The following is a 72,089-nucleotide window of genomic DNA, read 5'->3' on the forward strand; positions in this document are numbered from 1 at the left end:
ATATGATTTTTTTCTCTAAATATGCATTTCAAATTAGATATTTGTCCTCAATATGTATTTTTGCCTCGAATATGGATCTCAAATTAAAGTTTTACTCCGAATATAAATCTCAAATTGGATATTAAGAATATTTACCTTCCAGAATGTATATGTCTGATCTTAGCCAAAGGTTTCGTCTTTGATGTTCTAGGGTCCCATGCTGATCTTAGCCGTTCATTATATTCATCTTGATGGCTAAGATTAGTCCACATTTTGGGTGAAAATAGATCGACATAAGATGAGTCCCATCATGTCTTATGATGGGATCCCTCCCCGTTTCTTACCGTAACCCCATGACCGTGGGAACTGCTTGAATCGCATGTAAAAACGGACCCTAAGCATACTTTGCAAGAGCAGGTCAGATCAATGTTATCAGTCGGCAGAACTATTTTTTTTTTAAATATAAAAAAAAATATCAAAAATTATTTTTTAATACTATTTTTAAATTATTTTCATGGTTTTAACACGTATTATGTTATGATTAATACGTAATATTTTTTTATTATTTTTGAGCCAATACAGAACGAATTCAGCTGAGTATGGTATCGGCCCGATACAGCTGAATCGATGGCCCAGTGATTCGGGGCCTATACCGATACTGACAACATCGAGTCAGATCATGTTGCATATAACCGATTACCTGTTATATTGAATCCCCACCATAGCTACTCAAATAGTAGGCTCTCTTTCTTCACAAAAAAAGAGAACCCCAAAATGAGACCCAAGGGTTTTGGCGTAGTTGGATGGGGCCTAGACGGTTTGACAGGCAGTGTAGGTTCAAATCTTATGGGCGTCACCTCTTGAGTAAGACGAAGACGAAGCTTGGTGATTCCCTGGGGTCGAGGGTACCATAGTATGGCAGGGTGAGCCTAGCGTGGCTAGGTCTCTTGCGCCTGCTGGGGGAGGGATGGTTCGGTTCGACTTTGTTTTCGTGGGAGGAGGCTCCGCACACAACAAACACATCGGCCATAAATTAAAAGGACGTGCACCGTCCATCAAGTTCAGATTTTGTCCTTTGATCGAAGCACCAATCTGGCAGGGCCCACGTTAGAGGTGTTTTTTGGGCTCATTAATCACTAGGGGCGTTAACGGGTCGGGTGTGGTTCGGATTCAGGTAGAACTAGACTTGGACTAGATTTTCGGATATGGTATCAAGTCCGGACCTGAGTCTAATCGGGTCCACTATAAGAAAAACCATACCTGGACCCAATAAGAACTACATAAACCAAACCCCAACCATACCCAGTAAAACCATATTTTTTATCACTTTTACATTGAAAATTTGCAGGTCTTAATTGGAATTCGGGTCGGGTTTGAGTCTGGTATAAAATTTCACAAAATATACTTGGGTCCATGTATTAATTGGACTTTCAGGTCCAGACCCGGGTCTTCTTATTTATCACAATACTCAGACCCCATAGGTTATGGTTCGGGCTGGGTCCAGGTCTGGTATAAAATTTCACAAACTATACCCAGGTCCATGTATTAATCGGACTTTCGGGTCCGGACCTGAGTCTTCTTATTTATCACAATACCCAGACCCTATAGGGTATGGTTCGGGCCGGGTCGGGGTCTGGTATAAAATTTTACAAACTATACCCGGGTCCATGTATTAATCGGACTTTCGGGTCCAGACCCGAGTCTTCTTATTTATCACAATACCCAGACCCTATAGGGTATGGTTAGGGTTGGGTCCGGGTAAACCAGGCCCGTTGACACTCCTATTAATCACCCCCTCAATGCTCAAATTACTAGGGAGATAAAAGAATGCAAGGGAATCCTTGCCATGGATCTTATTCTCCTCGGGAAAACCTTACAAAAATATTGTTAGTGTTGGGCCATACACGTTGAGGATCTCTTCTTCTATTTATATAATGTATCTTAGTTAGATAATACAGTTGATTAAAATAATATAATAAGATTAAATCTAAATAAAAAATTTGGTAGTGGGCACCGTCCATGTTAGGTAGCACCGCTTCTGACCTTCATTTTCTCTTACACAGCCTGGAAGACTACTTGTGTGCTTGGATTGAGATATGTTTAAGTTGTTTGTATAATATTTATCTTGACTCGACGCCACCCCCTCCCCTCCCCCCACCACCTTTTTTTGGGTCTTGGATTGGGTATGTTAAGTGGGGATTGGGCATAGATAACTGCCGAATCCAATTGGTCGAACATGAATGGACACGTGTTGAGCGCTCGTTAAAAGAAAAAAAAAACTACTAAAGGCCCTTTCTACGGCCTTCGCCGCCCCACCGTCGGATCTGTGCAATCCAACAGTGGAATGCCCATTACTTAGGGATGCAAATGGGTCAGACCTAGTATTAAGGTTTTGTTCTTTTTTTTGGCTGTTCAAGTATCCTCCAGTATATTAAAGAGATATGTTTAGGGTATGTTTGGTTGCATCTCATGTGATTTGGAATCATGTGAGATGAAATCAAATCATCCGAAGTCATGATTTCAAATAACATATTTCACCATGTGATTTGGAATCACTGTAAGCGAGCTCGTGTGCATGCTAGTATATGGTTCTTTCACCCCCCCCCCCCCCCCCCACCACCACCAATTAACAGACTGCATATTGGTCTGCCTCCAGTTGATAAAACCCTTGAGGTCCCCCCTCTCCACCGGGCAGTGCACCAAGCTTCTACCTTGCAGCAAGGAATGTCACACCCATGGGTTTCGAACTTGTGACATCATGCTCGCCCTACCAAATGAGTAGAGCCCTTGTGGGCACTAGTATGAAAAAGTAGATCACACAACCTATGACCAAATCATATTCATGATTACCAATTAATCATATATATATATATATATATATATATATATATATATATATATATATATATATATATATATATATATATATATATATATATATATATATATATATATATATATATGCGAGTCATAACTAACCTTTTGACAAAAGCTTCCACACTAAGCTTGGTTAATAACATGAAAGAAAACCAAGAGAGAAAATACTCTATCAATCACTTGTCCACCACAAGGAGAGTAAATCTATTAAATAAAAACAAATGATATGTGGTTGATCTTGTACAGTTCGATGAAGGAAATATACAAAAAATATTTCCTTTACACACCCCTGCAAGGTCTTCATGGTGGGAAGCACGTTGAGTGTATTGAGCTCGGTACAAAGAGAACACAATCTCCCTTGTTGATAGAGGTTTGGTGAAAACATCGACTACTTGATCTTTAGAAGCAATAGGTTGACTCATATATACATCTTATGAGAGATATCGTTTTAAGAAAGCATTATTGAAAATCAGAAAGTTAGTGGGGACATTAGGTGTTCGGTTATATTGAACCCCAACAAAATGAGTTTTGTCAAACACTGCATGGCCGAATATATAGGTCATATTCATCTGAGGTTCAAAGCAAATGTAACCTTTATATTGGGACACATAACCAAGAAAGATGCATGGTTTTTGGTATTGATATAAGGTGTTAATATGGGATAACACAGCTGGACCCAAAGACCCTCAGTTTGGTTGTACTCTGGCAGCTGATTAATTAAAAAGGATTTCAAAGGGTGATCAACATTTCAGAACAAGGGTTGGCAGCTTGTATTTGCACTCCACTATGCCATTTTGCTCGAATGTGTGAGGGCATGAAAACTAATGAAAATTTTCATGGATTTTTTAAGAATTTCTCTAATTAAGAGCTCGTAAACTCTCCACCATTTTTTGATTGGAGACTTCTAACAGTAAACTTAGTTTGTTTTTTTACTATAATCTTCAAATTCACAAAACAAACATAAACCTTAGACTTAACCAAACAAATCTTGAATAATCGTCCACCTTCAACAAATAATAATTGAAACCCTATTGAGAAAATGCAAGTGTCGACCCCAAAACATTGGCATGCACCAACTCAAAAGAAACCTTGGTGTGCATGATCGATTGAGCAAACAGGAGCTTATGTGACTTTCCAACCAAGAAACTTTCACAAGTTTTGGTGGCTTTGTTTTGACTAAGCATAATATGGTTTTTGAATTTCAAAAAACTAGCAATCTTCTTATTAGCATGTTTCAATCACTAATGCTAGAGATCAAAAGCAGCTTTTTCACTTATGAACACCTCTGGATTGAAAGAAACATCGACTTTAATTGGATAGAGATCCACGGTTTTTGGCCCCTTTAGAAGAGTTTGCATTGTTTGTCAATCCTTGATAATAGATTCAAAGGGAGTAAACACAAACACCCAGTCATTCTCTTTAGTGAATTGACCAACGTAAATGAGGTTTTTTATAATATTTTGCATGTGTAGGACATCATTTAAAATAAACTTGGAACCATTAGACGAGATGACCATATTACCAACATGAGAGATAGACAGGGCCATATTGTTTCCCACTAATAATAAAGTTGAGTCCTTGATACTCTAATTTGTTGGTCATCCATAAAAACATGATTCATAGCACTCTTATCTACAGATAGTTGAAAAGAGAGGGCAGCAAAGGCTTTTGGAATTTCATTACACTGCCTGGTAATGTGGTTGTGCTTCCCACAATATTAGCAAGTGACATGATTCTTTGGGTTTTGATTGCCATTGATTGACTGATTTTGGTGATTCTGAAATTTACTGAAACCACAACCTTGGCTTCAACCTCGCCCCCTTGAAAACCATGACCACGTCTATGGCCTCTTGAGATGTTGAAGGCCATGTGAGTGGATTTTGTGGGTTTAGAGTGCTTGGGATGCAGTAAGGCAAGCTTCTTTTTTTTGAATTATCATAAGATCATAGATTTCAAAGAATGAAGACAACTTTTTGTTTTTGCCAATGGACGTCATGAAGCTTTTGTATTCGACAGGTAAGCTATTAAGAATAATTTCCACTAGATCCTTATCATCTATAGGCTCATCAATGACTGTGAGAGTGTTCAATAAAAATTTGACCTAGTTCAGATAAGAGAGCATGTACAAGCTTTCATTCTTAATGAAGGTAAGTTCTTTGGGCAGAAGGAGATCAGCTTCCTTGGCCACATTGTGGGACGTGATGTGTTGCGTATGGATGAGCAGAAGATAAGGGCCATCTAGGAATGGGTTCCGTCAAGCAAAGTGTCAGAATTGCAGTCATTCCTTGGTTTGACAAATTATTATCGGTGTTTTATCGAAGGTTATTCCTTCATTGTTGCGCCTCTCACAAATTTGTTAAAGAAGAATCGAGCATGGCTCTGGATAGAAGCGTATCAAGATGCCTTTAATGGCTTAAAAAAAGCCTTTGTGAGGGAGTCAGTGTTACGACTGCCTGATCACTCAAAACCCTTTGAGGTCCACACAGATACCTCAGACTTTGTCGTTGGCGAAGTTATTATGTAGGAGGGTCATCCAATTGCATATGAGAGTCAGAAGCTGAAGGATACAAAGAGATGTTACACGGTGCATGAACGTGAGATGACTTTCATCGTGTATTACCTCAGGACCTGTCAGCACTACCTTCTAGGTGCTGAGTTTGTCGCCAAGACGGATAATGTGGCCACGAGCTACTTTCAGACATAGAAGAAGTTGACACCTAAACAAGCTCAGTGGCAGATATTTTTGGTTGAGTTCGACTTTGCCTTAGAGTACAAGGTTGAAAAGACCAATGTTGTTGTGGATGCTTTGAGCCGTAGGGCTGAACTGGCAGCTGCGTGCATGAAGCCTTCTGAAGTGCATTTGGAGGGCACATTGTTGAGCCGCATACGCGAAGGGATGCAGCAGGATCCGACAGCATAACACCTTGCTAATTTCTCTGACGTAGGCAAGGAAGACTCGACGATTTTGGCTACAGAATGGCCTCCTCATGACAAAAGGAGGATACATCCTTGTGCCGCAGTGGGAAAGCCTTCGTCGAGAACTGCTTAAGGAGTGCCATGATACACTATGGGCTGGCCACCTTGGTCAAGAGCAGACCTTAACACTTCTTGAGCGCAGCTACTATTGGCCACAGATGAAGGACGACGTTGAGGGGTATGTGCAGACATGCCTCATCTGCCAGCAAGATAAGGGGATAAATTAATCAGAAGATTGTTGGTCTCCTTGAGCCTCTGCCAATTTCAGAACGTTCTTGGGATAACTTCTCCATGGACTTCATTATTAGTTTGTCAAAGGTAGAGGGTCTCAGTTCTATTTTGGTTGTGGTGAATCGTTTCTCAAAGTATGCTACCTTCATCCCAGCTTCTAAGGAGTGCCTTGCAGAGAAGACTGCAGAGTTGTTCGTAAAGCATATAGTGAAGCACTGGGGCATACCAAAGAGCATTGTGAGTGATCGTGATGCTCGTTTCACAGGCAAGTTTTGGCGTGAAGTATTTAGGCTACTTGGCCCTAATCTTTTATTTTTAACAAGCTTTTATCCGCAGACAGAGCGCATCAATGAGATACTTGAGCAGTACCTTAGGGACTTTGTTAGTGCCAATCAAAAAAATTAGGTAAAGCTCCTTGATGTGGCACAATTTTGTTACAATCTGCAAAAGAGTGAGTCCTCAGGCCACAGCCTGTTTGAGATAGCCACAGGGCAGCAACCACTCACCTCTCACACCCTTGCCGCACAAGAAAATGGAAGGTCATCCTTTGCATATCAGTTTGTTCTTGACTGGCATGAGCAGAATGAGTTGGCAAATGCATTCTTAAACAAAGCAGCAAAGAGAATAAAAAAATGGGTGGACAAGCATCGTCGGCACGCTGGGTTCCAAGTTGGGGACCAAGTGTTGGTGAAGTTATATCCTGAGCGCACAGGCATCTTCCGCGGGTGGCAGACTGCTTAAAAAGTATGAAGAACCCTTCACCATCACAAAGAAGGTGGGAAAGCTGACATATAAGTTGGAGTTGTTCCCAGACTTCAAGGTGCACCCAATGCTCTATGTGTGCAACCTCAAGCAGTTTCATCCAGACGATGGAGATCCAAAACGTGGTGTGCCACAACGCGCTTTCATCATGCAGAGAGCCCCGACAGCACAATGGGCCAAGAAGCGCCTCAATAAGATTCTTCGTCGCAAGGTCAACTACTTGGGTGAAGCGAAAAAATACCTAGTGCAGTTGGAGGAAACAACAGAACCAACGTGGGAGCCTATATTCTGAATGAACAACCGTTACCTAGCTGAAGTCAGGGCTTACCATGAAACAGATGGCGTCGAGGATGCGCATGATTTAAAGAGGGGAGCATGTTCCCTTGTAACTTACATTGTAAAGTTGTGCTTAGAGTCTGTTTTGCTTTTGTTGAGTCTGATGTAAGCTGCCCGGTTCAGGTGAATCAATACTCCGAAGAGGCAGCCTGTATGCTTGAACTGTAATAGCTCTCGGGCAAAATTGTGAATGAATTAAATACGTTGAGTTTTCTTTTATTCACCCTCGTTGTGATTGCTTCTTGTGATTGCAATTTTTCTCCCTCTATTCTCTCTTGCTCTCTTGCACTCTGATTACAAGCTTTCGTGACTGGCAAGCGAGCTGACAAGTAGACTTGCGATGGTAAGGAAAGACCATCGCACAACGCTGGCCCATTGAAGGAAATAGGCTCATGACAGTAATAGCCATAATGCTATGCATTTGGTAATGAATTCAGTTTATCATTCTAAAACAAACATATTGATGTTTGATATCATTGGATACAAAGAAAAAAGTTATTATAGTTAGAAAATATTCATATTGAGAAGAATCCTTCAATTATGATGACTAAGGCCTTATCAAAGGAGAAGCACGATAGGTGCAAGAGCTTGGTAGGGATGGTTGCTATTTGAACAGTTTTTGTGTTGAGCATAATCCACTAGCATGTGTGGCCAGAGGGGGAGATTGTTGGTTTGGCTGGCCTACAAGAGGCCATACCCAATAAGGAAAGAGGTGGGGAGGATCTCCCCTCTCACAATACATCTCTACTTTCCCTTTTGTGAAGTGACTAAGGGAAAGGAAATAGAGGAAACATGAGTCTATCATTGGTTGGGTGTGCATTAACAAAAGAAAATTAAGAGTAAAACAATAAAGAGAAAAAGAAGAAAATAAAAGAAGGAAGAAGGGAGATTGCGTCTTTGGGCTCTCTTGATACTTTTTTTTTGTGATTTTTAATCTCAGTTTTGATTTTTGATCGAGATAGATATGTTTCTCATATTGCTCTCTAAGAAAGAAGTCAATGTAATCGATTGATTGTATAATGTATCGGATTTTTTTCAAAGTTTTTCTTTCATCTTGAGGGCTTTTCACATAAATCTTAGTCTCATTTGCTTTTATTTTCTTGTCTTTATATTGTTTGGTGTTTTTGTGGTTGTCGGATTCATATTCAGATTTGCTCACATGAACGGGTAGCATATTTTACGATAAAAAAGATAAAATAAAATAAAAACAATTACAAAGAAAATGAGAAGAGTAGGTCACATCTTTCCATCGTGACATGATCTCTTGCTTGGATGATCCAATTTTCCAGATTGGATAAGATCATTAGCTGGATCGTCCTTAGCTCGAAGAGAGTCATCTGAAACGGTTTCCTTAACATGGTCTGCCTACAAATTGGACAGGCAAGCCATGGGACTGTTCGACGGGTCAGGGTTCAGTCAAACATAACCTACCAAAAGATCCAGACAGACCTAAGCCCAATGTATGCTGGATACTTGCCCCAAATCCCAGACCATGGCCCTGCATGAGGCCCCTACTCAATTAGGTCAGGCCACCAATGCTTGGGCCCGTAACCTTTCACTGTAGTTAAGGAGTGGGCAACCAGCTGAAACTGGATCAAGTTGATGAACACAAGATCTGCAGCACAGCCTGTGTTGTGGAACCCCCAGCTATGTTGGTGGGACTCCAAAGTGCTGACTATGAAGTAGAAAGTCAATGGCCGCGCCTAAGTATTAGGTACAAACGTCACCTTGTGTTGGGAAGTTGCAAGTTCAAATCCCAATGGTATTGTTGTATAACTGGCAGGGGTCTGCCTAACCCCAGCTTGCCTTTCAAAAAAAAAAAGTTACAAAATAAGGGTAGGGCCCACCCTCCTGTTAAACCCCAGCTTGTGTTGGCATTTTACATTAACCTTGTAACCCACCATTTTACCTGATTGCCCCCTTAGGAGCTGACTCAGCCTGAGTGCTAAATTGGTCAAGCCAAAAGGCACCAAAAAAAAAAAGTAGAAAACAAAACAAAACAAAGAACAAAGTTAGGAGAAGCTCCACAATTAGGCATCCAGATTCTTTGTTAAGGGGTTGGTTTTGTCTCAAGTTGGAGAGAGGTCACGAGTTCAATGTTGGTGAATTGTGTCTCTTGCCCCATAGACAAAATTGGGGCGGTTTTTTTCACTAAGGTCGGCCTAGGGTTCGACAGGCGGGCGGGCCCATTAAGTGACCTGGTTCTTGGCAAGGGTTCCTCGTCATTAAAAAACAAATAAAACTTGTCGATTATTAGAAATTATAAAAAAATAATAATGAGGCATTATTAGATGAATATGGGTTGGGAGCAAAAAGGTGTCCCCATCAATTGGGCAAAGTGCAGGTGACAAACCAAAAAAAATCACGTTTCATGCATGGGATTTGTGTGGTATAACAAGTATATTAAAATCATGATTAAAAGAGACCATCCATATATAAAAACACACACTTAAAGTCAGTGACTTAAACCACCTTTTTGGTACTAAAAACGTTACAATGCAGAACGCTGACCATAAATGTGCTCTATACAACTGGAAAGCATCTATTGATGGAACCGGTAGAACATCATTTGAAAGGTATTGGGCCTCTTTTATCTCATTAGCAAGCTTTCCTTTTCATTTTGGGAAGAAATATGGACCTTTTTAGCAAAAAAAAAAAATTATATATATAATAAGGAAGAACCGACCCACAGAATAAAAAACTTGGCACTGGCTTTGTCTGCCATACTTACAGTCACTGTCCTGACAGTGTAAAACTCCGTAGGTGATGTTTAAAAAAAATTAGTTTCATCTTTGTTTTAAAAAAAAAACTGTTGAATTTTACTTTTTTCTCATCAAAACCTGTTTAACAAAAGTTATCATAGGACTTTCCAAACAGGAAAGGTTGTTATTTAAAATAAACATAAATAACAGGAGCCATTTTTAAATACATTAAAAAATGAGATAGATTTTTTATTTTTTTCATTCATTTTCCCTTTACCCATGTTAACTGAAGTTATTTTCCCTCTACTGATATTAACTAAAGTTATTTTCCCTCTACCCATATTAACAAAAAACTGCCATATCAATGTGCCTTGTTCAGGGAAAAATATTGACTACTTATGAGTTCTGAACTTATAGGGGCAGGTCATGTTCACCAAATCTGACCTCATGTATGTGCTTGAAATGGTCAGTTTAGTAGGGATATCACATAAAAACATGACTTTTTGAAGAGTAAATTTTGTTTACAGTGTCATTGTTTTTTAAACCTACACATCAGAAAATCATAATCCAAGCTCAACCAAGCATGCAGAACACATGAAGAGAGTCAAATCTCAACTTTTTTGAAGGGTAATTTTTTTGTACACTGTGTGCCATTGCTTTTTTAACCCTGCACATCAGAAAATCATAATTCAAGCTCAACAAAGCATGTAAAACACATGAAAAGAGTCATATCTCAAAAACTAAAAAAAAAATGGAAAGATAGTGTGTTTCATTGGAGGGTATTGAAAGCCACGAGTTTAAGCAATATCATTCCCTTGTTAAGTGATTTAGAAAAAACAAATGCCAGACAAAAAAAATATTAGCAATATGCAACACATTTAGCTCATTTTCCCTCAAACAGGAGGTAATAAACTTCACATGCAAACTAACAAAATAATAGTAATAATAATAATAAAGTTGGCTTGGAAATAGATCTAGTCATCAGAGTAATCATCTTCCAAGGTAATCACTCCCTCTATAATTAGATACTTGTCTCCTTAATAGTAGTTTCTGATGTGATCCTTGGGTTTAAAAATACTGGCTATTTACAACAGTGATTTATAATTGAAAATCACCTTGTTGTGTAGCTCACCTGACTATAGTCACCCAAAGCTTCTTGCTACATAGGGAAGCAAAGCCAGCTTCCTAAAAAAATATGCTTAGGAAAGCTTTGAGAAACTTGCTTGCAAAATATGAGAAGCATGCATCCTTTAGTAATAAGCATTTTTTTCTTAGCTTCCCAAATAGATTCCCTCTTTTTTCCTTAATGTTTCTTTTTCGCTTCTTGTCAAATTTCACTTACCTTCTTTCATATTTATACTGAGAAACCGCCCCCAAGATCAAAGACCTAGTCTTACTGGCTCTGCCTGCTGTACTTATGGTTGCTGTCCTGACCGCGTAAATCCGGTGGACTTACCCCCTCTTACTTCATAAGTTTTTCATATTAAAAATAATATTTTTTTTATAACAAATTTGTGTATTGATTATATCGTTTTGTACTTGTTTCACTTCACATTTGCTTTGGCTAGCACTATGCTTCCTTATGTGTTTCCTTTCATTTTTCATGTGTTTGCAAAATTGCTTCATAACAGTATCCTGCTTCATAATACTTTTTAATATTAATTGCTTCCCCACTTCTCATTCATGCATCCCATCTGGTATTCATTTTGTCTCCTGGTAAACTAACAACTTTTATATAAATTGGTAAAACAAAATTTTTTTTTTTTTTAAATTCAAACTGGGGTTACGCGGACGCCCTACCTGACAGAGGGATTCAATCCTAGGCCTTCAGCTTGATACAAGACCCCGCTTACCACATGAGATACCACCTCAGTGGTAAAATTGTTAACAACAATGCTCTTCGAAAGGAACACATACTTGTTTCTAAATGACATGATCACCTTAAAGGTGATTACTCTGATTACTCAGCGGGGTCCGGTTGGGTAATTGGCACAAATAGTGACTCAAACCCGGCCTGCGCATTGCTCGGGTTAGGTTCGGGTAGACCTGTATATCATTTGTATCAGCAGTTTGCATGCCCATAACCGGAAATTTGGGTTCAGGCTGGGTCGGGTACCTGATACAAACCGGACCCGTTGACAGCCCTACATGCAATGGGTTTGGCAGTCCGGCTCAATGGCAGGCTTATCTGGGTTTGACTGGGCTGCAGCCTGCTTGCTCAACCAGTTTACTGCTTGGACTGGGCCAGCTCATTGGAGAGGGGATCAGGTAAAATGGTGGGTTACCATCTTAGTGTAAAATGTCTATACAAGGTAAAATGGTGACTCTTGACTTTCTACTTCACAGTCAGTAGTCAGTAGTCAGTACTTTGGAGCCCCACCACAGTAACTGTGGGTCCCACAACCCAGCTCGGTTGCTGCTCTTGTGTTCAACCCGACCCGACCCCAGTATTTGATATGTATTTTTAATAACAAAAAAAATCTGAAATTATGTGGGTCTGGGTTTGGGATTCCATTTTCGTGACCGGGCAGAAACCTGAACCTGAATTTCATCATTAATTATATTATATGGGTGGGTCCGGGTCCGGGTCCGGGTCCGGGTCCAGGTCAATCCTAACCTCACACGTTGACAACCCCAAATTTGCATGTATTGCCTTGTTTCCACCTAATAGTCAATGGGCAGGATGTCCTCTGGTTTTATGCGAGGTCTACCCAAAGGATGCTTTGGTACAGTACTTGTAACGACCAGAAAATTGATGGCTTTCTCTTTTATTATAAAGAGTTAATGGAGCCATGATTAGGGATGAAAGTGGACCCAGGGAAAATAGGGCCCCACCCCGCCTCGTCCCGTTTGGATCGAGAACATGAAACGGAAAATTGACCGGGAATACCCCCTCCCTACCTTGCCTTGTCTACGATGTTTATTAAGGAAATTATTATTATTATTATTATTATTATTATTATTATTATTATTATTATTATTATTATTATTATTATTATTATTATTATAACTCTAACATAAAATCCTTTCTCTCTTCTCTCCTTCCTCTAACAAGCCGTGTAAGCTTTCATTTCTCTCATCTTCTTCTTCTAACAGCAAAAGGCGACAGCAACGAATGGACCAAAGAAATGGGTCCTGCCCCGCCTAGTCCTATTTGGATCGAGGATGAAAGACAAAATGAAGAATGGGCCAAAGATAAAGGTTAAAATCAAAACCCATGCAAAAATGAAAGTAGGGGTGGAGGGAAAAATTTTGCCACGGGCAAGAGTAGAGCCCACGTCCCCTGCACCCACCCGGATCCAATGCCATCCCTAGTCATGATGAGATGAACATGAGTTGAGAGAGAAAAAAAAAAGGTGTAGGCCTCAATTGACAAATTGCATGGACTATATATATATATATATATATATATATATATATATATATATATATATATATATATATATATATATATATATATATGAATGGAGGAGAAGGATTCATGTGAAAGACCCATAATAATTTTCTTTGTTGGTTCATATCGCCGACCCCAATTGTTTTGGGATGAAGGCGTAGTTGTTGTTGTTGTATATATATATATATAGAGAGAGAGAGAGACTGTAATATGTTTACCAGCAAAATTGGTTTGCTAATATAAATTTTTATAAGTTTTTTTGGCAAATCTAACATCGTTTCTTGGATCAGCTTAATCGGATCAAAAAATAAGATTTTTTATGCTTAAATATTTACAAAAATTATGAGTAGTTGATTTTCAAAAGATCCTTGGATGTTTCAAGAGTCTGTTTCATAAAATCAAGCATCTAAATCACGTCAATAAGGTGAAATTTTAGAAAAAATAACAAAAACTTAATAATTGTCGATGATAAAAAAAATCAATGGTTTTTCTCTTTAATTATAAAAAGTAATGAGGCATGATTAGATGAATACGGTTGGGAGCAAAAAAAAAAGGGGTTACCATCAATTTGGCAAAGGGTACGAGGTGATAGACCAAAAAAGATCACGTTTCATGCATGGGATTTGTGTGGTATAACAAGTATTAAAATCATGATTGAAAGAGACCAATCATACATAAAAACACACTTAAAAGTCGGTGACTTAAACCACCTTCTTTATACTAAAAATATAATGTAGAGAGCTGACCAGAACCAGGTTTCAGTTGAAAGGTATGGGGTAGGGGTGGCAATCGTGTCGGGTCGGCTGGTTGGCAGGTCAGCATACCTCAACACGAACCCAACTCGTTTATTAAATGGGTCGGCTGTGGCAAACACGAACCCGACCCATTTATTAAACGGGTAACCCAACACGACACGGTTAACCTGTTTAATAAACGGGTCGGGTCGGGTAAACGGGTTGGCGGGTTAGCGGGTGGGTTGGCAGGGCGGGTTCGGGTAAACGGGTTGGCGGGTCGGGTTCGGGTAAACGGGTTGACCCGCTCGCCTAACCCGTTTATTAAACGGGTCAACCGGGTTGGTGGGTTGGCATACCCCTAACATGAACCCGACCCATTTAATAAACGGGTTAGGCAGGTCGACCCATTTACGACACGAACCCGTTTAAGCCAAACCCGAACCCGGCTAAGAAGCGGGTACTTGCTTTACTTTTTATTTTGGGAAGGAAGATGAACCTTTTTAACAACTTTTTTTTTTATATTTACACGGAGAAACCGCACACAGAATAAAAGACCCAGTGGGTGATGTTTATGAAAAGTAGTTTCATCTTTGTTTTAAAAACAAAGTGTGATGTTTACTTTTTTTTCTTATCAAAACCTGTTTAAAAAAAGTTAAAATAGAACTATTCAAACATGAAAGGTTGTGAGTCAGAACTAGAAATATGTACATTTTAATACTTTTTCTTTTGCAAATCCAACCATGTGGATGTACTTTACATGGTGAATTTGCTAGGAATCAACCAATGGATCATGTATTTTGGATGAAAAAATATAATTTTTAAATGCTTGAATATTTATAAAGATTATGAGTCATTGATTTTAAAGCTTAAAAAAAAATTGCTTGTGCATCAAAATCGGATGATTTAAGAGCGGGTTCTTATAAAACCAAGCATGTAGATGACATCTGTATGGTTAGATTTGAGAGAAAACAACAAAAAATACATGAAAATCATGGATTATAAGTTAGTTCTCATATTTCCAATTCTCATATGCTAGTAACTAGAAAGGTTGTTATTTAAAATAAACACAAACAACAAGAGCCATTTTTAAATAAATTCAAACGGAGGGATGGGAACTGGGATAGAAAAAAATAATCCCTCATTTTCCCTTTACCGATGGTATCTAAAGTTATTTTCTATCTACCCATATTAACAAAAGAGCGCCATCAAAGTGCCTTACTTATTCACGGAAAATATTGACTAATGAGTTCTGAACTTTTTTTTTGAAAGGCAAGCTGGGGTTAGGCAGACCCCTACCAGTTATACACTGATACCATTGGGAATCGAACTTGCAACGTCCCAACACAAGGTGACGTGCACTAGCTGCTCCTACCAAACAAATGGACCCTCGTTGGTGAGTTTTGAACTTATAGGGGCAGGTCACGTTGACCAAATCCGTCCTGTAAGTGCTTGAAATGGTCAGTTTAATTAGTATGGATATCAAACCTTGAATTATGTTCTTTTAACATAAAAACATGAGTCTTTGAAGGGTAAATTTTGTGAAAAAATGATCATAATGTAAGCATAATTTGACATGATTTTCTAAAAACCTTATAATTTTTTATATTCTTCAGATGTCCAAAATCACAAATATCTGACACTATTAGGATGCTTTTACCCTTTTCATCTGCGAATTGAGACTTTATTGTGATAAATTTGTATCGTCTGTCGGCTAGGTCCAACTCCCACTTAAATCCAAAATCTGAGGTTTTTTTATGAGGAACTCACAAACTTGTATAAATTTATTAAGAATTTTCAGTAAAACTAAAAATTCTAAAATCGCAAATATCATATGTTTTCGCATAGCTTTCATGAAATTGCATAAATTTATGTGTGAAACTCCACTTACCACTAAATTTGCAAATATCTTATACTTCTAGAAATCGCATAAATTTATCTGCAAAAGTTACTACTAAATTCGTAAATATCCTACTTTTTCGCATATACTTTCATAAATCGCATAAATTTATCTGTGAAACTCCTCTTACCACTTACCACTAAATTCATAAATATTTTACTTATTTGCATATATTGCACGATCTCACATAAAGAAATTTATGAATTGCCTTATATCATAAATATTGTACTTAAATGTTTGTGCAATTATGACAAATATGTTATATTTCTTATTTTTGTGAAATATTTTCTCGAATCTTATATAAATATGTTATGATCCCCAACCTGATTATTTTTACATAATCTGTGATTTTTTTCTTGTCTTTTGTCTGCAACCAGTGATCCCCAACCTAGTTTATTTTCAGCAACTATTCACAGGAGTCACATCATTAGTGATGAACCATCGACTACATGTTTTTCTAGTAAGCATAGTGTTCCCTTTGTTTAACGGTTGAATCAAATATTGTTCCCTTTTGTTTAATGGTTGAATCAATCAATGTTCCCTTTTGTTTTATTTTTTTAAATGAAATATTTTTTCAATATTTTCGGTAAGCACTGTGTTTCCTTTTTTTTTTAAATACAAATAGTTTGTTGCAAGGCTCATTCAATAATCTCTCTTGTTTTTGTAAGAAAATTTGAATATGTTTATTAATACAATATGGTCAATAAGGACAAGACAATGAAGGGGTCTACACTTACATCATCTTCTATTGTTGTAGCACAACAACAAAAGTCAATGAAGAACTATGAACTCGATTATCTTGGTAATTTGGAAGCATGGCTTAGTGTGCAGAAGTGGGTCGAAAGGGAGCCACATCCAAAGCCAAAAATGTGGGTGTCTAATGTTTTTCACAAAAAATGTACCCTCGGTAATCATATATAGTTGCGCTCAAATTAATGAGTGGAAAGAAAAAACTAAATTGTCGTACAATAAACTGCTATAAATGTTAAAATGACATGTATCTAAAGCAGAATGTACAGAAAAAGTTAAGTAGTTTGTCGGCACAATTTTGTCTTTTATCCCGAAAGCATCTAAGAAGAGGTAGGGTGACCCATTGGCTGGCACTAAAGTTATTGCTAACCTCAATGCTCGAATAAATGAAGTTGAAGATGCGGCCACCTGTAGTGGCAGCGGTGAGAAGTGGAGGAGTTACCTGACCAAGGGGTTGAGGTTGATATAAACCCTCCTCAGGAAATAGATGTGAGGGTTATGTGGCTGAATCAGAAGCAAACATAGTTCAGGAGTTCGATGTTGCTCTTCATGTAGAGGAGAAAGTGCAAGCTCTGACGAAGAGGTCGTAGCGAAAAAGAAAGTCGGTGCTCGTGGATAGATATATATTGCTATTATCTATAAATGTAATTGAAATTCAAATTGCTACGTACTATACATATATATATATTCAATCATTAATTATTTCAATATTGCAACTATTCATTAAAATTAACTATGATTAGTTTGTCATATATGTGTGAAACATATAAAATTTTATTAAAATTGACTGATTTTATTGATTATATATATATATATATATATATATTCAATCATTGATTAGTTTAATGTTTCTGCTATTCATTAAAATTGACTTTGATTTGTTTGTCAAGTATTTATAACACATGTAGAAATTCCTTGAAATTGATTGATTTTATTGATTAAAATAAGATATATATATTATTATTATTATTATTATTACTATCCATGAATGCAATTAAAATTGCTATTATACATATATATATTTAATCATTGATTAGTTTAATGTTGCTACTATTCATTAAAATTGACTGATTTCAGTAAAATTAATTTGGATTGTAGGATTCTCAACCAATTGATTCAGAAGAGCCAACATCTTGCATGCACCGGTTCTACTGAAATGAAGCATACCAATAGTTTTTAACACTAACGGAGGAAGCGAAGGAGTTGTTGGATAGAATGCATTTTCACAAATTCTTTGATATCACATCATAGTACATCAGTCACTTTTGCTTAGAGGTCGTTGTACAATTTTAGAATCTCGCAACCAACACATTTTAGTTCAGAGATCTTGAGATGACTATTACGTTGGAAGACATAGCACGAATCACTAGACTGATGTGTTATTAGGAGCCAGTTAATAGACAGTAGTTGAGAGATTTCAAGCAATTATGTAATATTTATTTGCAAGCAAATGATGATGTGTTCGAAGGTGATAAGATTAAATTTTCATAGCTTAGGAGCTGCTATGACCTCAGTAAGGGGAGGTGGATAAAGGCAAAACTATCGAGTGATGGAGAGAATTATGGTAGTAGGATAGATAATACGGTGAGAACATTCTTGTTATACTTTTTTAGCTCATGCTTATTCATCGACGCTGGTGAAAAGTCGATGCATGCATCGTACATCGAACTATTAAAATACCTATATTGCATCTATCAATATGCATGAAGAGCAGCCGCACTTGCACACTTGTATGTAAGTTTGAATAGCATAAGGAGCGGAAGAAAAAACATTGTCAAGATGTCAGTGTTGTTAGAGGTATTTATTCCTTCATTGTACCTAAACTTTTGATTTATAGTTATTCATATACTTATATATTATATTTTGATACATACTATGTATTAATTATTATTAATTATTCATATGTAGGTTTTGATATACATATGGATGAAGTTAAGCACCAAATGGTCAGTCGAGTCATTCGACAGTTTGGGTTTGTTCACCAACCAACTAGTCGCACTCGCGTAGTTTGCAAATTTATATTGCATGCCATGAAGGATCGGACGAAAGATTACCCCACTATATTCCTCTTTGAACTTCAAGACTGGCGTGAGGGCGGCGAAGATATCAGCTTGTCATCCATTGTGCGTGCCACCAAGTCAATTTTGTAGCCGCTCAACAGATTGAATGTTCTTCAATGACAAAGAAGGTCTTTCAAGGAGAGAAGAGAGTTGAAGAGAAGCACAAAAAGACCATAAGTGGATCAAAAGAAGAGTTGGCTCTTATACTTGAAGAAATTTGCATACTAAAGAATAGAATATGTACTCAAGAAGATATGATATGTACAAGCTGGCCTTTTGAAGAATACAAAAAAGGTCATCAAGGAGATACAATCATGGCAATCACATCCTCAACTGTAGAAATTTATTTTATTATTTTTTTTTATGTATTTGAAGATCAATATTATAACTCATTGATTTGTATATAATGTCACTTGAATATTTTTATGAATGAATTTTTATATAAAGTCATTTGAATATTATTGATTTGTATATAATGTCATTGATTGAATGTTTTTATAAATAAATTTTTATATAAAGTCATTGAAATGTATAAACTGAAAACACTCTTGAATGTTTAAATGATTTCAATGTTTAAATTGAAAGCATTGTTGAATGATTTGTATATAATATCATTGCTTATATGTTTATATATTTTCAAATTATTTGAATGTATATTTGCTTACATTGTGAAACTCTACTTAAAAAATTGAAACAACTAAAATCTCAAATATTTCATAAATTAGCTTAAACATATGTTTACTTAAACTGAAACCACTAAAATTGCATATATCACATTTTTTTCATATAATTCATAAATTCGCATAAATATGTCTGTGAAAATCCTACTAATTCACAAAAATCTGACTATTTTGCAAAAAGCCTATTGCTTTGCATAACAGTTGAAACAACTAAAATTGCAAATTCTCAATTAATTTTCAAAACAAAAAGATTTTTGCTAACTAGTAGGATTGTCACAAATATATTTATGTGAAATCGTGAATTATATGTGAAAAATGCAATTTTAGCTGTTTCAGTTTAAGTGAAGTTTTGTAAATATATTTATGTGAAATATTGGCATATATACGAAAGCATATGATATTTATGATTTTGGTGGTTTCAGTTTCACCGAAAATTCATAAATAAATTTATGTGGGTTTGTGAGTTCTGCATAAAAAACCTGCGATTCTGAATTTAAGTGAGAGTTGGACCTAGCCGACAAACAGTATAATTGTATTGCAATAAGACCTCAATTTGCAGTTGTAAAAGGGTAAAAAGGGTCGTAACGATGTCGGATATTTGTAATTTTGAACATTGGGTGAATATCGAAAATTGTAAGGTTTTTAAAGAATCAGGTCAAATTATACGTACAATACCATTAATTTTATAAAATTTTTGTACATTGTGTGCCATTGCTTTTTTAACCCTACACATCATAAAATCATAATCCAAGCTCAACCAAGCACGCAGAACAATTGAAGAGAGTCGAATCTCAAAAATTAAAAAATAAATGGAAAGATAGTGTGTTTCACTTGAGGGTATGAAAGCGACTACTTTAACTAATATTTTCCCCTTCTTAGGTGATTTTGAAAGAAGAAATGCCAAATAAAACAAAATAATCGCAATATGCAACACATTTAGCTCATTTTCCCTCAGACAGGAGGTTACAAATTTCAGGTGCAAACTAACAAAATAATAGTAAGAATAATAATAAAGTTGGCTTGGAAATAGATCTAGTCATCCCTGTAATCACCTTCCAAGGTAAACACGCCCCTCTATAAGTAGATACTTGTCTCCTTAAAACTGGTTTCTGATGTTTTTTTGGAAGAAAAAGTTGTCCTTGGGTTTGAAAAAAAGTGGCTATCGACATCTAGTGATTTATGATTGAAAATTACCTTTTTGTCTAGCTTAGCATTTTTTTTCTGCTTAGACTACCATAAGATTATTGCTTACACAGGGAAGCAAGGCTCACTTCCCGCCTCTCCATAAGTACATTTAGAAAGCACAAAATCGTTGTTTCCCCAAAAAAAAAAAGAGTTTTGGGAAACTTACTTCCAAAATATGAGAAACATGATTACTTTAGGGTAGGGGTGGCAATGGTGTCGGGTTGGCGGGTCGACCCGACGGGTTGGCGGGTCAGCATACGTCAACCCGAACCCGACCCGTTTAATAAACGGGTAACCCGACACGACCTGTCAACCCATTTAATAAATGGGTTGGGTCGGGTAAACGGGTTCTCAGGTTTGCGGGTCGGGTTGGCGGGTTGGCGGGTCGGGTTGGCGGGTTGACCCACCTGCCTAACCCGTTTATTAAACGGGTCAACCAGGTTGGCGGGTTGGCATACCCCAAACACAAACCCGACCCGTTTAATAAACGGGTTAGGCGGGTTGACCCGTTTATTAAACGGGTTCCTTTTTTCCAAACTTGAACCCGCCTAAGAGGCGGGTTGGTGGGTTGTGTCAGGTTTTGCCACCCCTAATTTAGGGCACTTTTATAAGCAGCGAGAATTAATTTTTTTACCCTTCCAGACCAAAGAGATTTTTTTGCTGAGAGATTTTTTTTTTAAAGTACACTTTTTGACAGGAAACATTATTCTGAGGAGGTGGAGGAATGTTTATTACCAAAAGAAAAATTATTTACACTCCCCCACCATCTCACCACCACCCTCCATCTTACCATCAACGCCACCATCCATCTCACCACCACCATCACCACTACACTCCTCTTTTTTCTCATTTTTTTCACATTTTTCCATTCTATTTTTCTTATGATACACAAACAAGCAAAAAACTTTTTTTTTTAATTTCTCATATTAAAAATTCTCATAGTCCAAACTTTTTTTTCCTACGAGAGTTGTTCTCTCTTCCAAACATGTTCTTAGAAAGAAGCCATTTTTCCTTTGATTCTCAAATAGATTCCCTCTTGCTTTTTTAATGTTTTCTTCTCATCACCATCACCACCACCCTCTGCATCTCTTTCATTTTTTCACATTTTCCGACTCTGCTTTTCTCATGCTACATAAATAAGTGAAAAACTTTCTTTTTGGAAACTTCTCATATCAAAAACTCTTATAATCCAAACTTAGTTTTTCTCTCTTCCAAACATGCCCTTAGTAAGAAGTCATTTTTCCTGCATTTCTCAAATAGTTTCTCTCTTATTTTCCTTAATGTTTCCTTCTCGCTTCTTGTCTATTTCAACTTACCTCTCTTTTATTATATTTACACAGAGAAACTGCTCCCAAGATCAAACACAGAGTCGTGCTGGCTCTGCCTGCACTTACGGTTGCTGTCCTGACAGCCTACAACCCGTGAGCTTACTCCCTCTTACTTCATAAGTTTTTCATATTAAAAAATAATAGTTTTTTTTATAACAAGTTGGTGTATTGATTATATTGTTTTGTACTTGTTTCACCACTTCACATTTGCTTTTGCTCACACTTCCAATTAATTGCTTCCTATGTGTTCCTTTTTGTTTCTCATGCGTCTGCAAAATTGCTTCATAACCGTATCATGCTTTTTTGCTTCATGCTACTTTTTAGCATTGGCTTCCTCACTTGTGCTTCACGCTTGTATCCATTTTGTTTCCTGCTAAACTAACAAGTTTTATACAAATTGGTAATAACAAAATTTTTTGAAAGGAAAACACACTAGTTGCTAAATGTGATGATTACTCAAATTACTCAGGGGGTTGGAGTTGGGTACCTGGCAAAAATCATGACTCAAACCATGCACATTGCTTGGGTCAGGTTCATATTGGCAGTTTGCATGCTCATACGGGTTCAGGCCGGGTCTGGTACCTGATGCAAACCCGACCCATTGACAGCCCTACATGTAGGGATGACAGTGGACTGGGGGAAAGTGGGGCCCCGCCTCGCCCCGTTTGGACCCGGGATGAAGGGTATGAAAAGGGGGAGGCGGGGACGAAGGTTAAAATCCATCCCCGTCCGGGGATGGACGTACACTTTTCCCCGCCCCGCCCCATCCCCACCACGATCCCCGCCTAATCCCCGCCCCGACCCTGTCCCTACCACTTTTCTCCACAATAGCCCCGCTCCGCCCCGCCTCATCCCCGTTTGAACCGGGATGGAGGACGTGAAACAGGGATGAAGGCGGGGGTGAAGGTTCAAATCCATCCCCGCCGGGGATGGAGGCGGGGATGGAGGTTCTAATCTTGAGGCGGGGTGGGGGTATTGGAGACCCTCGCCGCGCCCCGCCCCGCCCCACTGCCATCCCTACCTACATGCAATGGGTTTGGCAGTCCAGCTCTGTGGCAGGCCTAGCTAGGTTTGAGCGGGCTGCAGCCTGCTTGCTGGACCAGTTTACTGCTTGGACTGGGCCAGCTCATTGGAGAGGGGATCAAGTAAAATGGTGGGTTGCCATGTTAGTGTAAAACGTCTATACACGGTAAAATGGCGACTCTTTTCTACTTCACAGCATAGTGACAACAAACTTTTTTCTTTTTGGCAAAAATTCACGAGAAATTGAAAAATTTTCATAAATCTCGCATTTTTTTGGTAAAATCTTGGCAATAAAAAATTTAATTAAATATATAAAAAATTTATTTTTTATAAGAAAATATTAATAAAAAAATTTTAAAATAAAATTGCTCAGTTTTTTCACAATAAATAGTTGTTTAAAATGTAAATATCGCGTTTAAATCATGGTATTTATGTTTTTTTCATAAATCTCGCGATATTTGTTACAGAGCTTCACAGCTAGTAGTCAGTACTTTGGAGCCCTACCACAGCAACTGTGGGTCCCATAACCTAGCTCGGTTGCTGCTCTTGTGTTCAACCCTACCCGACCTCAGTATTTGATATGTATTTTTAATAAAAAAATCTGAAATTATGTGGATCTGGGTTTGGGGTTCCATTTTCGTGATCCTGCAAAACCTGAAACTGAATCTCATCATTAATTATATGGGTGGGTCCGGGTCAATCCTGACCTGACCCGTTGACAGCCCTAAATTTGCATGAATTCCCTTGCTTCCACCTAACAGTCAATGGGCAGGATGTCCTCTATTGTTCTATTCGAGGTTTACCCAAAAAGATGGTTTGGTAAAGTATGGTACTTGCCCACGACCAGAAAATCGATGGTTTTCGCTCTGATTATAAAAAGATAATAGAGCCATGATGAGATGAATATGGGTTTGAGAAAAAAAAAGAGGTCATAATGTATTGACAAAGTGCAGGGACTATATATATATATATATATATATAGAGAGAGAGAGAGAGAGAGATTGGAAAACTGAAATATGTTTAAACCTAGATTTTTATGTTTCTTTTTGCAAAACTGTGGAATAAGTTCCTCTTTTGACTGTAACTTTCTTTGTGAGAGTTTCAGAAAATTAGTTATGCTTTAGGAGTTAGTTTTTTTTTTATTTATATAACCCGAAGAAACCACACCCGGCATGAAGACCTGATCGTGCTGGCTCAGCCTGCCATACTTACGGTCGTCCGCAGCGTAACACTCCGAGGCTAGAACCCATGCCCCCAAAGCCTATGCTACGCGTCGGCTTGCGCAGAGGGGCAACGCTCATGGAAATCGAATCTTGACTGCCCATCTAGCAGCCAAGGCCCCATCCCTCTAAGCCAAACCCCTTTGGGGCTTTGGACTTGTTAGTTGGTCAAATTTTTTTTAACCAAGGTTGAAATTTGTTTCCCAAGGGGTTGCAGTTAAGTTTAAGCAATTAATGCTGGAAAGCTTGTAGCTGCTGGATTTACTGTTTTCAAATCCATCCAACATTCCAAATTCAACTTTGTTCTCACTGTCACGGTAAAATTGTGGTTTTGATCTTTAAAAAAAGTTGGGTGATTAGGTTCTTCCAATAATATTGCTGGTTCAATTCTTCTATTGCAAAAGCATGTTCTGCAGGATTTTTAAGTGAAATCTGCTGTTGTTCAATAGCTCTGGAACTTTTGTGTGTAATTGTAACATATATTTTTCATAGTTTTAACAATTTTGATGAAGTTTTAGGTGTTCCTTGTTCTTATTAGCTGAAAACTACTCATTTTCAGGCTAATTTAGGGGTGGACACCGTAGTGACAAATATCGCGAGATTTATGAAAATCTAGCGAGAAATTGCCTGAAAGTTTAAAACGGCAATTTCTCGCGAGATTTTTAAAATATCACGAGATTTATGAAAAAACATAAATACCATGATTTAAACACGATATTTACGTTTTAAGCGGCTATTTATCATGAAAAACTGTGTATTTTTATCTTTAAATCATTTTTATTAATATTTTCTTATAAAAAATATTTTTTTAATTAATTTTTTTATTGCCGAAAAAATGCAAGATTTACGAAAAATTTTCAAATTCTTGAGAGTTTTTGAAAATTGAGATTTTTCCATTTTTAACGTTTGTCACTATGAACTCCGCCTGTGTAGTTATACACTGTCGGTCCCAAGCCCGGATAAAGGAGGAGGGTTGCGGTAGGCCTGTGACAGCCAGCATAAAAACTTTGTCATATCCTATGAAAATGAACCAATATGAGAATTTCGTTGGGGCGTTCCCTACTGAGCGACGCGCTGTACTCTCTAGGCCCGGAGGCAGTGATAAATGTGCAAGGGTTGCTAGGTCGTCGCCCAGAAGCGACGCGTCACACCGGTGCCCGGGTGTGGTGTCAAATAGGCAAGGGTTCCCTCACTTTGTTGGACGGGTGGGGGTAAAGAAGTTAGTCCAAGACCATAAAATTAGGTTAGCCACTTGGAACATAGGGTCTTTAAATGGTAAGTTGGTAGAGTTAGTAGATGTTATGTGTAGGAGAAAGATTGATATTTTATGTCTTCAAGAGACCAAATGGGTAGGTGAGAAAGCTAAAGTGATAGAACCTTGGGGATATAAGATTTGGTATACAGGAATAAATAGGAATAGGAATGGAGTAGGGATTGTTATGAGTCGTCAGTTTATAGATAATGTAGTTGAGGTCTGTAGGAAGGGTGATAGAATTTTACTTATTAAATTAGTATTAAGTACGGATATTATTAATATTATTAGTGTTTATGCACCTCAAGTAGGTTTAGATGATTCCATTAAGCATCAATTTTGGGAAGATTTAGATGGAGTAGTACAAGAGACATCTTATGGAGAAAAGCTTTTCATCGGCGGTGACCTTAATGAACATGTAGGCATTAGTAGGGATGGATTTGAGAATATCCATGGAGGCTATGATATAGGAGAAAGAAATGAAAGTGGAGAAAGGATTTTAGATTTTTGTTTGTCCTATGATATGATCTTAGCAAACACTTGGTTTAGGAAGAGGGAGTCTCACCTAGTAACATTTAAAAGTGGGGTTAATACGAGTCAGATAGATTTTTTTCTACTTAGAAAGAGAGATAGGGGTTGTTGCATCGATTGTAAGGTTATACCAGGAGAAAGTGTAGCTACAAAACATAGAGTCTTAATTTTAGATCTTAGAATTAGACAATGCCGCAAAAGGGATAGACATAGGATAGATCCTAGAATTAAGTTGTGGGCACTGAAAGGAGCTAAACAAGGAATGTTTGTAGAGCAGGTAGTTAAGGAAGTTGATTGGTGTCTCGAGGAGGATTCAGAATCAATGTGGAATAAGATAGCGGGTGGTATGAGAAAAGTAGCTAAGGAGGTATTGGGTGAGTCTAAAGGCGGTGCACCACTAGGTAAGGATACATCGTGGTGGAACGAGGATGTCAAATTAGCTATTAAGGTTAAAAGAGAGTGTTATAGAAATCTAAGTAAGAGTCGTGATAATGAGAATTTGAAGAAGTATATGATAGCAAAGAAGGAAGCTAAAAAAGTTGTTCGAAACGCGAGGGCTAAGGTATATAAGGAGGTTTATGACAAGTTGGATACCAAAGAAGGCAAGAAGGATATTTATAGGCTTGCAAAGATGAGAGATAGGAAATCGAAGGATTTGGGTATGGTTAGATGTATCAAAGATGAAACGCAAAGGGTTTTAGTCAAAGATGAGGAGATTAAGGAGAGATGGAAAGATTATTTTGATAAGCTATTTAATGATAGTCATGCTCAAGATCTTGGAGACTTCTCCATTCCTTTTCATGAGATAAATCGTGACTTCATGCGCAAGATTCAAAAGAAAGAGATTGCAGAGGCTTTGAAGAAAATGAAATCAAGAAGGGCAGTTGGCCCAGATGGTATACCTATCGAGGCTTGGAAATGCTTGGGAGAGAAAGGTTTAGAATGGTTGACAAATCTTTTTAACTTGATTTGGCGAACAAATAAGATGCCTAATGAGTAGAGGAAGAGTACTTTGGTGCCTTTATATAAGAATAAGGGTGATATACAAGATTGCACAAACTATCGTGGTATAAAACTCATGAGTCATACTATGAAACTTTGGGAGAGGGTGATTGAGTCTAGGTTGAGGAAGGTTGTCATGATATCGAAGAATCAATTTGGTTTTATGCCTGGAAGATCAACTATGGAAGCTATGCATCTTCTTAGACAACTTATTGAAAGATATAGAGAGAGGAACAAAGATTTGCATATGGTTTTTATTGATTTAGAGAAGGCATACGATAGAGTACCTAGGGACGTTCTCTGGTGGACAATGATGAAGAAAGGTGTTTCTCTCAAGTACATTAGTATAATTAAAGATATGTATGAAGGAGTAGTAACCAATGTCCGCACTTGTGGAGGGGTGACAACCAATTTTCCGATAACGGTTGGGTTACATCAAGGATCTGCTTTAAGCCCTTTCCTATTTGCGATAGTGATGGATGAGCTTACGAGATCAATTCAAGAAAATGTACCGTGGTGTATGTTGTTTGCTGATGATATTGTTTTGATTGATGAGTCTAGAGCTGGGGTTAATGCTAAGTTAGAATTATGGAGACAGACATTGGAAGCTAGAGGTTTTAAGTTGAGTAAGAGTAAGACTGAATATATGGAATGTCGGTTTAGTAAGCAACGAAGTAGTGATGGGAGTGTAGTGAAGCTTGGTGAGCAAGATATACCGGTGAATGATTATTTCAAATATTTGGGATCCATCATTCAAAAGTATGGAGAAATTGATGGAGATGTAAATCATAGGATAAAGGTTGGGTGGATGAAATGAAAAAGTGCTACTGGAGTGTTGTGCGATCGTAGAATGCCATTGCGGTTGAAGGGAAAGTTTTATAGGACGACTATTAGACCCGCTTTACTATATAGTACGGAATGTTGGGCTGCCAAGAGACATCATATTCAAAAATGAGTGTAGCTGAGATGCGGATGCTTAGATGGATGTGTGGAAATACAATAAAAGATAAGATTCGGAACGAAGAGATACGTAAGAAGGTAGGTGTTGCACCCATTGAAAATAAGATGCGAGAGAATCGTTTACGGTGGTTTGGACATATTCGGCGAAGGCCTAATGATGCTCCAGTTAGAAGGTTGGAGAAATGGGAAAATATATTAGTTAAAAGAGGTCGGGGTAGGCCTAGGAAGACTTGGATGGACATGATAGGAAAGGATATGAATGCTTTGAACCTCACCGAGGACATGGCGTTGGATAGAAATGATTGGAGGAAAAGGATTCATGTGGAAGACCCAAAATGAATTTCTTTTTTGGTTCATATCGCTGACCCCAATTGTTTTGGGATGAAGGCGTAGTTGTTGTTGTTGTTGTTGTTGTAACGTTTGTCACTATGGTGGACACCAGGCCAGGTAGCCTGCAGGCTTCGGGTACCCTGCCCGGTTTTGGTTGGGCTCGGGACTCACTTTGAGGAGCCTGCTGGACCCGGAGCCCAACCCATTATGTTATCAAGTCAGACTCAACCTTGGGTCCTGACCGAAGTCGGGCCATTATTACATTAAATATACATTTTAAAATTTTAGAAAATGCACCACCCCTTACATCTTGGAAATTTTAAAGTTGCAGGCTTTATTGGGATACCCTTTCAATTAATAATACTCATGTTGGGTTTTTAAATAGCAATAATCATGATTTTATATTTGATCATTATTATAATTTTAAGGGTTTTTATGTTTTTCTCTTAATTTGTTTCAGTATTTGATATATGTATATATATTTTATGAAGGTAGTTTGATCATTCAAATATTTTTGTAATGTAAACATGAGATTAACATTTCATACTTGACTTCATATATCAAAAAGGCTCTAAGAGACTATATCATCGAGGCTCATCATTGATTTCATGGGTATGTTTACAAACTTCAGTGTTTGTTTTTTACATATATTGAATATTTCAATTGATTCAAGTTTGTATTTATTTATTAAATACTTGTTAGTAATTATTAATAGAATTTAATAATAAATATTTTTCTTTTTTATTATATATATTTCTGCCCACTCTAGTTTTTATTCTTGGCTCTGCCCGTGCCAATGAACCACACTTTTTTTATAAAATACTCATTCTGAATTGCATATGAGCTCCATTTGAACGTGTGTGCAGGGGTGGGCAATGTGCCGGGCCTGGCCAGCCCCTCACAGGCCAGGCTTGGGCCTATAAATTATGCCTAAGCTTGGCTTAAACTAGAACAATATATATATATAAATATATATAACTAGAACAATATATATATAAATATATATAAAGTAACGCTTCACATACTAGAAATTTGTCTTCTCAATTAAACCTTCCGGATATACTCAATATAGTTTATTTGATAGGAATCATGCTTTGGATCATGTTTTTTGGACATAAAAATAATATTTTTTAAGTCGAGAAATTTTGATAGATTGTGAGCTGCTGATTTTTAGAGGTTTTAAAAAACATGTGTGCTGTAATTACATGACCTAAAACTTGTTTTCTACTGAATAATGCTTATAGATCATATCTATAGGTCTGATCAACCAAAAAAGTTTAAAAGTTTTGAAAATCTAAAGCTTCTTTTAGGTGAGAGTAGGCACTCCGTGAGTACCTTATCATTAACAATATATATATATATATATATATATATATATATATATATATATATAGGCCCGACCTAACCTGATTAGGGTTACGGGCCTAACAGGTGGGCCCAAACCGGGCTTTTGGCTGTGTGTGAAATCACAACTAATAAATGGATATTCTGTTGTGGGCCAAGAGGTATCATGGTGACTACAATTAGGGGTGGCAATCGTGTCGGGTTGGCGGGTCGACCCGACAGGTTGGCGGGTCAGCATACCTCAACCCGAACCCGACCCGTTTATTAAATGTGTCGGCTGTGGCAAACACGAACCCGACCCGTTTAATAAACGGGTAACCCAACACGACCCGCCAACCCATTTAATAAATGGGTTGGGTCGGGTAAACGGGTTCGCGGGTCAGGTTGACGGGTCGGGTTGATGGGTTGGCGGGTTGACGGGTCGGGTTGGAGGGTCGGTTGGCGGGTTGGCAGACGGGTTGGCGGGTTGACCCACCCGCCTAACCCGTTTATTAAACGGGTCAGCCGGGTTGGCGGGTTGGCATACCCCGAACCCGACCTGTTTAATAAACGGGTTACGCGGGTCGACCCGTTTATTAAACGGGTTGGCTTAAGCCCAACCCGAACCCGCCTAAGAGGCGGGTTGGCGGGTCGTGTCAGAAATTGCCACCCCTAACTACAATGGAAACTCTGCATGCTCTACTCCTATCTACTTTCTCATTTGGATTAAGCCTTGTAGCAAAGGATGCGTGCCTCCAAATATCGTCAACCTCCTCCAACTTGAAAGTCTTAAGTGACCCATCTAACTAGGTGCGTGAAACCCTTGTGGGTAGGCCTTGTAAATAAGTTGAACGAGTCAAGCTTGGGGGCACAGGGCTTTACTCGTTAAGGGTACAGCCCCCGCTCGGGCTCAGCTTGTAAGTTTGTCACAAGCCCGAGCTCATGCATTATGGGCCAAGCTTTATGAGCTTATCACAAGCTGGCTCGCTTTCTAAAAAAGTACATCATAAAAATATGATAATTCTTAGCATATAAACTATGCTGAATGCATTTATGAGGTCAGATTGAGTGGATACAACTTGCACATGTAATTTTCCAAGAAAATTATACACAGAGCAGACAGTAGCAAATATATGTCCTTTTTTGTTGATCACTTTTATCAAAATTTCCTGATCGACATTTTTAAGTGCAGAATGTTTTCATTCATTTATAAACAAATGAACACAAGACTTATCCTAACCACCTTTGAGGTCGACCTGAATAATCTCAAAAAGGAAATATAATACCAACACTATCATCTAGTTATGAGCCATATGTTAGATGATGCATATCCAATATCAATAAAGTAAATATGCAGATAAGCACTTGCCACAAGAAAACATTATCCCACAAAACTATTTTTTTTATTTTTACTCAGAGAAACCGCCTGCTAGCTCAGCCTGTCGTACTTACGGTCACTGTCCTGTCAGCATAAAACTCCTAAGGGCTTACCCCTCAACCTCAGGGAGTCGACAAGCTTCGGCTTACGCAGGGGGTGACGCACATGAGATTTAAACCTAGGCTGCCCGTCAAACGGCCTAGGCCCCACCTGATGCAGCCTTCAAAGGGCTGTGATAAGAGCATTGAAGACACGGCTTGTCGATGCGCACTCCAGTTCCCGCGTAACCTTGATGAAGGTTGGGCCGGCACGACTGTGTATAATCGGATGCTGAACAGGCTTAAAAAGCAACAAATCTCACCCAAATGGTGAGTCGAAACTGATTTTATTAAATACTCAATGTCTCTGGCAGATTGCTGATAAACAAGTTGAATAAAGAATGTAAACAACGAACTGTAATGGAAAAAGAACGAATGAAAGGAAAAAGGAAAACAAGGCTGCTGAGAAAAGAAAGAATAAACTGTAGTGATTCTCCAAAGACTGCCTCACGCAGCCCTAAGTCGTGCTTTTTAAAGATGGTCACTGGATCCGGGTCTAGACCCGGACCCGAGAAGGCTTCCATTCGGGACTGGATCGGTGCTGAGCCGGGTCTTCCCTTTTCTGGAGTAGGTGCACGTTATCTTCCTGCATCGAGTCAACTCACCTGGGGTCGGACCCTGCTGCTGGGTCCGATCGTCCATTCCAACTAGTGGGTCGGGTCCCCTGGCCGTGCTAGGGTCACATGGTACTGGTACCGCCTGCCCTAAATCATTCTCCTCTGGTTGGGAAGAAGTCGGCTCCGACGACTTGTTGTCTCCACAGTAAGCATATAGATCAGACATTGAAAATCGGGGAAATGTTCCAATCGGGAGGCAGTTCTATTAGGTAGGCATTCGAACCTAAACGTCGTAGGACCTGGAAGGAACCATATTTCTTAGGACTCAGTTTATTATAAGTGCCCACGGGAAAACGCTCAGGACGCAGGTAGACCCAAACAAACTGACCGACTTGAAACTGAATGTCGCGACGACCTTGGTCAACGAAGGCTTTGTACGCTTCGTAACTCTCAATGAGTTTGGCCCGGACTTGCCTATGTATATCACGCATGTATTCAACGGCATCAAAGGCGTCTGAGGCGGGGTCAAGGAGACTGGACATTGGAGCTAGATCGACGACATGAGTGGGCGACCGACCATAAACCACTTGAAAAGGAGACTTGCCTGTGGACCTATTGATGGAACTATTATACGCAAACTCGGCTTGAGGCAAGACTATATCCCAGGTTTTAACATTTTCCCCTACTAGGCTCCTTAACAAGTTTCCTAAGGTGCGGTTCACAACTTCGGTTTGGCCATCGGTTTGGGGGTGGTACGCACTACTGAACTAAAGCTTGGTCTTCAATAAAGCCCATAACGATTTTCAAAAGTGGCTCATAAAGCGCGTGTCACGATCAGAAGTGATCCTGTGGGGTAGACCATGAAAGCGAGCGACGTCCTTGAAATAATAGGACGCTACTAAAGAGGCATCGGTGGTTCGCTTACACGGGACAAAAATAGCCATTTTGGAGAACCGATCAACAACGACTAAAATTGAATCAAAACGACGTGGTGTGCTTGGGAGGCCCACGATAAAATCCATGGATACGTGCTCCCACGGCCGTTCAGGAATGGGTAACGGAGTATACAGACCACTGTTCTGACGATGACCCTTGGACACTTGACACACATGACACCCTTGGATGAACTTGACAACATCTTTGCGCATTTTGGGCCAAAAGTATCGTTCATCTAACAGAGCGAACGTCTTATCATGCCCGAAATGTCCTGCTAACCCTCCTTCATGTAATTCAGAAATCAACTGAAGCCTAAGGGAGAAATCAGGCACACATAATTTGTTCCCACGAAAGAGGTAACCATTATGAATACTAAAACGGGGGTCGAGGGTGCGATCTGAAGAGATGCACCCCTCCCAGACTTGTTGAAAATCCGGGTCCGTGGGATATAATTCTTTGCACTGTTCGAACCCAACAACCTGCACTGACATGGTCATTAGGAGGTTGTTCTTCCTGCTAAGAGCGTCAGCCACCTTGTTCAGGGTACCAGATTGATGGCGAATTAAAAAGGTGTACTCTTGCAAGAAGCTGACCCACTTAGCATGACGAGCACTCAACTTCTTTTGACTATTCAGATACTTCAATGCCTCATGGTCCGTGTACAAGACAAATTCCTTATAAATGAGATAATGTCTCCAATGACGAAGAGCTTGTACAACGGCATAAAACTCAACATCATAAGTGAAATACTGACACCCGGCATGCGTCAGCTTCTCACTAAAGAAGGCAACAGGTCTGCTATTCTGACTCAAGACTGCGTCAATTCCCACCTTGGAGGCATCGCACTCAACCTCAAAGACTGCACTAAAATCAGGAAGGGCTAAGACAGGGGCACTGGTCATTTTCTCTTTGATGATAGTAAAGGCTTTTCCCGCAGCAAGCGTCCATTGAAAACTAGTACCCTTGAGGCACTCCGTGATGGGAGCCATGAGGGTGCTAAAGTTTCTCACAAAACGTCGGTAAAAAGTGGCTAATCCGTGAAAACTACGAATCTCTCCAATAGTCTTTGGGATAGGCCAATCGACAATTGCACGAACTTTCGCGGGGTCTGCCTTAACTTCATCAGATGACACAATAAAGCCTAGGAATACGACACTGGACATCATAAACTCACACTTCTTCGCATTGACATACAATTTTTTTCTCCTTAAAATTTCTAAGACCTGACGCAGGTGACTCAAATGGTCAGACAAAGATGAACTATAAATCAAAATATCATCAAAATATACCACGACAAACTTCCCTATACAAGGGCGTAGCACTTGGGTCATCATATTCATGAAAGTACTTGAGGCATTGGATAGCCCAAATGGCATGACTAACCACTCATACAACCCATCACGTGTCTTGAATGTCGTCTTCCACTCATCCCCCTCTCGGATACGAATCTGGTGATACCCGCTTTTTAAATCGATTTTGGAGAAAATGGAAGCATCAGCCAACATATCAAACATATCATCCAAACGAAAGATGGGAAAACGGTATTTGACAGTGATGCGGTTTATGGCTCGACTATCCACACACATGCGCATGGACCCATCTTTCTTAGGGATGAGCAAGGCGGGTACCGCGCAAGGGCTTACACTTTCACGAATAAAGCCCTTTTGCAGTAACTCTTGGACCTGCCTCAACAACTCGGCATGCTCGGAGCGGTTCATACGATACGCGGAGAGATTGGGGAGACTCGACCCTGGCACAAAATCAATAGCATGTTGCACGACACGCATGGAAGGAAGACCATCTGGAAGGTCATCTGGCATAATGTCGCTAAACTCTTCAATAAGGGGTTTGATGTCCGTAGAAACTGGTAATGACGTACTCACTGACGGTTTAGCCACCACAGCATAACAATAACCATCCTCCTGACATTGGTTCAAGAAAGACCGGTAGGATAGTCCAGCCAGCCGGGGGACTTGCTCAGGCTTATCAACCGTGGGAAACCCCGTCTCCTTGATGGGGAGAAGGATTATCTTATGACCCTTAAATATGAATGAGTACATGTTCCTATGGCCATCATGAATGGTCTTGCGATCAAACTGCCAAGGACGCCCCAACAGGATGTGACAAGCACTCATAGGGGCTACATCACACCACACCTCGTCGTGGTAGTGATCCCCCATGGAGAATCGGACTAAACAACACTGGGTGATGTGAACCTCGTTTCCTTTCTTGAACCATGTCATCTTGTAGGGGTGAGACAGTTTCTCGGTTCTCAAATTCAGGGTAGACACAACACTCTCGGACACCATGTTCTCACAAGCACCGGTGTCGATAATAACATCACATGCGTGACCCTCACAGTTGCATCGGGTTCTAAAGATGTTGTTCCGTAGCCATTCGGCATGGGTCGACTCACGGGGTGCGGTCAAGACATGACGGATGGATAATAGATTGTCGACATTGTCGTCGAACTCTACGACTTCGCGCTCATCCTCATCCTCGACCAAAGACTCACTCTCACTCTCGGATGCTGACTCCACAATACCTTCGACGAGATGGGTGCTCTTGCCCACAGTGGGGCACCTAGACGCGACATGCCCTAGCTCCTGACACCTAAAACAACGGATGGTAGACTCACTAGGTTTGGTTTTAGACCGGGTATTGAATGCGGGTCCGGACGAATCAAGTTTGCTAAATTCTGCTCTAAAGGTAGACTTTGAATCCTCCTTCCTAGGGGAGCTCGCTCCCCTGGTTGGAAAACTCGACTTGGGTCGACTGGACTGTTCACTATGGGAGGCCCTATATTCCTGCCTTCGTTTCAACTTTTCCTCGACGTTCATGGCATAACTGCTGGCCTGATCTAATGTCTCAACCGTGATACAACTAAAGTCGTCAGAAATAACAGGACGGAGACCAGAAATGTACCTCGTGACCTGTTGGCAGGCTGTTTCCTTGATTTTCACCCATAGAGAAAGACGATGGAACTCGACAGTGTACTCTGCCATAGTACAAGTGCCTTAACGCAGGGCTAGATACTCCTTATAGGCTCTTTCAGCGTGATCTGAAGGCATGAATTTTGATTGCATCAATCTCTGCATCTCCTCCCACGACTGTACACGCTCTAGCCCCTGTCGCTTCCTCGATCGCTGCAGCTCCACCCACCATGTATGTGTTAATCCTCTCAACCGGGTAGACGCTAGAGAGACACGATGGTGCTCGGCTACGGTGTGGTAGTCAAAGAAAAACTGCACGGCATAAGACCAGTCGAAGAACTGCTCCGCGTCGAACCGCCCTGCAAACTCCGGAAGGTCCAGTTTCACCCCATAAGTGGAGGGTTGCTCCACTGCTCTCGGTTGACGAGCCTCCACCATTCTTGCAGGATACTCGTTCCAGAACGTGTCATCGTCCCATACTGCTTCATTGTCCTCTACGCGGTACTGCTCGCCTGGATGCTGGTGTTGACGAACTCCACCGAGGGGTGGTCGACGCTCAGGTCGCGCCGCTCCCTGCTGACACTGTCGCGGCCTGGTTTGCCCGCGGGTGGGGGCCGTCAGTGGTTGTCGTTGTTGCACTAGTATGTAAAGGGGTCCTACTAAAGGTGGGGGGTTGTGTTGGGTCTCTGACTCTAAGTGGGTAGGAAAAGGGTAGTAAGGGTTTGGGTTATGATAATGGTGTAGGGTCGGGCGAGGTACTGGGTTTTGGATCGGGAAGGGGTTATTGGGTTGGTTAGGGTTCGGGTATCTAGTTGGGTTGGGGTAGGACTGGGATGGTTCGCCCGACTGGATATGGATTGGGCCTAATCCTAAACTACTCGTCGAACCCAGATTTGGATAGGTCGAATCAGGGATCGAGTTATGGGGATAAAAGGTTTTGTTTGAACTCGATCCACGGTCCATATGAATATGGGTCTTGTTTTGACCCGGCTCAAGATCAAGCTGGAGTTCCGTCCGGGTCCGATACAAATTCGGGTCGGTATGGGATCCATTTTGGGATTCAAAATTCACGGGTTGGGTCGGATTCGGAGCGAACTGCGAACCAAACCCAACTGGGTAGGCTGGGTATGGGGCTGCCAGACCCGGACCCGCTCCTGAGAACCCAAAGGGTGGTCCTCGGTAATCGGGTCCGGATCCACTTAACATTGGTTCTTGACTGGACCCTAAGGGATCTGAATTCATCCACAGGGGATCAATCCCCTTAGCCCGTGAATGGGCTGCAATCATGTTCTCGGGCGCAGGCGCTGGGAGGGTCGACAGACCCATCCCAGTCCGAACTGACGTTGGCGTGCCCGCAAGAGGATCCAGCAACAAACTTGGGCCATGCAGGTCGGGTGTGGCCTGCAGCCCCTGTGGTGGGGGTCGGTGCCTACCCTGCGTATGCACGACACTGATGGGAGGCTCTCTAATGGGCTCCAGGGTTGGAGGCGCTACGGTCGTACTAGGGTTCATTGTTGGCGTACCTTGTTGGAGCACTTCTCGGTTGATGGTTCCACGCAAACCTTCCCCAATGCCCCCCAGCAGTATCGCAGGCTACAGCACTTCTCGGTTCGGTGCGATCATGGCAGTCATGTCGATGCTCATTGCACCATCACCCACGGTGGTACCCATGGGTTGTGTTGTTGCCGAGGTCGACCCTACCGTCGATTCCATGGCAACGAGTCGACACTCTATACCATCCATCCTCTTGGTGATCCCGGTCATTTCTTTGTTCATGCGCAGCATATTCTCTTGCATTTTTGTCATCATTTCCATCATGCGCATCATAGGGTCCTCGGTACTTACTTCTTCCCGTTCCTTGCTGTGTGCCGGATCGTTCCTCGCCTCTGGAGCCATGCGGCTGTCGATGGAGGATGTTTGGGCTCTGATACCACGTTGATGCAGCCTTCAAAGGGCTATGATAAGAGCAGTGAAGACACGGCTTGTCGATGCGCACTCCAATTCCCGCGTAACCTTGATGAAGGTTGGGCAGGCACGACTGTGTATAATCGGATGCTAAACAGGCTTAAAAAGCAATAAATCTCACCCAAATGGTGAGTCGAAACTGATTTTATTAAATACTCAATGTCTCTGGCAGATTGCTGATAAACAAGTTGAATAAAGAATGTAAACAACGAACTGTAATGGAAAAAGAACGAATGAAAGAGAAAAGAAAGAATAAACTGTAGTGATTCTCCAAAGATTGTCTCACGCAGCCCTAAGTCGTGCTTTTTAAAGATGGTCACTGGATCTGGGTCCGAACTCGGACCCGGACCCGAGAAGGCTTCCATTCGAGACTGGATTGGTGTTGAGCCGGGTCTTCCCTTTCTGGAGTAGGTGCGCATTATCTTCCTGCATCGAGTCAACTCACCTAGGGTCGGACCCTGCTGCTAGGTCCGATCGTCCATTCCAACTGGTGGGTCGGGTCCCCTGGCCGTGCCAGGGTCACATGGTACTGGTACTGGTACTGGTACTGGTACTGGTACTGGTACCGACTGCCCTGCATCACCACCCCACAAAACTATTATTTTCCAGCACAAAATATTCTGGTCTAAGAAAGAGTGATTATGACTCTGAAAAGCTTGTAGCTATCAAAATTACCATGCACATGATACACTCTTTCAGAATTACAAATTGGAGTTTGCAATTGGTAAAGATGTGTTACGAACACGAACTCGGTGCCATGAAGTATTCAATATTCCTCTGAGGTTCCATATCTCTTCCACAGTTTGTGGTTGAACATTTGCAGCCACATCAACCTGCACCAACAGCAGAACCAAAACAGCTTATGCTATACGTTGAATAAGGCATTGTTCTTTTATGCGATATTTTTCAAAATGCCAACTAGTCGTTCAGCACAGCTAAGAATTTGTTTTCAAATAATTGGCTATACATGGAATCAATATTGCATGCATACCGCTTTGACCACGATCTCTGCATGTGCTGGTAGATCGACCGTGGCCTCAAAAAGCACCCACGCCCACTTGTCACTGCTGATATCATCTGAGATATATGGAACATCTCTTTTCTGGTACCTTGAAGCCTCCATCCATGTTTTTCCACCATCAATTGATAAATCAACCCTCTCAATACCACGCCCTCCTCCAGAGGCAGCATAACCACTGATAGTTATCTGAAGTATACAACATAAATACAGTAATATGGTTGAAGACATAGATGTGTGTGTTAGGGTAATTAAGCATGAAATTCTCTAAACTATTCTTAACTAGATTTTTAACTGGCACATTGATGATGCAACCACCACCCAGCTAAGAAACTAGAAGCAATTGATGACCAAGTTTTGTAATCCAATCACGTACATAGTTTTCTCCAAATAAATCAAGAAAACTTTTCATAGAAGCAAGCATGAAAACGGTAACTGTTAGTTTAAAACCACGGAATCAGCATACCAAAGTGCCCATTAAGACTAACCTACATAACATTTCTGTAGAGATAAAAATCAAAACCTTACTAGTGAAACAAAGCATGTTCATATGTCAGTCAAAGGAAAAAGATGAATCGGGCTAAGCAATATTCGAGACTTTTCTTGGTTATGCACTAAATTAGCTGAATATGCAAAAATGAGGTCGAGGTCAGCCTTGTAAGGTCCATCAGAGCTGTATCCAAAGAGTCTGGAAGATGATCAGTATAGTTAGCAGGATATTTGATACTAATCTCCAACATCTAGTACATGAGCAATGCAGTTCACATGCTCTGAGAAGAAACACATCTACCAAGAGAGTTAGGAGCAGGCATCGGGCCCATGACCAGTCCCATTTGGGTTGGACCTGAGATGTAATTTTGAGACGTAGCCCAGCCCAAACCATGCTTGTGCCCAGTCCATAGACAGGCCACCCATCAATGGACTGGCCTGGCTCTACCCATGTCTTTTTCCTCCTAAAAAAGCCAGGCCCATGGGCAGCCCATGGCTGAGTCTGTTGACATTTAGGGCTTAGCCAGTCAGAAATCCAAAAATCCAAGCTGGGCTGGCCCATTGACAAAGGGATAACTTAAATAACATTCTTGATTTTTGGATGATGGACCTTTTTTGTGCTCTGACTCATTCTAGATAAGCATACAATGGCTTCAAATAGACTTTCTACAACCCAAATAATCTCAAGTTGTTTCATACATCTGCTTTCAGACAACCAGCGCTGTCACAGAAGGGTGAGGTATATTCTCACATTCCAAAGTTATTTGAATCAAGAGCTTTGGTTCCTCACATAGATTTCACTACTGTGTATCTTGATGCAAAAATTTCCACCAACTAAATAGAGCCATGTGCCCATATAATTTGCCATGTTAAATCATTCAGACAATCAGCAAATGTCTATCCGCTACATGATAATGTGAAACATAAGAAAACCAAAAACCATAATGTTCCATGCATATGAGAAGCCCTAGGTTGAGAGTTGAGACTTTGAGAAGTGACAGCCACTTCGTCAAAACATACCCTCATAGTTTACAAGTTCAGTAGGACTTTGCCATTTCTTGAGCACAATCTTGCCTTTGGTGCTTTTGCTACTGCTTCATGCAATCAAAAGTCCAAAAAGAAGTAGCAAACCATGCAGAAAAGATGCTTAATTACAAAAAAAAAAATGTTCAAGATGACGGTTACACATCCAAGATGGAATGGGGCTCACATTTGCTTGAAGCATAGTGTCCAATAATATGACAATCCACTGGAAGAGAAGAGCAACCCAAACACCACATGAATGATGTCATGAATGACTAACAACAGTCCCAATAGCATTGCAACATTATATACAGATGGAGAAAAACAACTATCGGTTAATAAGCATCCGAAAAAAAAGGTACACTGAAAGAAAGATGCTGACCTTTCCTTGTTTCACTACATCCACATCCTCAAGGGAACAAATAGCACTCTGAGGTACAAACAAATGATAGTTTAGTTTTGTGGAAAAATTCATCATCAACAACTAACCTTGGGCTATGTTTGGAAGCTTGGCATGAGAGGAAGCTAAGTTGCAAAAATGAAAGGCTAGTTTCTGGAATTGCCAAATATCTACTCTTGGAGGATTTTTTTTTTTTTTTTGAAAAGAAAGCTGGGGTTAGGCGGACCCCTACCAGAACAACAGCCACCCCATGTAGCAGAGGGATTCAATCCTGGGCCTTCGGCTTGACATAGGACCCAGCTTACCACTTGGGTGGTACTCTTGGAGGAGATATTTGCCAACAACGTTTTTGGGTGTTTTAAAGGAGTTGAACGTTTAGCCATCTCCTTGGCTCCCCCCGTATGCCTTCACAACACCCTTTTCTAAACAGCGACTTCAAGAGGAATTTCACCCAACTCTCCAAATTCACAACTTGCCCAAATAACCAGCGCCACCACCACCACCCCCCGCCCGCCCCCCGGCCCCCAACAGAGCCTTAATTTCATTGAGAACCATATTTATATTATCAAGATCAAGCAACAAAGTTTAGTGCCATGAACCAGGGACATGAAAAACAAGAATGAGTTGCAATATATTAGAATAACACAAAATGCATCATTGGATCTTGGCTGTGATGTTTTCCACAGTTTTCATCTCCATTTAAGCTCTGTTTGGGAGCCGTTTCGTTGGTGATTATAGAAGTTCCAATAACACAACCATGTTCTTAACATGTAACTCTATAAACTTTAGTACAAAACCTGTACTTGAAGATAAAAAAAGAAACCACCTGAACGGGGAAGTCCATCTGGGGCTTTCTGGTAGACCATACAATATTGTCCCAATTAACTGAAGGTGGAAACATCTTATAATCCTTCTGCATGAAAAAAACCCTGTTTCACAGCAAAAATGCCATTCTTAGAAACTAGCATCAAATTGGCTAAAAGAGAAAAACTCCATGACAGATTTCTAGTCTTTCAAACCTGGGGCTCTTCTGCAATTATGTTGATGCAATCCAACCATTTAACAGAGCGAGCACCAATAACACCCGAAACAATTACACGCAGTGGATATCCATGATCACGATTGAGAATCTTGATATATGAATGGAAAAACAAGGACCATTAAATTTGTGAGCTAAGAAAAAAGAAGGTGATCACAAGAAAATCAGTTCAGAAAATTCACAACAAAGAAGCCAAAAAGTAAGGAATAAATGCACATGAAAGGCAAGGGAATTTAAAGCATATAGATGTCCGGCGTCTTTTGTGTATTTGCAATTCATTTTTTAAATCACCCTTATCCTTCACTTTTTTTATTGTTTCTTTCTCATTTTTTTTTCTAGCACTTTTCTGTAACATATTTATGCACATAGGCATGTAACTCCTCTTTTCCAAGTGAGTGAACGAGAATCAGATTGCTCTCCTATTCACTTATCAATCATTTCATGAGATTAGAGCCTTAGGGATATCAATCTAATGTTTGTCTTGATCAATTTATTGTTTCACTTAAGAATAATGCTTTGACCAGTATTTGTTCTTGCACCTGAATTTATCTGAACCACGCCTGGCATATGATGCTATCTGGCAAAATCAGCATCAATTATAACTAATATAGACCCCCTATGTTACTTTGATACTGATACGGGTGTCGAAACACGGGAAAAAGTGTCAGACATGGCAGGTCTTCAACATCTAGACACTTGGACACAGCTATATATATAAGATAGAAAGGAGAGATTTAAAGAATTACGCAAACAAAACCATAAAACATAAAATGCACATTCCTTTCTCATTTGCAGTCTGATCCTTGATGATTTACACAAATGTCAATGATGCAAAATGAACATGTAAGATTTTAATTACAAAAAGTCAAAACAAATCATCAAGACTAATGGGAGCATAGGATGCTCGATATTGGCATGATGGATACAACCAGGTAAGTATCTTCAGACTCTAAAATTCTTGACAACTTGTTTAACAAAGAAGTATCCACAAAGCTGGACACCCGTGTCTATGATACCCAACACTAGACATGGGTATGACACTTGCTGGACACGGCGTGTCTATACACCTTTTAAGGTGTCGGACACTCGACAAGCATGTCCAAATTTTTGGACACCCCTAACTTCAAAATGGAGTGTCGGTGTCAGGAAGTGTCCGACACTGACACTTCAGCCTAGGTGAAGTGTCCATGTAACATAGTCCACCGCTCATAAATGGTAAGCGTCAACTGTCACTTGACATCCACCTCTTACAAATGGTAATCTTAGCCTTGAGTAGATAGTCAACAAAGACCCACAAAACTGAATCCCAAGTGCATTGTTTGACAAGCTGACAAATACAAACGTGTGCTGACAAAATTACAAGAGCCAGGGGGCTGAAGCAGTAACCACCATGTATCGCAAAAATTACAAGTTTAACATAAAATGTATTTCATGGCATACAAAGTTTAAAACTGGTATCCAATCATTCAGTAACTTGTCCAAGTCAGACTCCATATCACTTTTGCAACTTGGCCAGAACAACTGGATGGTTGAGTCACCAGATTCTGTAAAACTTGGATGAGTCCCACTAGCGATTTCCGGAGTTGACAAGCCTTGCATGTTGGATCAGACTAAATCAGGCTTAATTGCCCTAAATGGGTGAAAGTTTTCAAGTACAGGTGCCTTGTTGATAACTCAGAAACTAAAGCTAGTGGATCACGTAAATGCAAAATGATGCCGCAACTAATTCCAAACATTCCATACATTTGAAAATATAAGGAAATACTAGAAAAGGGTATATATATATATATATATATATATCTATGTCACATGGGTGCGGGTGCGGGTGCGGGTGCGGGTGCGGGTGCGGGTGCGGGTGCGGGTGCGGGGATTCGGCACTTCCAAAAAACCCGGGTGCGGGGGTGCGGCAGGGGCAAAAATGTAATATATATATATATATATATATATATATATATATATATATATATATATATATATATATATATATATATATATATATATATATATATAAAGGGGGTTGGGGAATAGGCGGGGTTTTTTTTTCAAATTTTGCAGCTGTCAGCTGCTGCAGTTGTCAGCAGCTGTGCTGACAGCTGCTGTCAGCAGCTGACAGACTAGCATAAAGTTTTTTTAAAAAAAATTCGAAGCCCATTTTTGCAAATTTTTTTTTTTTAAAAATGGACATTAATGATCTTGGGTGCGGTCAACGCACCCAGGATCGAGTTGACCGCACCCGGTGCGGCACCCGCACCCGCCTCGAGTCGCGTCGACGCGGGTGCGGCACCCTCCTAGCCGAATCCCTGTGACATAGATATATATTTTATTTATTTATTTATTTATTTATTTATTTATTTATTTTTATTTATTTATTATGATAGAAATGCAGACAAAAAACATGCCCAAGGAAGCAAGAAACAGCTACCTCTCCATTCATTTCATATGCAAGCAAAACATCAGCTAGGGGATTTGTTGCCTGACTGAGAGGAATAGATGCCTTGTATGGGCCACCATTTTCTTCCTAGAGTTATACAAGTTAGAAGAGAAAAAAAAGAATCACAAAAGCAGTTTGACAATAGCAAGGCAATGGACTACTGGTGCAAGACAACAATTGAAGCTATATTTATACAAAACATGGGATCCCTTGGATGTGATACTCACTTTACATCTGTCAACACTGACAAATTCAACATGCTTTCCTCCTAACGGGGTGACCACTGTGAGCTTTGGTATTCCTATCAGTTCCAGAACATCTGACAATTTGGCACCTCCCCAAACAGCTGAAAAGCATATCAAAACGATTGCTGTGTAAAGATCACTTCTACTAATATAGAAATGTGCACCTTTGCCCGCTGAAAGAACTTAAACTAAATGAAAGACCTGAATAACAAGTCCAAAAGAATTCTAATTTGAGGAGAAACCTTCAAGAATTTTAATTAGGATGACGCAAATTCTTTTTTATCAACCTTTTTTTTCAGTAACTGGCTGGTGCAAATTTTCTTGAGAGAATGATTTGTATGATGGGATTTTGGTTATAAATGTCTTTTCTCCCTCAAGAAATCACTTGAAACTAATCTCTAAGACCTTTTTAAAGGGATAAAGTATACCAGAAAGACTTCTGAACTTGTAGAATCAACAGAAGTTTTAGCAACTTCATGTTTTGTGATTTTAGAATAATTATTTTTCTTTTTTCCATTTTTAAAAAAATGATTAAATTATCATGTTTTCAAAATGCAGACGATATTGTGTGACAAAAATATAAATTACACTCATAAAATTTATCTAAGATCAGTGTTCCATAACTCATGCTCACAAGCTATGTATTGGTTATGGTGCTGCAGTTTGGGAAAGCCACATCAAAACACATACAATGACAATAATGTGAACATGCAAATGATATTTGCATCAACACAACAATGCAGTCTGGACACATAGCAAATCTAAGAGAAGAAAAGTCACTCAAGGATCAGATAGGAGTTTTGAGGACATTGCCCCCACCAAATAGAGATTTAACTTACTAACAGGCCCAACTCCTTTGGATGGAAGAGGAAACCATCAATGAATAATGCTACTCAGTGTTGTTAAAAACACGCCTCAAGGCGCAAAAGGTGGGTCTCGCCTCAAGGCGTGGCCCTTGAGTATTTTTTTTAAATTAAGTTTGCATTTCCTATTTTTTGTTTTTATATTTTAAAACCTTTAAAACATGTTTCTTTATATTTAAAAAAAATAATACAAAACTTATTATTTTCTTAGGTCTTTTGTTGTTATTTATATATTTTTAAATTTTTTAAACTCCCAATATTTTTCTGAGATATTCCCGAGATTTATCAACGTTTGAAAATCTCTCCGACAAATACCCTCACCAAGAAATTACCTTTAACGATACAGGTGACTATGATTTAGGTCAAATAGGGGTCAAAGCCCCCATTTTACCCAAATTTGGGGTGAGCCCGACCCTTATTAGGGTTAGGCCCTATCTTCTTTCCCTCTCTCGCTGCTCAATCCACTCTCTCTCGTCTCTCCCTCCTTTCTCGCTGCTCCATCCTCCCTTTCTCTCGTCCCTAGTCTCTTGTTGCTTGTCTCTCTTATACGCAGCAGAAAAAAAATAGAAGAGAAGCAAAAGAAAAGGAAGAAGAAGAAGGTGTTAAAATTGTACATAATATATATATATATATATTTGATGTATATATTTTTTCTTTCTTTATTTTTCTTTTATTTCTTTTTGTTTGGTTTATTTAGAACTAGGTTTAGTTCTTTTTTTAGCTAGACCTTGACCAATCAACAAAATGTTGGCTATTCAAAAGAGTCGTTGGAGCTAGTCCAACGGCTCTATTTGTAGTCGTTGGACTAGCGCCAACGATTCTCTTAGAGTCTCTTTCTTCCCTTCTTCATTGTATATAAATAGGGGTCATTCCCCCCTTATTATTTATGCTTCTTGCATGAAGGTTATCAATAAAAAGATTATTTATTGTTTAGTATTTATTTTTTAGCCTCTTGTGTTTGCCCTTTTAGTGAATTTTGTGAGTGAGCCCATTTGTGGCTTTTTGTGTGTCCACTTTGGCATTGTGGTGGATCTTGTTGGAGCCTTTCTTTTACTTACATGGTATCAGAGCGAAATCACTCTTAAGTCTTGAGGAATGCTTCTTCCCTCGTTTTCTGTACTTGTGGGAGAAAGAAATAATTTTTTGGTGATTCAAGTATTCGTAGGATCGTGCATTCGTGGTGGTGTGATTGTGCTATTACTCTCTCCTTTCTTATCTTTTGTTTTATCACATTTCTCTTCTCATCTCTTTCTCTACTCTTTGTAAGAATGGATGGCAATGAGAAAGTCATCATCATACCCATGAAACTCAATTATACTAATTTTGTAATGTGGTTTTTAATAATGAAGCACCACATATGGGGAAAGGGATTGGAGGGATTAATTGATAGTTCTGATCCGGAGCCTAAACTAGTTCTCACAAAGGTAGAGAATGAAAAAGAAGTGTCTCTTACGGATGGTGAGAACTAAGGCACTAACTACTTATCACAAAAAGTAAAAAGAGTGGAGAATGGGGCATGCCAAGATTATGTTTTGGCTAACCAATAGTGTGGATATCAATAAAATGCTATAGTTTCACAAAATTTGAGCGTGCCAGTAAAGCTTGGGAATACCTAAAGAGTATGTATTCCCTTAAGGATATTGCAGATGTGAACAATTTACAAAACAAAGTTTGGACAATGATTTAAAAAGACAAAAGTATTAGGGAATACTACAATGAGTTGTCCGAACTTTGGGAAGGATTATCTATTCTTGAGCCTAAGTGGCATTGTCCTGAAGATATAGAACTACGACAAAAACAACTTGATGCAAAGCATTTTTATCAATTTATAAATGGGGTGAGACCAGAGTTTGAAAGTACCAAATCAGCTCTTCTCCATGAAGGAAAAGTCTCATCTATTGTTGACACTATCGAAGAGTTGAGTATGGAGGAGAATAGGCTAAGAGGGCACTCTTTCAAAATTGAAGACGACTTTATTTTGGTTGTCTCTAGACCGAAAAACTACATGTGTCACTACAAGTAACTTCATTGGAAACAAAAAAATTAGCATGATAACAAGATTTATTGAAAACAAGGCAATGATTATGACAAAAAAAAGATTATTTGTTATAACTGTCATGAACCCGAGCACACTAAACCTCAATGCCCAAAGTTTTGAAGAATGGAGGAAAAGGAGGTAGCTTTGGTTGGTTCTTCAAAAGATGCAATGAATCTCATGATGCACCCGTATCAATGTCTCAACCGATGAAAATTCCCCAACCACTTCTCAAATGAGTATTTTCTTCAAATGAAGCCTCAACTAGACCAGCAGTTCCATCCTTCTCCGATCTCGGTAAAACTCCTTTGAATCTTAACTCTGATGCTTCCTTTCATATGGCCCCTAATAGTAATTTTGTACCTAAATGTCATACCAACTCAAGTGTGACAAATATTTTTACAGCCGATGATACATCTCTTGAAATAAAAGGAATGGAGAATTTTGAAAGGTCTTTACAAAACTTCAAAAAAATTACAATTTTAAAAGTTAGATATATTCTTAAGTTAAATTTAAATCTCTTATCTGTTTTATAAATATCTGACCATTGATATGATGTCTCATTCTCTTTTGATGATTGTTGGGTGCAGGATTGCCAGTTAGGGAAGCTAATTGGGGAAGGCCATAAAAAAAGCGGACTTTATTACATAGATTTTTTGGAAATACCCAAGGATACTTTTTCTTATAATGTTCAAAAATTAGAATTGGATTTATGACACAAACAACTTGGTCATCCTAATGTATCCAAAATCCAACACTTTCCAAATTTGGATAACTCTGAAAATTTTACGTGTAAAGACTATATTCTAGGTAAAATGAAGAGATTATCATTTCATGAAAGAACTTTCATTTCCTCTAAACCGCTTGAGTTAATACATTCGGATGTCCGGAGGCCAGCACCAGTTATATCAAAGGGTGGATATGCATACTATGTGGTTTTTGTTGAAGATTTCTCTAGGTATACTTGGATCTACTTCCTCAAACATAAATCCAAAATCTTCCCACATTTTCAAATATTTCATAACTTGGTCAAAAATATGTTTGAAAAAGATATTTCTATTTTTCATACTGATTCAAGAGGAAAATTTTTATTAAAAAAATTTAAAATTATCTAAATTTACATGGTAACACATATCAAAGATTTTATCCTCATACACCACAACAAAATGGGTTGGCTAAACAAAAACACAGACATATTATAGAAACAACCACAACTTTACTAATACCAAACCAAGTGCCAAAAGATTTTTGGGTTGAAGCAACTCTAACGGCTATATATCTCGTCAATATGATGTCATCTTATTCTTTGCAAAATATAACACCAGTTTAAAAACTCTTTTAATTATCTTCCGATTATAATAGACTAAGAGTTTTTTGGTGCAAATGTTTTGTTTTTACTAACATAAATGATAAACTCTCCCCTCGTGCTATTCCATATGCCTTCTTAGGTTACGCAGATAACTAAAAAGGCTACAAGTTTTTTATCCTAAAAATAAAAAATTATATGTTTCACGAAATATGACTTTTTTAGAAAAAGAAAGTTTCTTTGACTTTGAAAAGATTAAGTAGATGAGTATTTTTTTTTATTTGATTTAAGTTTGAGTTATGAAAATGTGACCTTGATAATGGCTTGATATAATAGATGAATGTGATCTTGGCAATGGTCATAATAATGTAATTACTGCAGAGCAAACTCATACGGACAAAAACTATTTACAATATTCTAGGCACAGGGATTCAAATCAACCATGTGCACTGGAGAAATATGTTGAACAACCTGAAGTACAAATTAGAAAGTCATCTAGGATTTCTAAACAACCTAAAAAGTTTGTCTTATGATTTTTTTTCTCTAAAATACAAGGCATTCATTGCATTAATTCATTTATGCATGGAACCTTCAACCTATACTCAAACTAAAGAGTATTCTGAATTGGTAGAAGCTACGAGAATAGAGTTAGGAGCTTTAAAAAAGGCTAATACTTGGATTATTCAAGATATTTCAAAAGAAAAAAAACTTATAAGTTGTAGGTGGGTATACAAGATTAAAATAAAGACTGATGAAACTCTTCAAAGATAAAAAAAAATTTGATTAGTTGCCAAGGGATATTTCCGAGATATGACATAGATTACGAGAAAACATTTGTTCCAGTCACTAGAATAACCACGGTTAGAACCCTACTAGCCTTAGCCTCTATTCGAAAATTGTCTATATTTCAAATGGATGTCAAAAACGTTTTTCTCAATAGAAACCTAGTTAAAGAAGTTTATACGGAGGCACCACCGGGTATAAGTGTTCCTAAAGGTAAAGTTCTTTGTCTGGAAAAGGCTCTTTATGGACTTAAACAAGCACCAATGGCGTTGTATGACCAGTTTAATCGAGTTATGCTTGATATTGGATTTAAAACTTGTTTGACTGACACTGTATTGTTTATTAAGATTTCTGATGCATGTATTATTATTCTTCTTCTCTATGTGGAATACATGATCATTACTGGAGGAGACAAACAAAGTTGAAACTACTAAAAAACTTTTCAAAAAATATTTTGAAATGACTGATTTAAGCTTCTTAAAATATTTCTTAGGAATCGAAGTTGCTTACTCTCCTAGAGGATATTTATTATCGCGATCTAAATTTACTTTTGGCATTGTCTCCAGGTCTAGAATCACAGATGATAAGAGAGTTGATACCCTTGAGATTACCAACACCAAGATGCAAATTGATGATAGAGAATTTTTTGAAGACCCTACTACTTACAGACAGCTTATTGAGGCACTCACTTATCTTTCAATTACAAGACCTGTCATAACACACGTTATACACACAGCTAGTCAATTTCAATATGCCCCCACTTCTGTTCACATGGAAGTAGTTTTGCTCATTATTAAATATATTAAGACTTCTCTTTCTCGAGGTCTCTTTCTGTTTGTTTCATCTTCTTTAGATTTAATTGCTTATATTGATGCTGATTGGGGAGGTGATCCCAATAGCAGGCACTCAACCACGGGTTTTGTATTTCCTTATGTAAATCTCTGATTTCATGGTGATGAAGAAGCAACAGAAAGTTTCGCTTTCATCAATTGAGACTGAATATCAGGTCATGGCAACCACAGCGATGGAGGTAGTCTGGCTCGAAAAGTTGTTGGATGATATGGGAGTTTAAGTGACAAGAACCTCTCGCATGTACTGTGACAACAAGAGTGCGATTTACATTACCAGTAATCGTACTTTTCATAAACATACTAAACATATCGAAATGGATTGTCACTATGTTCGAGAGGAGTATCTACATGGGACCATTGACCTGCCTTACGTTATATCAGAATACCTGTTAGCAGATTTATTCACCAAACCTCTTGTTACTCCATGATTTCACTTTCTCTTAAACAAACTTTCGATTATTGTATCATAAGTTTGAGGGGGAGTGTTAAAATTGTATATATATATATATATTCTTTATTTTTCTTTTATTTCTTTTTGTCTAGTTCATTTAAAACTATGTTTAGTTCTTTTTTAACTAGACCTTGACTAGTCAACAAAATGTTGACTAGTCAAAAGAGTCATTGGAGCTAGTCCAATGGCTCTATTAATTTGTAGCCGTTGGAATAGCTCCAATGACTCTCTTAGAGTCTCTTTCTTCCCCTCTCCAATATATATAAATAGGGGTCATTATCCCCTTATTATTTATGCTTCTTGCATGAAGGTTATCAATAAAAAGATTATTTATTTTTTAGCCTCTTGTGTTTGCCCCTTTAGTGGGTTTTTTTAGTGAGCCCATTTGTGGCTTTTTGTGTGTCCACTTTGGCATTGTGGTAGATCTTGTTGAAGGCTTCCATTTATTTAAAGAAAGTACCTCTTTCCCTCTCTCGTCTCTCCCCCCTTTTTCGTTGTTTCATCCTCCCTCTTTGTCATTTTTCGTCTCTCGTTTATCGCAGCTTGTTTCTTACTCTCTCATCTCTCATTTATCGTTGCTCGTCTCTCACTCTCTCGTCTCTCGTGTACTCAGCGGAAAAAAGGAAGAAGCAGAAGAAAGAGAAGAAGAAGAAGGTATGTCTTTTTTCCCTCCCTTGTTATTCACTCTCTTGTCTCTTCTTTCTCCCACCTGACCCTTTTGATATAGTGTTTGGTGAAGATAAATGGATTTTAGGGCTTTAAATTAGAGGCTTTTGTGTGTTTGTTAATATTCTTGCATTCTTTTGTGTGTTTGTTAATTTTTTGGCATTCTTTTGCGTATATACATGCAAAAATGTGTTGGCTGACCCTTTTAATATAGTGTTACGTGAAGATAAATTGATTTTAGGGCTTTAAATTAGGGGCTTTTGTGTGTTTGTTAATATTCTTGCATTTTTTTGTATGTTTGCTAATTTTTTGGCATTCTATTGCATATACATGCAAATATGTGTTGGCTGACCCTTTTGATATAGTGTTTCGTGAAGATAAATGGATTTTTGGCATTTTTTTTATTTGTATTTTTAGATATTTTTAAATTTTTTTTTTAAGTTTTCAAAAAAAATTGAGGCCTACGCTTTACCCTTTTTTGGTGGAGCTCTACGCTACGCCTCAACACTTTTCACAACATTGATGCTACTAATTGGATTTGTGAGAACATCATTATATAGCTTTAGATAATGAATAGCAGTACAGGAAGTAAACCATAAATGTAATCAAATTGAAAGAGTTCGGTTATTTTGGTATATCTATTGATTTAATCAAATTAAAATTGGGGTAATACCCAAGATATTGTACATTATTACATATCATTTCAAAAGGCAAATTAAGGATATTCTGGACACTTCTGAAGTGTTGAATTAGGCCAACTAGGACACAAGAGGATAGGGTCAGAGGCACCTTGGTGGTCTCACCAGCAGGGGTAACTTACCTGTCATCCACTACCCCTGGAAGAATGGTTCTTTCAAAGCGGTTTATATTACAACTTTCTGATGCTCTCCATCCCATACCATGAATGGTGGAAATTGATTCTTGGCACGGCCAAGTTATGAGCATTCTATACAAAAGTTCATGGAAGTTGATCAGTAAGATGAACAGCATCCAAGGAAACACTGATGGTATTACTGTCAGGGGCGCTCTTGAACCAATCATTCTTGATTGGGACATTACATTCAACTGCAATCTGTCTTTTATGTTACTCCAAGTCAGAGGCTTCAAGTTTTAAATCCAACAAGGATGTTACCCACCAAGCTTGACAGTTCACTAAATGTGTGTGTGCGTGTGTGTGTGTGAGAGAGAGAGAGAGACAGAAGGAAATCTTGCTTTAAATGTCACTATTCCTTGTTCTTCATTTTAAACAGTAAGGGTTTTAGATTGGATTGACCATTGAAAGTTCTAAAAAGCTACTTCATGTCTCCAGTACCTATTTGTCAAAATAATCTGAGATTTTAAAATTATAATTTTTTCTGGTCTGGGAAAGGTTGATTCTAAAGCTATCAATTAATCCATCTATCTAAGCACATTACTTTCATCATGTAAACATGAAAAAAATACATAAGAAAGCGACATTTGTAAAACCTAATTTTATGGAGCTTAGAAAAAGTTGAAACAGAAACTTGCTCAAACATGCCTGCAAGTGGGAAGCCTGGAACACATCAGACTTAAGCAAATCCTAGATTAATTATCTTGGAAATAATAATCATGAATGGAAAAGAACAGGGAAAACAACACTTCTGTACTTGGATAAGGTGCACAAACATAATCAGAAATTTTAGTAGATTGGCTAAGTTAGAAGAGAAATCAGCACCGAGATGACAACAGCAGTGGTTAAGCTAAAATGACCAATAGATAAACCACAGACAAATGATATGTGCATACCATTTCCAATTGCACCAACATCCCAACTAACACCTTTAACAGATTTCTTTTTGCTCATTGCTGCTCTTCTATTTCCTGCACACTGGATCATCAACAATCAGAATCAATTTCTTTGCCCCCTCAATCACTCAAGACAAATAACCAAACCCCATATTACAATGAAGGCTCAAATTGTCAGGAAGACAAACACACACAGTATGTGTAAGGTACTTTGGAATTCCATGCACCTGTAAAGTAGCAGTAACATTGTATTTCGGGAGTTTTCTGCAAATCCAATAGAAGGATAAGCTCCCAACCAAAGCAAAGATTAACCAGAACAATAGCATCAGCAATAATATTGGTCACCTGATTTCTGCCCAAGAGAACTCTCTTGGATTTTCTATAAGGCCATTGATTATGACACGATATCTGTTTTGCAAGGAGGAAAAAAAATTAAATCCTATAAACTTGACATGAATTTCAGTGCAGGAAGACAGCTTTTGCATAGTACGACCTTTCAATATCATCGACCAATGGTATTGGTCCATGATTTCGCTTGTAGAACATATCCACAGGAGTGATATATGATGCTATTAAATCATAACGTAGTGGTTCTGCATTGAAAGGCTCCTGTACCAGGAAAATATTAGAAAAATCATTCAAAAACATAAAAAAGATTGTATTTGTTTAAATTATGTAAACAGAAAGAGAACAGGAGAAGCATTGAAAGGCTCCTGTGGATCATATGCTTAGGCCATCTATCCAACTGATAAAATAATTTTACAACTAATCAAAAACACATATACGAGATGGATTTGACGCACGCATCAAGGGAGTTTTCTTTCTTTCCTAAAAAATAATTCACGTGTTAAACAGACGACCGCAGGTATGGCAAGCTGAGCCTGCAGGACCAGGTCTTCCTGCAGGCTGCGGTTTCTTCGGGTTATAAATAAAAATAATAATAACTTTTCAAATGCAATAAATGTCATATATTTGATTTTTCAATGAAATAAGCATCCGATTGAAACCATGATCAATTTGGTTCCACAAAGATTTCGCAGAATGGAGTTTCCCTGCTACCAGTTCAATCAACAGCTTCACTAACCACATAAGCAGGAACATATCTCATACTGACTCAATTCCTAATCAATATCTAATCATAAGATAAAACCAATCTGAACATGAGTAATATTACAGCACTAATCATAATCCACCGCAAAAACAAATAAATTCTCCGCCAGCAAAACACATTACAGAAAGAATCTATTAAAATCAAAGAAGGTGAGAACAACAAAAAGTCCGGCTTCTCTTTAAAACCTCCAGCATTTCATGATCAACGAAAAAGATCACGAGCATACAGCACATCCAAACCAAACAGAACAAGGACTCGGGCAATTCAAAACCCAACAAACGAGAAATTAAAAGAAAAAACATTTAAGATAATTACAAGAAACGCTTATTAAGAACCAATTCAAGAGAAAAGGGAAACCCAATTCTTATATTCATAGCCTATCGCAAAAAAAAAAAAGGATACCGCCCTTAAGCTCCAAAGATGCAGAAAAAGAAACCCAATGAATGAGAAGAGAAAAACGAGGAGAAGAAGAAGAAAGAGACTTCACCTTGGCGTTGATCTTAAGTGAAGGGTGACGAGAGGGTTCTTGAGAATAATCGGAGGGTGCTCTGATTCCCGGCACTCTCCTTGGGTGGGTGGTGAGAGAGAGAGAGAGAGACGAACATGTGGATCCGTATACACAAAATGACTAAAATACCTAAAAATGTGCAATTTATCTCCCCCAAAGAGCCAGAAGGTTTCGGCAAACTCCGGAGTGGCATTATAGTCATTTTATTAATAAAACGGTCTGGTCAATTGTTAGGGGTATTTAAGTCTTTTCATATTCTTCACTTTTTCGACTGATCCGAGGTTACGTAGACTCTGCCAATCATACAACCATACCATTTGGGTTCGAACTTGCAACGTTCCAACACAAGGTGACTTAAACGAACTGCTCCTGCCAGACAAGAGGAGCTGCCCGTTGATTATTCGCCACTTTGCATCACTGAAGTCACGTACCCGCTCTCTCTTGTCTCTTTCACCTCAAATCGTGGGAAAATACCTATTTGTAGTATGTAAATAAGACGTTTCCCACGATATACCAATGGGGGCTCGGCTTGTCTGGCAGGAGCAGTTTTTGCATGTCACCTTCTGTTGGGATGTTGCAAGTTCGAACCCTAAATGGTATGGTTGTATAGTTGGTAGGTGTCTGCCTAACCCCAGCTTTCTATGTTGAAAAAAAAAAAGACTTTCCCCACGATGGGTGAAACAGACACTGTCATGTGGATGTCACGTTTTCATAGAAAATGTACCCGTTTCCTACGAAAATGTGGTCACACATATCCCCTGGGGAAGCATTTTCACACTGTCTGGGTTTTATCTCAAGGTGCATGGGAAAGGGTTTTCCCTTCTCGCATGTTGTTAAACGCTGCCCTCCTGAAAAGCAGATTTCACACGAAAGAGGTGGGAAAATTCAATCCATAGGGGAGTGGTATGGATGATGGACAACCACAACCTTAACCAATTAGTTTGGACCTTAAGCTGAGTCTGAAATAGATAGAATGTAGTATGGCATTTGGCATTTTATAGGAAATATGCCATTTTCATGCATGGCTAATTTTCTTGGGAAAGACACCATTCCGTACAAAAGTGTGGGGTTCACCGTTCACCACAATGGGCGGGGAACTCCGTCGTCGGAAAAAGAGAGGAATTAGATTCTTTTCTTTTCTTGCTTTCCATAAGGTGAAAGGAAATAATCAGTGCCCATCCAAACAGTAGATTGAAAAGCAGATCAGGTCATATTGTATATAACCAATTCTTTAGTTATATTTGTTTCCAGGGGGGATTGCTTGTTTGGCAGGAGCTGTCAGTGCACGTCACCTTATGTTAGGACGTTCCAAGTTCAAAACCCTGTGGTACATTGTATAACTGGTGGGGTCTGCCTAACCTCAGTTTGCCTTTAAAAAAAAATCCTTAGTTATATTAAATCCTCACCGCACATCTTGTCTGATGGAGTTGTGTGTGGGCCCAACTCTCGCGGTCTTCAAATGAGATGGATGTGTGGTTCACAAGTGAAATGTGTGGTGGGGAATTAATATAAGTATATAACTTTTCCACCTTGTGGTAAGGATGCTCCCGGTGGGCAGGGATGGCAGTGGACCGGGGGAAAGCGGCCCCCCCCTCGCCCCGTTTGGACCGGGGATGAAGGGTATGAAACGGGGATGGAGGCGGGGACGAAGGTTAAAATCCATCCCCGTTCGGGGATGGACGTACCCTTTTTTCCCCGCCTCGCCCCGTCTGTGCCACTTTTCCCCGCCTCATCCCCTCCCCGCCCCGCCTCATCCCCGTTTGAACCAGGGATGGAGGACATGAAACGGGGATGAAGGTGGGGGTGGAGGTTAAAATCCATTCCCGGCGGGGATGGAGGTTCTAATCTTGAGGCGGGGCGGGGGTGGAGACCTTGTCCCCTGCCCCACTGCCATCCCTACCTGTGGGCTTCAAACTTGTGGGTTCTCAACTTGGTGGCATCCACAACTCCGCCCTACCATATGAGGGGAGCCCTTGCGAGCCAGGAATTGAATAAGACAATGGGTTATCTTCAATATGACCCGATCTGCTCATGCCTAAATCCGAGTATCACCAGATCCGTTCCAGAAAAAGAAAAGAAAGAAAAGTCAAAAACTGGACCTGAATTCGGTTAAAAGACTCTTGGCCATCCAAATCCAATTGGCTCTGTACAGTTACATATGCAAATTTGAAAGTAAAATTGCTGAATTTAAGGATCTGTTTGGAATTTGGATAGCTTCAAATCCTTATTTGGATAGCCAGATCAATTGTATAATTGGATCTAGAAAAAACCCATGGTCCAGTTAAATGGGCTCAGATCAATTGTATATGTGATCCAAACAGATAACTTTGAGATTCCTACCCACATCAAGTGCCCAGCTAGGTTCTGGACTCACCAAACCCTGATCCAAAGTCCTGGCCTAGAGGTACAGGCCGACCAGGATAGGACACAAACAGCTTCCAATCATGGTAGTGACAGAAAATTATAGTAAAATATTTTTCCAATTTCATTCCCTCTGCACAATTCATAGGTGGTGGGTGGAGTATTGTAGTCATCCACCAGCTATTTCTCTTTTTTCAAATGGATAGCCAAGTAGGACTGGCAAAAATTCCAGGCCCGACCCATGACCCAATGGATCAACCCCTCCCCACCTGATCCTGATCCAACTCATATTGCTTTAGGGTTAGGAAAGGTTTTTATAGTGTTGACCAATCTAAGTTTTTTGTTGGTTTGGCCTTCTGGTAGTCTTAACCCCGAAAGTCCTAAACTCAACCCGACCCGAAACAGCTCCAATACTCGATATGAAGGTTTAAAGGAGAGCAGATCTGGTGATCTGTCAAATCACTTTGGAGGAGTGATCTGACATCTCCGCCGTTCATTTTTCCAATCCTACTGTTTCTTGTGCAAAGTGTGGGGCCTACCAAAAAGTGCTTGATGATTGCATCCTTGGCAATCCTAATGATGACCATTGATCACCATAATTAAGGGTGGGGATGTCAGATCACTTTCCCAAAGTGATCTGACAGATCACCTGATCTGGGGGTTTGGTCGACTTATATATAATGGCTAAGCAATGCTTTATAAGATTATTATGATAAATTTAATACCCTAATAAGATGCCAAATAATATAAAGTACTCTACTTGGAATACTTTGAAAATTTCTCCGGCCACATAAAACACAGAAAATCGATATTATGTGTTTTGTGTGGCCCAAAGTACTCGGGCCCGATTACTAGATCTGCTCGGAGGTTTCCAGCCCTAAGGCAGCGTTTGAGAGGTGGGACAAAGGAGTCCCACCTAATCTGGACATTATTTCCTGCATCAAATGCAGGCTATGTCACAATTATTCGTGGACTTCCAGTATGCGGGATTAGGATTCCACTTGAAAGTTTGAATTTTTTTTATCAAAAATGGGACATAAGGACATGGATTTTTTTTAAAAAAAATATTTCTTTAATATTTTAATATTAAAAAGCTTTTTATTAAAATATAATAAATTATTATTTAAAATATTAAAATAATTTCTCACATGTCAGTGTTCATGCCCGTGTGTCCGCTTGTGTCACCAGGAACAGGCAGCCAAAATATATTGCATGTCCCTGTGACATAGAATGCAGGACATACTCGTCCCTGCCAAAGTGGGAGGCTAGTTGAACTTGCGTCTCACTTTGGTAGGACACCATTGTCGGATCGCAAACCTAGGGGTGTGACAGTTACATCTGAACACAGCAATGCAATCGAGGACACAGTGTCCTAGTCCACTGCATCCAGGGTGGCCATGCATACATGTAGGGCTGGTAAATGAGTTGATAGAATTGAACAAGGTCTGTTTGGGTTTGCATCGTTTACAGCAAGACACTACTCAGCTCAGCTCGTCTGGCTCATGCGAGCTCGAGCTCGAGCTCGAGCTTGTACAAACCGAGTCACAAGCTGGCTGGTTAAATAAAAAAACTATTTTTTATATGGTCCATAGTGAAAATGGAAACCCTGACCTAACTAAACCAATTGAGCTTCCACATGCTTTTTAACATCACACATAAATCCTATATAAGCTCATCTAAACAAGCCGAGACAAACACCCATTGTTCATGCTAGGCTTGGTTACACTATAGGAGCAGCTCGCGGCTCGGCCCTCTGAGCCAACTTGATTATCACAAATGAGCTTCAGGCGAGCTGAACCATGCCGAACCACGAGCTGCTCGGTTCGTTTATCAGCCCTACATACATGACTATTTTCATGGGTCCAATTTTAACCCTAATTTTTTGGATCCAACAGCTTCCTAGAATGTGCAGACTCAAGAATAAACTTCACATAGAACTACCAAGCGACAACATTAATCTATTTATAGGTTTAGTAAGAAGCAAAACATCAACAAAAACAAGAGCTAAGTTAGCCCAAAAGGCACCTAGCAAGATTGATCATACTTGAGGTTGAAGTTGGACTTGAAAAATCAATGCTACAAAGGCCTCAAAGGTACCAACTTGAACAGCCCCCAAAACTAGCTAGTAACTGATCATTATAAGTCAACTTATGAATATCCAATAAATGGATCAAGGAAAAGAAAGGAAAAAGAAACTAACCAAAATGAAAAAAATACAAAAATGAACATGACAAAAAGCAGCTCAAAAGTTCATAGGAAGTCTATTATGATGGTTTATTTTTATTTTTTGATAGGCAAGCTAGGGTTAGACAAACCCCCACCAGTTATACATGGCACCATTGGGTTTTGAACTTGCAATGTCCCAACACAAGGCCATGTGCACTAATAGCTCCTACCCAACAAGCCGAGCCCCCCGTTGTAACTTTATTATTGTTATTACTATATTTTTTTCTTTGAGATACCGCTTCGACTTATGCAGGGGGGGGGGGGGGGGGGGGCGACGCCCATGAGATTTGAACCTAGACTGCTTGTCAAACGGTCTACGCCCCAACCCACTATGCCAAACCCCTTGGGTCTCTATTATTTTGTTTAGTTTGCATGTGAAACTTATTACCTCAGTTTGAGGGAAAATGAGATAAGTCCATTATGATGGTTGATAATGTAGAAACTTCAAAGAAAACAAAAGAACATATTCTTGGAGACCAATGATATAAACAAATAGTGAGACCCAAAAGGAGGGAGAAAAGAGGTTTACCTTGGTATTGATTACAAGATGAGGGTGAAGAATTGGCTCTTCAGAGTAAACAGAGGGACCTATAAGTCCTGGCATCTCTTGAGTTATGCTGCATCCATATCTTAGGACTATCGATAAGAGAGGTCCACAATTTTCATCAGTATCCGGACCCGAATTAGATTGGGTCAGTTTGCTTTTAAATTTTAGACTCGATAGAGAATTGGTTTGATATGACCCGACTCGGTTACACCCTAATTGGATCATCGTTGCAGTGAAAGGCAACCTGGGCACAGGTCAAACACATTCCCCCCTATAAGTTTCCTCAGGTCCAGACTCATAAGTGGAACTGAATAGATACATCCATTCTAGATCCAAATCCATTTGACTGGGAATAAATTGGGCCAGACCTCGAACTGCTCTTGCTAGGAATTGGTTGGAGACCAATGGTTTGGATAGTGTCATTCAACTGATACAGCCATCTAATTGAACTCCAGATTCGAGCTGTTTACAAGCAAGCTTCAGGATAGTCCCTCGTGGTTTTGAACCAGATCCGAAGTTAAGATGGTGTAACTCCTGATCCGACTAGACCAGATCTCAGATTTTTGCAAAGTTCTGTTCCCAACTCATCTTTTAGACCTACCAGTACAGGACAAGGTTGTAATGAGCATCCTATTTAAAGACAAGTTTCAAGTTGCTTTCTCACTTTAAGTTGTCTTATAACCACTTTTTTTTCAATGGACTTGGGCACATCTTCCAGGCTTCCACACCAAATATGTGTTCGGATCACATGGCACAAAATTTGTATATTAAGCACCTGATTGCCCTCCATCAGGCCTTGACCCCACAACTGACAGGCCCTGTCCCCAAGATGGAGTGAAATGATCGTGTGCAATATGATTGCACAAATATTTGTGCATCAAGCACCTGATCATCCTCCATCTTGAGGATAGGGCCTGTTAAGTGTGGGACCCAAGACCTGGTGGAGGGCGATGGAGTGCTTAATGCAAAAAAATTTGTGCAATTATATTGTACCCAATCCGGGCTCTAAGACGGGGTTATCAGGTGCTTAATGCACAACCTGATCACCTTCCAACTTAGGGATAGGGACTGTCAGGTGTGGGACCTAAGATCTGATGGAGGGCGATAGAGTTATTAATGCACAAAATTTTGTGCAATCATATTTCACATGAAAGGTGATCAAATGCTTAATGCACAAATATTTATGCCCCTTTTGTGAAGCTATCATTTTGGGTATTAAGAAGGAATAAAAAATGAAAAGCTAAAGGCATCTTGCAACCTTTTCTTCAAAGGAGGCAAAAGCTCCAAATCTTGTTTGAATAATCATACACATAATAAAACTGATAGGCGACTAGAGGTTATTCAAGATGGTTATTTAAAAGTAGTATCAAATATGAACGTACTTAGGTATATTTTAAGTATTTGTGGTTAATATAAAATGACTCTCAGCCCATAGCTTGGACAAAACAAAAATTCACAGCCCATAATTTTGAGTATCTGACGTCAAAATAACTTGCCCATACACATTTAAGGAGTCCTTTGATACCAGCAATTTGGGATGTCAATTGGTCTGGTTTATCTGGACCCATCCCGAATCCAGACCCGAAGGTCCGATCAATACATGGAGCCAGGTACAGTTCATGAAATTTTATACCATGCCCGTGCCTGACCTGAATTCAGATTAAGAACTGTAAATTTTCAATGTAAAAATGATAAAAAAATATTATTTTACCCGGTATGGCCAAGTTTAGTTCATGTAGTTTTTATCGGGTCCGCGTATGGTTTCTCTTATGGTGGATCCGATTAGATCTGGGTCCGGGCCTGATACCATACTCAAAAATTTGGGTCAGGTCTGGTTCCACCTAGGTCTGAACCAAACCCGACTGTTCATACTGCTACCAGAAAGGTACCTCCAAACTCAACCTTTGTGATAAACCATCAACCATAGTAGCCGGACTCGGCAATTCATCGTTTAAATCGCCAATGAATCGTAAGTGCCCATTCAGACGAGGAGACATTCATGATTTTCTTACAAGTCGCCGCGTGAACATCTCCTCGCCGATAAATATGACCAATTCATCGTGATTTACCATCTAACAAACAATTAAGTATGGGTGCTTCTATGGTAGTACTGTACCACCATAACTTCAATTCCAGCTTTTGCATTGTCAAGGTGTGAATAGAGATTTTTATGCCCATTAATCATGCTTTTTTATTTTATCGATTAATCACGATTTGCCGAGGTTGGCTGATTTTTTGGGGATTAATTACGATTTGCCGATAGTAACACCTGCCGAGGAATTGCCAAGGACGAGTTTGGCCACTATGCTATCAACCTTTATGGGGTTGGAAGAGTTTAAAACGGGGTCTACAAAGTAGTTATTAAGGGTGCTAAATGGCAAGTTGGTGATGGTAAGTCTAGCCTCTTTTGGTGTGACCCATGGGAAATTTACCAACCTCTGCTTATATATGACCCATGGTAAATCTTGCTCTACTCACAAAGGAGGCAAGCTGGGGTTAGGCAGCCCCTTACCAGAACAACAGCCGTCCCATGTGGCAGAGGGATTCGATCCTAGGCCTTCAGCTTGACAAAGGACCCCACTTACCACATGAGAAACCACCTGGGTGGGGTATGCATTTGCCTTTTGGCAGCCCTATAAGTAGGCGAATACAGAAACTTGTGGTGTGCTTTTCTGGTAGATGGAGAATTCCCCATCTTCAACTGTTAACTGAACTAATTATATGGGGAAGCAATGGTTTTTTAGATTTAAAAAAAAAAAAAAAATCAACACTGCATGGGTTTTGGATTTCCATGTAGTATTTGGAAATCTGGATTCTTAGGAACAAAACAAATTTTTGAACCACCAAGGAAAGTTCAACTCAGATTGTATCAGTTTGGCTCCATAGTCCATACAGTTGGTAAGTAGGTCTTAAAGGTGTTTAAGGACAGCCAACATCCAATTGCACTCAGATGGCAGGCTACAGGTTGCTGGCTTCCTCCTCCAAGAGCATGGCTAAAAATTAACTTTTATATTCTCTATATCCAGCATCGGATGGTTTGTTAAAAAATTAGAAACCACCTAGAGAGATTCTTCATGGCAGGATTTGTGCTATGCCTCTATTGAGAACAGGATGGAATCTTTGGCCCAAAATTTCAGATCAGTTGGATGACAGTCATCATATTATAATTGAAAGCTCCAGATGCAATTTGGTTCGGATTTTGAATAACCATATCCAAGGAAGAGGACGCCCAGGTATCATTGTAACCTCCTAATTGGTCTCCCTCCCTTCAAGACTTTAATGTTTCTCTTTTCATCAATGAACAGGTAGGGGCCTGCCTAACCCCATCTTGTATATCAAAAAAAAACACCAACCAAATAATTAAAATATTTCCTGTTTTATTTCTTGAAGAAACTACATCTTAGGCTGAGAAGACCTGGTTGTGCTGGCTCAGCCGGGTTGTCTTATGAAAGTATAAAACTTTGAGGCTAGGCCTCGCCCCAAGGGCCCATTCGTCTGATGGGCTATACCTAACCCCACTGCGCCAAACCCCATCGGGGCTAGAAATGTTAATATTACTCTATAAAACCAAGTCATAAATAACTTACACAGCAAGATCATGATTCCCTTTATCATAAAATCAAATTAAAGCCACAATCTACTAGTCAAAAATAAGATCATGGCTCATCAGGCAACCAACTGTTTTATGAACAAATGCCGGAGACAAAATCAGGATAGCAGGTACTAGGGCTACAAAGAAACTATCTTCAGCGGTAAAATTAGCCACTTCAGGATTTATAGATCGAGTAAAACAAATAATTACAACAGCATGCAATAAGCAACCGATGTTACAAAATTCTTCTCACAGAACTATCCCTTTGACCATCAAAGGAAATCAAAACTTGAATTAGCAGAAAGCTCGCTACTCAGAAAGTTTGCCTTTTGAAGCTTCTTCCCCCGATTTATTCCTGGATGCTCCAGATTTTCTCCTTTCAAAGTCCATCAGGCGTTCAACAAGTTCATCCTGTACATGAACAAAGGTTGTTACCCCCACACAACATACCTCTCTCTCTCTCTCTCTCTCTCTCTCTCTCTCTCTCTCTCTCTCTCTCTCTCTCTCCACCAAATTCAGAAACATGGAAAACTAAAGTGTCAATGTGCGCTTACCTTTTTGCCTTTAGTTGACAAACCCTTGTTTTTCAAAAGAGAACGGAGTCTTTCCACAGTCATACTCTGCAAATCCTCTAGCTCGTTCCCTTCAGGAAAACCCGCTCATAAGAATACCGAATAAGATACAAACAGAAGCTTTTCAAACAGATATTCCAATAAGGGTATCATAGTCCTACCAGGCAAGTAACAAGCAAGCACTGCTTACAAGCACTACAATACATGGGGGCACAATAATAGTTTGTCGAACTCCATGTGTACTAAAAGCCGTGGACATGAACAGCATCACATATACGCGTTATGTATTTGTGTGTGTCTGAGTGAACATTTGCTACCATCAATAGTATCATACTGTAGTAGATCCATCAGTCCATTTTACATTTTACTGAATATTTCGCAGATCAAACCCTACAGATACGATCTACACACTTTGTGTTTTAGATCATGTGAGAACTTCAAAATCAATCACAAACAATGCACCAGAAGTTCACGATGAAAGATATTGAGCTTTTACATAGAAATAACCACATGGAAAGTGTGTTTCCTAATAAATGAACCATGATAAGTTGATAACTAACCATATCTAAAGGATCAGACTGCACTGGCGATTTTCTATTAGATAGTATGGTGGTGGTGGTGTGTGTGTAATCAAAGATATTTTACATTCACCACAGGAATCCAATTAGAGGTTGTAGAGGGGGCTGAAGATACTTTGTATACAGACCACTCACAGCAGGATTTCGGTGCTCAGTCAGTCATTCAATAGTGAATGATTGACTACAACAACAACAACAACAACTACGCCTTCATCCCAAAACAATTGGGGTCGGCGATATGAATCAAAAAAGAAAATCATTATGGGTCTTTCCCATGAATCCTTCTCCTCCAATCATTTTTATCCAATGTCATGTCCTCAGTGAGGTTTAAAGCATTCATATCATTTCCTATCATCTTCATCCAAGTCTTCTTAGGCCTACCCCGACCTCTTTTAACTAATATATTTTCCCATTTCTCCATCCTTCTAACTGGAGCATCATTAGGCCTTCGCCGAATATGTCCAAACCACCGTAAACGATTCTCTCTCATCTTATTTTCAATGGATGCAACGCCTACCTTCTTACGTATCTCCTAGTTTCAAATCTTATCTTTTATTGTATTTTCACACATCCATCTAAGCATACGCATTTCAGCTACACTCATTTTTTGAATATGACGTCGCTTGGCAGCCCAACATTCCGTACCATATAGTAAAGCGGGCCTAATTGTCGTCCTATAAAACTTTCTCTTCAACCGCAATGGCATTCTACGATCGCACAACACTCCAGTTGCACTTTTCCATTTCATCCACCCAACCTTTATCCTATGATTTACATCTCCATCAATTTCTCCATACTTTTGAATGATAGATCTCAAATATTTGAAACAGTCACCCACCGGTATTTCTTGCTCACCAAGCTTCACTACACTCTCATCACTACTTCGTTGCTTACTAAACCGACATTCCATATATTTTGTCTTACTCTTACTCAACTTAAAACCTCTTGCTTCCCATGTCTGTCTCCATAATTCTAACTTAGCATTAACCCCAACTCTAGACTCATCAATCAAAACAATATCATCAGCAAACAACATACACCACGGCACATTTTCTTGAATTGATCTCGTAAGCTCATCCATCACTATAGCAAATAGGAAAGGGCTTAATGCAGATCCTTGATGTAACCCAACCGTTATAGAAAAATTGGTTGTCACCCCTCCACAAAGTGCGGACATTGGTTACTACTCCTTCGTACATATCTTTAATTATACTAATGTACTTGAGAGAAACACCGTTATTCATCATTGTCCACCAGAGAACATCCCTAGGTACTCTATCGTATGACTTCTCCAAATCAATAAAAACCATATCCAAATCTTTGTTCCTCTCTCTATATCTCTCAATAAGTTGTCTAAGAAGATGTATAGCTTCCATAGTTGATCTTTCAAACATAAAACCAAATTGATTCTCCGATATCATGACAACCTTCCTCAACCTATACTCAATCACCCTCTCCCAAAGTTTCATAGTATGACTCATGAGTTTTATACCACGATAGTTTGTGCAATCTTGTATATCACCCTTATTCTTATATAGAGGCACCAAAGTACTTTTCATCCACTCATTAGGCATCTTATTTGTCTGCCAAATCTTATGAATGATTGACTGGAAAGTAAAAATAATAATATTGTTGTGGTAACCCTCACAATGTAATAGGGTGTCTACCAGGAACAGGGATAGTAAGGTCTAGCTTAGAGCAAAAGGAAGAGAAATATGTAGATGTATTTTCTTTATGAAACACAACAAAACAAACAATAGGTCTTACTATTATGGCATGTTTCATTCCCTTGGTAACATCCCAACATATGGTCAACAAATGCACCTTGCATTTTGCAAACTTTACATGATGATAACTCATGTAAAGCACCATGTTATTTGAAATTTGATAACGAGAAAGATTTATATAACTTGTTCACACACATGGCATTTAAAATTAGAATGTATTTAAAAAAGAATTCAAAATGAAAATATTGTGATCGCATCATGATTCTATTTCTATCACAAAATATTGTTGAAAAACTCATATCCAAAAGTGTCCATATTTGCAATTTGTACATTACACGTTTAGACCAAGTTCATTGAGGAAAGCAGAATCTAGAAGTGATGTGGCAAGCGTTTAAGATGTTTCAAATGCTTACGTAAGAAGACCTAAGATTATCATAGTATATGATAATAGCTAATATACAAGATCAAGTAAGCTGAGTCATTGATCCTTTTTAAACATAATATCTAGACAAATATAGAAGTTATAGATTCTTGCCATGAAAACTTATAAAAGATTTTCTTACTTCCCTGCTAGCAACTATACAGATAGACTATGATTTGCAAGAATACAAGCATACAAAGCAATAAGCATACCTTAGATAAAAACAATCATTCACTGGAATGAAAATAACTAGCGGTAAATGCCAGAAAAAAAGTCCATTTAGGGGCCAATGTTTCGCCCCTAATTCCAAATATGGGCCACACATTTCTGAAATTCGAAATATGGGCCAACTTATCCTGGAAACTGTCAAACAAGGGCCTGCATTTATTGTTGTCCTTTAACTCAGGTTAAATCACAAGCCAAATTACAACAGTGGCCTTCATCATTACGAGTTCAAACCGTTTAACTTTTTTTTTACTAGGATGAATGTGGATTTTCAAGGGACAATACAAGAAACCAAATAGGACTCACTTTTTCTAATATGATGGATGCCAAACTGAGGTCCGCATTTGACTGTTTTCAGGAAAAGTTTGGCCCATATTTTGAATTGCAGAAACATGAGACCCATATTTGGAATTAGGGCAAAAGGCTGTCACCTAAATGGAATTTTCCCTTTAATTTAAAAACAACAGACTGCGCAAAATATTAAATGCATTTCCAATGAATTATACGCAAGATATTTTAACCTTCATAAATGGAACTCACTAAAATTTTGCAAAGAAATTTACAGATGCCATAAAAACCAAATTAAATAGTGGAACCACCTTAACCTTTGAAGGGAAATACTAAAACCTGAAACATGGATTCAGACATCCTCAATAGTTGAAGGGAACTCTCCTTATAATGGACAATTGATCCTAGGAAGCACATAACCCATGACCAAGCAACACACTACATGGGTTTGTCTTTACTTTCTACAAAAGATTCACAGAGTGGCTAGCTTCCTGATTCTAACAGGCAAAATCTAATGAAGCCAAGGATCAGGTAGCAGAGTTATCTATCAAACATCTCACTCAATCTCACCATTCATTTTATTAAGGTCGAGCGCCCATGTTTATAGTTGAGAGGGAAATAACTATCACTTGCAGCATATGTGGTATCGAGAATTAACTGTTCAGTGTTCCACATGTACATTTTGTAACTCCCATGTTTATATAATCTAATTGGTATACAACTCCTAACACATAATTAGTGTAATGGACAAGTGATTAAGTTCACTAAACGGTGCATTAGTTGGATGACACATGCCCCACAACCAGCCCCATCTTTTTTCTTTGTGTGCACTGCATATTCCTGGTACTGAGTCACTACAGCTTCTTGCTTTAAAGATTTGCCTTTCCTAAATGCCATTTTCTCATTTTCAGTGAATCATATGCAATCACATAGTAAATTATGTTAACGATGGGGTTAAAAAGCACACAATAACAAGGACAAAAAACAGAAACAAATAACAACACAAATGCGTTAACCCAAAACTCTTAACCTAATAAGATAGCAAGATGCATATTGCAAATTGATAGATTTATTTGATGCGCTTACTCTGACTCCAAAAAAGGACAAAGATGAGTAAACAATTGGAGGCATAGGAATCTTAAACCGATCAAAGAAATCATAATTTTACCTCTCCATTGACTGCTCGAAACATTGGTCTTGTTGGCTCTCTTTGCTGATGGCTTATCAACCCCTCGTTCAGCCAATCTGGAGATAAAAAACAGATATAGAATGCTTTGAAAATCATCCAAAAACAAAAAGAAATCATTCCTCATCAAATCAAAAACAAAAAAAGAAAATAATTAATATGAGAATGATCCCAACATCTGCAGGCATGTGGGTGGAGTTCCATCAATTTTTTCAATCATATTTTATTGCTAAACCACCTGAGCCTTCTATCTGATGACACTTATAAGTCAAAGGATCAGTCAGTTGATAGGCAGAGCATTCTCACAACTATCGTTGGCTGAGCTTGATCTGGAGAAATACTGAACAGATATACAGCAGAGTGTTGATTTGCTCATTAGAGGGAGGGTTCCAATTATAGGAAATTAGTTCAATCTTATATGTTGTCACCTATTCTTGAATATGTGGAGTCAAACCCCATGAAACACTTGTACTCCATCTAGAATAAGATAATATATTGAGTGGGCCGTTGTCGTAACACACACAGATGCTGGTCGGTACCTTTTGCCCTTTGTACCTTCAGTTACAGTTCTCATCTTTATTTCCTTTAAATCACCCTTCTGTTTCTTCAGTATAAGAGATCTGATCAATATATTTGTCTGGTCTGTCCTTATCACTTGATCCACTGAACAAACAGTAAACAATTAATTATACTATATTATCAAATATAATCCTCAGAAGAATTTTACCACTAAAACACTGAATCTGATTTACAAACATGCGCACACATGCAGCACACTCATACACACACATATAAACCAACAATCATGCTTTTTCAGCTCAAACCAGGGTTTCTGGTATAGAAATGGTAAGAATGCTTTGTAGCTGAAATTGCAGAGTGAAAACAGATGCGCACATATGAAAACTTAAATGTAACAAAAAAAAGAGTACATTCTCCATGTTTATGTTTATGTGACCTTCCTTTTCCAGGTAAAAAAATAATCCATAAATCCCAAGCACACGTGTGTTTGTTTATCAAGTTTCCCAAACATCATATCAATAGGAAATAAAAAGTACAAAGGTATTTTTCTTGACTCTTCACGGACCATGGTAGAGGTATTTAGTGCTTTGTACTTTATTTTAAGAATTCAGATTATGTTTAAATTGCATAGCTTTTGTTGATATTGACAATTATTTGCTTGCTTATTCAATTCTTCTTAATTTTTGGGAAGGGTTTTGTAGTATTATGTAACAGGTTTACTATGCAGCTATGCTTCACGCACAGTAGAGGTATTTAGTACTTTGTGCATTTGTTGATTAGTTTTATGTTTGATACATCTTTGTTGTTGGTATTAATAATATTTGGGCAGGTTTTGTATAATATCATTAACATGTTTACTATGCTTGACGATAGCAATATCTTATGCTTCGTGAATTTGTTGTTGTCTTGTTGATTCATTTTATGTTGGATACATGTTCGTTGTTAGTTTTAGCACTGGTCCGAAAGGGCATGGGTTTGAATCCCATTCTTAACAGTTGTCTTCGAACTCCGCATGTGTATAACTGTTTAGTTATACACTGTCGGTCCCAAGCCCGGATAAAGAAGGAGGGTTGCGGTAGGCCAGTGACAGCCAACATAAAAACTTAGTTACACCCTATGAATATGAACCAATATGAGAATTTCGTTGGGGCGTTCCCTATTGAGCGACGCGTTGTACTCTATAGGCCAGGAGGAAGTGATAAATGGGCAAGGGTTGCTAGGTCGTCGCCCAGAAGTGACGTGGCACACCGGCGCCCGGGTGTGGTGTCAAATAGGCAAGGGTTCCCTCACTTTGTTGGACGGGTGGGGGTAAAGAAGATAGTTCAAGACCATAAAATTAGGTTAGCCACTTGGAACATAGGGTCTTTAACTGGTAAGTTGGTAGAGTTAGTAGATGTTATGTGTAGGAGAAAGATGGATATTTTATGTCCACAAAAGAACAAATGGGTAGGTGAGAAAGCAAAAGTGATAGAACCTTGGGGATATAAGATTTGGTATACAGGAATAAATAAGAATAGGAATGGAGTAGGGATTGTTATTAGTCGTGAGTTTATAGATAATGTAGTTGAGGTCCGTAGGAAGGGTGATAGGATTTTACTTATTAAATTAGTATTAAGTACGGATATTATTAATATTATTAGTGTTTATGCACCTCAAATAGGTTTAGATAATTCATTAAGCATCAATTTTGAGAAAATTTAGATGGAGTAGTACAAGAGATATCTTATGAAGAAAAGTTTTTCATCGGCGGTGACCTTAATGGACATGTAGGCATTAGTACGGATGGATTTGAGAGTATCCATGGAGGCTATGGTATATGAGAAAGAAACGAAAGTGGAGAAAGGATTTTAGATTTTGGTTTGTCCTATGATATGATCTTAGCAAACACTTGGTTTAGGAAAAGGGAGTCTCACCTAGTAATATTTAAAAGTGAGGTTAATACGAGTCAGATAGATTTTTTCTTACTTAGAAAGAGAGATAGGGGTTATTGCATTGATTGTAAGGTTATACCGGGAGAAAGTGTAGTTACACAACATAGAGTCTTAATTTTAGATCTTAGAATTAGAAAAAGCCGCAAAAGGGATAGACACAAGATAGATCCTAGAATTAAGTGGTGGGCACTGAAATGAGCTAAACAAGGAATGTTTGTAGAGCAGGTAGTTAAGGAAGTTGATTGGTGTCTCGAGGAGGATTCAAAATCAATGTGGAATAAGATAGCGGGTGGCATGAGAAAGGTGGCTAAGGAGGTATTGGGTGAGCCTAAAGGCGGTGCACCGCTAGGTAAAGATACATCATGGTAGAACGAAGATGTAAAATTAGCTATTAAGGTTAAAAGAGAGTTATAGAAATCTAAGAGTCGTGATAATGAGAATTTGGATAAGTATATGATAGCAAAGAAGGAAGCTAAAAAAGTAGTTCGAAATGCGAGGGATAAGGTATACAAGGAGGTTTATGACAAGTTGGATACCAAAGAGGGCGAGAAGGATATTTATAGGCTTGCAAAGATGAGAGATAGGAAATCGAGGGATTTGGGTATGGTTCGATATATCAAAGATGAAACGCAAACGGTTTTAGTCAAAGATGAGGAGATTAAGGAGAGATGAAAAGATTATTTTGATAAGCTATTTAATGAAAGTCATGCTCAGGATCTTTGAGACTTCTCCATTCCTTTTCATGAGATGAATCATGACTTCATGCTCAAGATTCAAAAGAAAGAAATTGCAGAGGCTTTGAATAAAATGAAATCAAGAAGGGCAGTTGGCCCAGATGGTATACCTATCGAAGCTTGAAAATGCTTGGGTGAGAAAGGTTTAGAATGGTTGACAAATCTTTTTAACAAGATTTGGCGGACAAATAAAATGCCTAATGAGTGGAAGAAGAATACTTTGGTGCCTCTATATAAGAATAAGGGTGATATACAACATTGCACAAACTATCGTGGTATAAAACTCGAGAGTCATACTATGAAACTTGAGGGTGATTGAGTATAGGTTGAGGAAGGTTGTCATGATATCGGAGAATCAATTTGGTTTTATGCCTGAAAGATCAACTATGAAAGCTATACATCTTCTTAGACAACTTATTGAGAGATATAGAGAGAGGAACAAAGATTTGCATGTGGTTTTTATTGATTTGGAAAAGGCATACGATAGATTACCTAGGGATGTTCTCTAGTGGACAATGATGAATAAAGGTGTTTCTCTCAAGTGCATTAGTATAATTAAAGATACGTACGAAGGAGTAGTAACCAATGTTCGCACTTGTGGAGGGGTAACAACCAATTTTCCTATAACGGTTGGGTTACATCAAGGATCTGCATTAAGCCCTTTCCTATTTGCTATAGTGATGGATGAGCTTACGAGATCAATTCAAGAAAATGTGTCGTGGTGTATGTTGTTTGTTGATGATATTGTTTTGATTAATGAGTCTAGAGTTGGGGTTAATGCTAAGTTAGAATTATGG

The 72,089-nt window shown here is 39.0% G+C and overlaps 3 protein-coding genes across 3 annotated transcripts in view; all 3 read right to left on the bottom strand.

The window, feature by feature from the left end:
• Positions 1-31,306: 31,306 nt before the first annotated feature.
• On the bottom strand, positions 31,307-34,810 carry LOC149851381 (uncharacterized). Its single transcript, XM_090008317.1, has 2 exons — positions 34,145-34,810; positions 31,307-31,363 (listed from the first exon to the last, which is right to left on the bottom strand). The coding sequence occupies exons 1-2, from the start codon at positions 34,808-34,810 to the stop codon at positions 31,307-31,309; spliced, it is 723 nt and encodes a 240-aa protein (XP_089864443.1).
• A 3,231-nt stretch (positions 34,811-38,041) lies between these two features.
• Positions 38,042-53,874, bottom strand: LOC149851382 (sulfite oxidase-like). The gene is made up of 11 exons (XM_090008324.1): positions 53,851-53,874; positions 53,260-53,375; positions 53,133-53,174; positions 52,994-53,054; positions 52,767-52,848; positions 44,027-44,145; positions 43,791-43,886; positions 41,356-41,459; positions 41,156-41,258; positions 38,391-38,606; positions 38,042-38,232 (listed from the first exon to the last, which is right to left on the bottom strand). The coding sequence occupies exons 1-11, from the start codon at positions 53,872-53,874 to the stop codon at positions 38,101-38,103; spliced, it is 1,095 nt and encodes a 364-aa protein (XP_089864450.1). The 3' UTR covers positions 38,042-38,100.
• Positions 53,875-63,101: 9,227 nt separating this feature from the next.
• Positions 63,102-72,089, bottom strand: part of LOC149851383 (protein LOWER TEMPERATURE 1-like) — an 18,343-nt gene continuing 9,355 nt past the window's right edge. Inside the window, exons 3-6 of the mRNA XM_090014873.1 lie at positions 68,648-68,771; positions 68,091-68,167; positions 63,666-63,754; positions 63,102-63,522 (exon numbers count right to left, since the gene is read on the bottom strand). Of these exons, the coding sequence (XP_089870999.1) occupies positions 63,421-63,522; positions 63,666-63,754; positions 68,091-68,167; positions 68,648-68,771 (392 nt within the window). The 3' untranslated portion in view covers positions 63,102-63,420. The remainder of the gene's footprint in view (positions 63,523-63,665; positions 63,755-68,090; positions 68,168-68,647; positions 68,772-72,089) is intronic.

The sequence above is a fragment of the Nuphar pumila genome, chromosome 1 (genome assembly GCF_984573655.1).
Source record: "Nuphar pumila chromosome 1, dmNupPumi1.hap1.1, whole genome shotgun sequence".
Taxonomy (NCBI): Eukaryota; Viridiplantae; Streptophyta; class Magnoliopsida; order Nymphaeales; family Nymphaeaceae; genus Nuphar; species Nuphar pumila.

Bases quoted from the DNA above. Each gene is read 5' to 3' on its own strand.
- LOC149851381 (XM_090008317.1), bottom strand. From the start codon at position 34,810: ATGGTGTCCGAGAGTGTTGTGTCTACCCTGAATTTGAGAACCGAGAAA. The intron at 31,364-34,144 runs GTAAGCCCTTGC...TTTCCATTACAG, and splicing joins AGGGCTTTATTCGTGAAAGT to TTCGTTGTTTACATTCTTTA.
- LOC149851382 (XM_090008324.1), bottom strand. From the start codon at position 53,874: ATGAGATATGTTCCTGCTTATGTG. The intron at 44,146-52,766 runs GTATGCACATAT...TATGCTTTTCAG, and splicing joins TGTTGGTGCAATTGGAAATG to CTGTTTGGGGAGGTGCCAAA. The intron at 41,259-41,355 runs GCCCCAGGTTTG...GCTGTGAAACAG, and splicing joins ATCAACATAATTGCAGAAGA to GGTTTTTTTCATGCAGAAGG.